Genomic DNA, 60,948 nt, shown 5'->3' on the forward strand with positions numbered 1-60,948 from the left:
ACTTGTTATGGATATCTTGAGCGCATGATGAATCGCTAATATTTCAGCATAATTTATTTCCATGAAAGGAATGGAGGAGGAGAATAGACATATAAACTTCCTTCAGAGTCTCGCAAAACACCACCAATAGCAGATAATGAGGATGCTAGGCTTACCGAATCATCAATGTTCCATTTAAGGAACCCAGTTTGCGGGGGATGCCATTCACATGGATTCCATTTAAGCATCAATGTTCCATATACAAGGTTGAATGTACGTTACTCGCACTTTCAGTTGACCTGGACCAAATTTAGTGTCAAATAATACTTCATTTTGGGCTTCAATTGTCAGAAACTTCTATAAAATAGTTGAGTCACACAACTGAATGCATACTTGTGTCTAATACGAGTACTTGAGTTTGAGTAACATAAAATTCTAAAATGCATTCAAAATATTGGCTAGCTTGTACATGCCATTATCTTTTGTTTACCATTTTATATCTTATGCAGGTTTATGCATCAGATAGTGTGTCTCCCAATATAAAGCCACCTCCTATTGATGATGGAACCCCAAATGAGAGTGTGGGAGATGTGTTTGTTCGAGTAACACAACTCATGTCTATTCTAGAGACTCAATACTCTGGAGACACTGTCATCGTGGTATCTCCAGATTCTGACAATTTAACAGTTTTACAAGCCGGATTAACCGGACTTGATCTTCGAAGGTACTATAAGTCACTAATCCATGCAAAATTTCACTAACATTTTTAACTTGCATTTGTGATGATAAATTGTTAATTGTAAAACCGTGATTTTTCCAGGCATAGTGATCTTTCTTTCAGCCCAGGAGAGGTAAGATTTGTAGACGCGGATAGTATACCTACTTACAAGAAACCCACATCAAATGTATATAAGTGCTTTAATCCACCTAATTGTAGGTGAAAGTTTTTCTCTTTCGCAAATCTATTGTACATGCTTGGAGAAAGGGTAATTCATATGTACGAACATATTGTTTTCGTTGTATGAGAAATATTTACAAGCCACAGTACATATGAATGAAACCATGCAAGAGACCAGTTGTAGCACGCTACTAGCACCATGACTCCATGAGTATTATATCTTAAGATCCATCCGAAAGTGCTTCATATATCAACAGTGTATTATTTGAACATAATCAACAAAATTCTTGTTCGAAAAATTGGCCCTATTGATAACTTTGTTCTTCATGTTCCTTCGTGGTTTCCTAATATGGAGGCATACATTTTATTTGGTTTCTTGTGTGGACTTTGTTCGAAAAATATTTTGGCATGATGTAATTAATTGGATCTCAATTATGCAGCTGGATTCAGATTTCAGACGAAGAAAAAAACAAGAAAGCAAAGTAATGTTTGTTAAGTGCAATTGTGAGTAGGTGTTCCATATTGAAATGAAGTATTAAGTTAATAACCTTCAAAAAAAAAATTTACTCATCTTTTACCAATTGGTTTTAGAATTGAATCTTACATGGGCTTCATTAATCTTAACACATTTGGAGTAGATTCTGATGGGTTGGTCAAGTTTAAGTTTCAATTTCTCAGCTAATCCTATACTCCCTCCGTTTCCTAAAGTTCTTCTCTCTTTCGGTTTAAGTGCGTTTCCAAAAGATATGCCCGCTTTTCATTTATTCCTTATTTGGAATTTTTTCCCTTTTTACCCTCTCATGTCCCTATCATATGATCCACCATTACGTTATTAATTCAATTTTACTCTCTTTCACTATCAATTTTTCCTTCTATAAATAAAAGTTCATTATTGCTAGCCACTTCCCAATTAATCTATAAGATACCTACATGAATATCTTTGTAGTATTTTGTGAATTTTCAGAAAAATTAAGGGTACTCTTTTCTACGAATTTAGAAAAATACTTATTATTTTTCCCTTGAAATTCCTAATATGTCCCTTATTTTTTATGAAATCACTAAAAATGCTATTAAGATATCTTTTTAAGAATATCCATTTATTGCAAACATTTAGGAAATGTTTGGCAATCTCCTATTGGCTTTTGGTTGTTAGTTGGTTTACTTGGCTTTTTAATTGGCTGAAAGTTTTTGGCTTTATAAGTTGCTGTTTATAAAAAATTGTTTGGTAAATTTAGTCGTTGGCCATGGGCTGCTTATTAGACAATTTGTGGGCTAACAAGCTAAAAGCCAATCAAAACAATCATTCTTAAGTCAATTTTTTTTTTAGCTTAAAATCTAACTTTAAAAAATCATTTACCAAACACTTTTTTTATGTTTAACTATATGAAAAGGCCAAATATGACCTTTTTCTTGTACTATTGTATTAATAAGCTCACAAAAGTTCGGGTAAAATGGACAAAATTATATCAATATTTTTCTTTATTTTTATTTTCACCTCACTCATGAACTCTCAAATATTTGTCATTTCCTATAAAATTATGTTCCATCATACCTTTTCAGTTTTCACCTCTCTTAAATATTTGTGCCTACAAAACAAGAACATATGGAGATAGAGTCATAGAGGGAGTAGTTTCTCAACAAATTTCCGTCTTTCTTACTTTGGATTTTCTCGCCATTTCATGATCAATTTCGCCAATTGCTAGCACTCCTCCCTGCCTTTTCCCACGGTATGACCACATACACCAAACAATCTTCCCACATAATTGCTAAAATTAGTTTAATTTATTTTTCTTTGTAGAGTTTCGTGCTCAATCAAAGTTATTTTTGTTTTCATTTGCTCTTAGTTTAGTATGTTCATGCATGAGTGATTTCAGTTTTTATTTAGCTTCATAATGCATGTGATTACAATTTTTATTTGCTCTTGGATTCTTTTGTTTGATTTTGGGCTTGAATTTTATGGTAAAAATGTGTGAATTTCTGCATGTGATGCGAAATTTGTTCATTTGCTATTAGTTTAGTGTGTTTATTTATGCATGAGTGATTTCAGTTTGATTTTAGCTTCATAATGCATGTGATTACAGTTTCATCTGCTCTTGAATTCTTTTGTTTGATTTTGGGCTTGAATCTTATGGTGAAAATATGTGAATTTCTGCATGTGCGAATTTCTATTTAACATGGGTGTAAAATAAGAATTTCTGTAGTCTTTTATTGGTTTAATTAGTAGAAAGTACAATCCTTTTTTTTTTTTTTTTGTGTGTGTGTGTGTGTTGTATCTATTATCTAAGTAATTTTGGTTGATAACATTAAATCTATCTTGAAGGGTTAACTACAAGTAGTGTGTGCATCTTACCTTATGTCTAGGAAATTGATTAGGTTGCTGTTGAAGTTGGCGAATTTATGTTGTGGCCGGAGAATAAATAGAATATTTGTGATAGTAATTTTTTACAGTTTGTATGTAGGATTAGTTTCAAAACTTCCAATGACGTGCCACAGGTCGCACTAGTAGATTAACAAGAACTAATTGTGATTTGAGTGTCTTGTTTGAGTGCATTTCTACTACTACCTGGAATTTGGCATTTGAAATATGTATGAATAAGCAAAGTTATTTTGATGAAAGACATAGGGTAAGGCGGTAGCGGTAAGCTGAAAAGGTTGTAGACAGAGATCGAGGAGCATTAAGGCTATGTTCTCTTTTTGATCTAGTCTGATCTGATTGAAAATTTGTTGAATTATCTGATGTGATCTAATTTGGTCTGAATTGTTGGATTGACTAAACTTGGACTGTTATTTTATGCTAATATATGCTTTCTCCGTTTCTTTTTAAGTAACTGAGAGTTTGAGAGAGAAAGTGGGGGGAAACCAGGGTAGGGACATAAAGTTGAGACCACTTGTTTAACCAATCAAATTTGATTATTGAATGAAATTAAGTAGGTGAAATAATTAGAAATCGGTACAACTTTTTGCCATTTAGAGAAATCAGTCACTTATTGTGATATTTCTTAATTAATAAGGGAAGTTAGTTATTTAAAAAGAAAGAAACACTTGAAGTATAAAACAACTCTATCATACAGCAATATATTGTTGGATTTGTCTCACTACGTGGTTTTTGAATATTAATTTTCATAGTATGTATCGATACGTAATTAATGAAATGTAATAGTAAATACACATAATAAAGAAGATATGGTCTGGTATGATGTGAGCTTCTCTAATCTTCTCTGATTCAATAAGGTCTGAGAATAAGTTATAGAGGACATAGCCTAAAATTGGGAGGGGAAAAAATGAGTATAATGATCGGCATTTGTAGTGGGGAGTAATTTGAGTGATTTTTATCTCATGTAAAGGAGTCAAGGCCTTTTAGCATTGTAAAGGAGTCGAGCCCTTTTTAGCATTGCTAATTTATCAAATGTGGTCTTCTGAATCATCAACTGCACTAGAAAACGAGCAAATCTACTTGAGCATTCTCTGCTGTAAATTCCCATTTCCAGAAATTTATACTCAGTTTATAATTCTTTTTCATATCTTAGATCATCGACAGCATGTCTGCAGTTCGTATTTCAAGAAAGCGCAAAGCAACAGCTGATAGAATAAGCAACTTGCCAGAAAATGTAACACAAAAAATCTTGGAATGTTTACCTCTGCAAGAGGCAGCAAGGACGAGCGTATTATCAAGCCATTGGAAGCATAAATGGGCTGCGACTCAACAGCTTGTACTTGATGAGAAATTTTTTACTAGCATCTTGAAGAATAGAACGGAAACCACAGACATTTCATTGGCATACTCAAAAACAGTCAATGATATCTTATTAAGTCATGTTGGTCCAATATGGAAGTTTGTCCTTTACCTTCCCTCTTGGTTTCCGAAAGAAACAGACATTAGTCAGTGGATACGATATGTTCGTGCTAATGGTCAGGGCCGGCCCGTAGCATGTGCTACATGGGCGACGGCACAGGGCCCCCATTTCTTTGGGGCCCATTTTTGCTTAAAATTTTCCTTCATATTGAATATCTAACAAATATGTTACTATTAATTGAGCTTAGATCAGTGGTTGACATTTACATGAGGAAGAGGAATGATTGTGGGTTCGAAACCTTCAAGTCATTGTTTTCTCTTCCTTATTGCTTATTTTCCATCATTTCTTTTCGTTACCTTACTGCTTGTTTGTCATTAACTTAGTTTTATGATATTGTTACTTTTATCAACTCATTTCCTTCCCATTTTACAACATAATACATTTTATATAATATTACCCCATAAATTTTAATTACATGTATCTGACCTTTAATCTATCAACTTTATTTTATTAAAAAAATACCATTATATCATACCTTAGAGTATTAGTAGAGATAAATCAAATAAGATCCCATACAATTGTATTTACAAAATATTATAAACAGTGAGTATATCATAAACGCTCCATATTAAAAAAATTCTTTTTATTTTGAACGCTCGTGATTAGGGGTGAACACGGTTTGATTTGGTGCGGTTTGAGTGTCAAACCAAACCAAACCAAACCACAAAATACGGTTTGGTAATTTCTTCAAACCAAACCAAACCGTATTAGCATTCAAACCGAACCAAACCAAACCGTAATAATACGATTTGGTGCGGTTTGGTTTACGGTTTATAACGAGTAAATAATTTTTTTCCACATAAATGTTAAATACTACTTCATTAACTTATGATAAAGTAAGGGATTGACCCAAACGAATTAAATTATATTACAATAAATATAACAATCAAGTACTAACACATAACAAATATTAAATAAATTGACCCTAAATAATAAATATTAACCCTAAATCTAACCTCTTAATCGTATAAAATTATGTGATATTTTGATTTTTGTTGTTTTTATTCTTTTCTTTAGATTTTTATATATGTAAAAATAATTTAATTTTATTTAAAAATTATATATATATCAAAATACGATATACTGGTTTACGGTTTGGTTTGGTTTATAATATTTGAAAAACCAAACCAAACCGTAAACCGCATTAACAAAAAAATCCTAAACCAAACCGTATTTTTATAAACCGTAAACCAAACCAAACCGTTAAAATGCGGTTTGGTCCGGTTTGGTTACGGTCCAGACCAAACTCTGTACAGCCCTACTCGTGATAAATTTCGCACAGGGCCCCCAAACTAATTGAGACGGCCCTGCTAATGGTGTCAAGGAATTCACTTTGGAGGATGCTCGTGGTCCAGAAAAGTACTTGCCTAATTCTTTATTCTCTTGTAAGGACTTGACACATTTGACACTCATCAACTGTAAATTTCTCCCTCTTCCTCCTAAGTTTCAAGGCTTTCCATGTCTTATTAGTCTTAGGTGGGAGACGCCTTCCTTCACTTCAGACAATTGTAAAGAGATCAGTGTGTTGGAAACTCTTATTTCTAAATGCCCACAGCTTCGGAGCTTTTGTTTAAGCGTCAGTATCCGTGGACAGGAAAAGAATCTGTGTATTTGTGCTCCAAAACTTCAAGAATTATTTATGGAGGGTTCACTTTCTCATTTATCCTTGGAGGGAACCACTGTTATAAAAAAGCTAGCCTTAAATCTTTTTTGTACGAAGTTCCAACATAGCAAGCATATGAGTGACTTCTTCAGTACCTTGCCCAAAGTAGAGAAGCTCATTCTAAAAGGCTTAATTTGGGGGGTAGGTAAATTGATTTTAACCATCTAGCAGCTCAGCTTTTGCTATTTAACTTCTTTGTTGTTATTTTGTAGTGACTGCTTTTTCATGTCATTATTTGCAGGCAATGAAGTGGTCTGAATTTAGATCTCCCAGAAAATTTCCAAAAGGACTCGACAGGTTGCGGACTCTCAAGTTTATTGGGATACCACTGCATTGCCATTTCAGTATTTCTCTTCTTCTTTGCTTGCTCATGAGCTCCCCGGCTCTAGAGCGACTATACATTGAAGTAAGTTTCGGGAATTTCTATTCATTTAATTTTCATGTCAATTGTAAGGTCGACAGATAACTAATCTTGCATCCATGTTGAATTTAGGCTTCAGAACGTGAAGAAGTATCTCTTGAGCAGCCAATTCAGATTGATGACACTTGCATCCTTCCGTGCCTTCGAAATATACAGCTTGTTGGTATCTCAGGGTTGCGCTGTCAGTTGCAACTTATAAAGTTTCTACTTGCATGCTCGTCTGCACTCGAGGAAATGAGTATTGAACTCAGTATGGCAATGGGAGGAGCTCAAGAAAAAATTCACTTTGTCACAGAGTCACTTCAATATTGCCGAGCCTCACCAACTGCCAAGGTTATTATCAAGACAAAGAAATTGTCCTCTGTTAGGTACACTTTTTCTCCCATATGGCTTGAATGAGGATAATCCCTGTCCCTTGAAGTGATGCGAATCGACCTGTTCCATCTTCCAAGTTAGTCTGCTGCTGAAACTATAATACATCTCAGTACAAGAAGGTTTTAGACATAATATTATGGTTAGGATTTTATAGCTATCTGATAATAGTTGCTAATTTTTTGGACCAAATAGCTACACATTCCTCTTTATAACAATGTTGTAATTGATCAAGGCAGATATGGATTCTATGTTTTGTACCTTTTTTTGCTACCCCTTAGCGAATCATGGTGCTTTTGCTGTGTAATGTAGTTTCCTCCAATGCAAGGGGTAATGGAGGCTTTGGCTCTGTATTGTAACTATGGTACTTAAGAATGTAATGTACATTTGTTATCTTCCTCCACTCTTCTTTTAAGGCAACGAGAAATCATGTTTTTGATTGACTGAAAGTTTTTGGCTTTATAAGTTGTTTATAAAAACTGTTTGGTAAATTTAGTCGTTGGCCATGGGTGGCTTATTTGACAATTTGTGGGCCAACAAGCTAAAAGCAAACGAAAACAATCACTCTTAAGTAACTTTTTCATTTTAGCTTAAAAGCTAACTTTAAAAAATCATTTACCAAACTCGTTTTTTTGGATGTTTAACTATATGGAAAGGCCAAAAGCTGACCAGAGGGTCATCAACTATCCAACTCTCAAATATTACCTTTGTCTTGTAGTACTATTGTATTGTAGTATAATACCCCTTTGTCATTTTTTACTTGCTACATAGTCATTTTTACCAAAATTTTGGGAGTAACAAGTGAGGGTGGAGTGTGGACCATGAAAAACTAGGGGTATTTATTAATAGGCTCACAAAAGTTGGGGTAAAAAGGACAAAATTTATGTTGAAACACAGGGGCGAGGCAAATATGACCAATTTAACGGGGTCTCATACACTTTCTTGAAATTGGTCCCTTCGTTTGTAATTGAAAAAAAATATAAGTTTCATACTTACAACTGGCTAATGAGGCTTCCTACCAAAAAGAGGCTGGAGGTGAGTCATGTCTTCCTTCCGCTTGAGTGTGTTTTTTGTAATCACCATTCGGAAAATCTTCTTCATGTATTTGTGGAATGTCCCTTTTGTATCGATGTTTTTGATATGTTAGGGACCAGGTTTGGTTGGCCTTCTCTTCCTGGTAATCCAGAGGGCCTTGTTTTCATCGATTGGTTTTGTGCTTTAATTAAAAGCAGGTCTTTGAGTGAGTTAGCGAAAATTGCCACAGCTTGGTGGTTTGTTTGGTATGCGAGGAATGGTATCTCCTTTAGAGATGAGGCTTTTTCGATTGTTAAAATTTGTTGGATGATAAAAAAATTTGTGGATCGGTGTGGGGATGTTCCTCTAGTGGTGGATCCTTCGCATCCTGGTAGTGGTTTGCTCCGTAGGCCCGCTAAGCTCTCAAGGCTGAATGTTAGTTGGGTTGCTCCCCCGGTAGGGTTTTTTAAGCTCAATTTTGATGGGTCGAAGTTGAAGGATGGTTCAGCGGCTTTAGGTTTTGTTATTAGATATGAAGAAGGCGTGATCAAGCTTTGTGGTGCTAGATCCTTAAATGCTGACTCAACTATTTTGGTGGCTGAAGCTTGGGCTCTCAGAGAAGGCATTATTGGTGCTAGAATGCTTGGGATTAATAAGCTGGTGGTTGAAGGGGGCAATCTTAGTGTTATTCAAGCTATCAAGCGTATTTGGAAAATTCCTTGGTCTATTCATTCTCTTATTATGGATGCAGGGGAAGATTTGAAGAATTTTGCGGAGGTTAGTATCAACCATGGAGTTCGGGAAGGGAATGCTGCAGCAGATTGGATGGCTCATCGTGGTCATGTTTGTTCTAATTTAACTTATTGGTTTGAGTCTCCTGATCTCAATTTCTCTGTAATCATCCGAAAGGATGCTTTAGGGTGGCCCATTTCCTGGGATCCTCCCTAGTGGTTGTTTTCTGGTTAAAAAATAAATAAATAAATAACTAGCTAATGAGGACTATTGTCAAAAGTCTAAACAATAAAACTGTAATGAATTTTGCGGATATCAAGAGTTAAACTTGTGTTCTCATTGTTCCTTCCTTACAATATTACTACGAATCCGGAAGTTTTTCTTTTGTCTTTTAATTTAGAGTTTTTTGCGGGGATATACCAAGGTAATAGGGCATTTTGTGGGGATATACCTCACTAAATTTTTTTTGTCGGGATATACCAAACTAAATTTAAGTTTTGTTAAAAGGTACCAAAAACACTATAAGTCAAATTTTCGTCCTTTAACTTGATAGGAACTTGCGAATGAGCTCAAAAAGGACAGTGAGTAAGTTGGAGGAAAATAAAATGTAATAGAAGCAATTGAATATCAGGCAGTATAAAAAGAGTAATTAAGCAGTTCAAAGGCCGGAAATTTGACTTTCTCGCCAGAATTAGTGTTTTGGTATCTTTTAACAAAACTTAAATTTAGGTTGGTATATTCCCACAAAAAAAATTTAGTGCGGTATATCTCACAAAATAAACTATTATTCTGGTATATCCTCGCAAGAAACTCCTTAATTTACTAATAATTAAAATAAATATATTTTAAGATCCTTATATTTTGGATTTCGTATTCTATCGCCTTAATTGTATTGCCAACAACCGACCCTGTTGTAAGAAACTAAGGCTGAAATGGAAATAATTCATGAAGGCTCACATACCATAAAAATGAGTAGCAAGCAAGCCAGGATATTCAGGTATGTAGCAAAAAGGATGGAGGGAGTAAGCAATTAGTAGATCATGGACCAAGGTGTAGGATGAGCATCCTACACCAGCTCCAAAACGCAAGGCAAGAAGAATGAAACGCACCATTCAACATGCAAAAAAGTAATTGATTTGACAGCTAATGTACATTCCCATTACATCCAATGTACATGTCGAAAATACAAAAAGTAACTGATTTGACAATTACTGTTCACCATTTAATAATTGATTTGATGTCAACCGCCATCATTCCCCCCCATATACTGTTCACCACTTCTCTCTTTTCCACATTCAAACTCCTTGTACATTCTTGGCTTCGTGGTTGTTCATTAACAAAATCAAATGTACAACGACAGCCCCCAGCTGAAAGTAACTCAATTCCTGAAGCTGATGTCAAGTGAGTAATTTGCAATCTTTGTACACTGGGTGTGTTGATATATGTTTACTAATGAAATTCAATATGTACAATTACAGTCTCATACCGAAATTCACCACTTCTCTCTTTTCCACACTCAACCTCCTTGTACATCCTTGGCTTCGTGGTTGTTCATTAATAAAATCAAAATGTACAATGACAACCCCCAGCTGAAAGTAACCCAATTCATGAAGTTGATGTCAAGTGAGTAATTTGCAATCTTTGTACACTGGTGTTTGATGTTTGTTCATAATGAAATTCAATATGTACAATTACAGTCCCATACCGAAATATGTCAAGTGAGTAATTTCCATCTTTGTACACTGGTGTGTTTATGTTTGTTCACTAATGAAATTCAATATGTACAATTACAATCTCATACCGAAATTCAATAAAATCACAATGTACATTGATGGTCATTGCTTTGATCACTGAAAATCCCCAAATGTACACTCGTATATTATTGTACACCAAACCATATGCATTTGTACATTAAAAAAATTGTTTCACGTGATGAGAGAGAAAAGCTGGCCCACTTTCAAAAATACTGTCAAAAGCCAGTCACATGGGCAAGGTGTAGGATGCTCATCCTACACCTCGGTGTAGGATCTAATTTGCGCTCCAACTTTCCCTTTCATTATAATAAAATCTCTTTTATTAAGATTGCTCGTACAACAAATTAAATAACACTCGTCGCGTTTATACTGTTTTCGTTTCTAAATAAATACAACACTTCTTGTTTTCACGTTTGTTAATGTATTATTTTAATTATTAATAGCTTCAATTATCAATAAGTAAAAATTATAAAAAGCTGATATTAAAAAAATTCACATTCAGACGAATCTAACAAGATCCCACATGATTATGTTTTTCCTAAAATATAAATCACCAAAACTAATTAAAGTTTAAACTGTGAATAGTAAACACTATGCAAATGTTGCACTTAGGGCCTGTTCTCTTTGGCATAAAACAACTGAACTGAACTGATAGGAACTGAACTGATCGGAGCTGAACTGAACTGAATTGAATTGAATGTAATAAATATATAAATAATATTTAAACAATAATAATATGAATATTAAATAATAATTATAATGATAAGTAATACTCCCTCCGTTTCCTAAAGATCTTCCCACTTACTGTTCCTACATATACCAAGGAAAAGAAAGCAAGTTGTGTGGGGCATGGTGTGAGTAAAATAGGAGAGTGAAAGGGGTTAAGATAAATAAACAAATAAAAAGGGGTTAAAGTAGGAGAGAGAAAGGGAGTAAAATTGAATTAATAATGTAATGGTGGACCATATGATAGTGACATGAGAGGGTAAATAGGGAAATTTGTTTTGCCAAATAAGGAATAAAGCAAAAGAGGGAAGATCTTTTGGAAACACCCTTAAACGGAAAGAGGGAAGATCTTTAGGAAACGGAGGGAGTAATAATGAATAATAATAATAGTATTTTGGATATTTTTAAATGATAGTTATAAATAAATAATATTAATAATCATAAATTAATAATAATAATAATTAATGATAATAATGATAATTAATAGTAATTATTTTATACTATTTGTATTAATATATTAATACTTGATGATGATTATATAGTAACAATAATATCTAAGAAATAAATTAATATTACTATTTTAATAATTAAATTTAATAATATAATAATATTTAGTAACAAAAATAATGGTTGGGTTGGACCGCGAGAATTGCATCATAAATCATCTTGACCGCGGTTTGATCGGTTTATGGGCTAAAAAACATGGGTTTTTGTGCTTTGACCTAAATCATGTTCCTCCTAATAATAATAGTAATAATAATGAGTAAAGCTATAATAAACAAAATACTTCCTCCGTTTCTAAATAAGTGCAACATTTGCATAGTGTTTACTATTCACATTTTAAACTTTAATTAGCTTTGGTGATTTACATTTTAGGAAAAACATAGTCATGTGGGATTTTGTTAGACCCGTCTGAATGTGAATTTTTTTAATATCAACTTTTTATAATTTTTACTTATTGATAATTGAAGATATTAATGGTTAAAATAATGCATTGGCAAACGTGAAAACAATGAGTTTTGCACTTATTTAGAAACGGAGGAAGTAATATATAGAAACAACAATAACAATAATAATACTTAATAGTAATGATATAAAAATAAACAATAATAATAATAAGAGTAATTAGTAAAAATAAAATATACTAACATAATAATAATATTTAACAAAATGTTTATAAAAGAATGGAGCTGAACTGAATTGAAGTGATTAGAGTTGGGTTGAACTGAACTGCAAATAAGCTGGGGAGAACAGACTCTTGTTTAGATACGGAGGAAGTATTTACTATCTAAATTTTTATAAGTTGGAATGCCTTAAATTTATAGTGTGGCACTTCAAATAATTCAACACAGGGTCTCATTGCCCCTGTCAGCGAGTCAAGGTCTAGGGGCGAAGTGCTCTGGTTTAGGGATTCAGGCTATGTTCAATTCACGTTATTTTTGCTTATTTCAGATCTAATCAGATCAGATCCGCTCAGATCAGATCAGAAAAAATAAGTTCAGATCATATCATACTTATATTTAAAACTCATTATTATTATTAAATATCTTTATTCATTACATATTAGTAAAAATTATAATAATTGAATATTAATAAAGTACTCATTGAGACGAACCAAACAAGACCCCACATGACTATTATTTTTTCTTATATATTGAGAAAAATCTAAAAGATAAGTTCTTGTAAATTAGATCAGTTCAGATCAGATCAGATCAGAAAATTTTAGATGAACTAAACATAACCTCAGGGGGGTAAGTAGGCCTTGAAACTTATAGTACTAGCCTTTTGTGCACGCGATGCGTGTGATGATGTTTTTAGGCCTAATACTAAGTAGTAAATAAACTAAAAATGCAAGTTAATATTTAAGTTCACCTCCATTTTGTGAATAAGATTCTTCCATGTTCTTTTTATGTTGTTATTCATTTTTGTGGTTTTGAATAGTTTTTTGTTTCTCAAGTCTTATATGCGCATGTTCTTTTATAATCAGTATGATGATCTTTATTAAATATCGTCATGTTTTTTTTTTTGGTTTTATTAATTTTTGTAATTTATAATAGTTTTTGATATGAATTTCAGTAATTTCTCTATGATCCCAAAATTGTAACCAAAAAGTATAATACAATTTCAGTTGATTTTTCCTTGTCTAACTACTAAATTCTGATTTAACAAATTGATATTTAAGAATTTTCATCATTTTAATTTTTTCTCATTTTCTAATTGTTCATCCTCTGAGTTTCAATAATATTTGAAAGGAATTTTAAGTTTTTCATACACAATCTGATTTCGCATGAAATGGACGTTTTTAATTTTTCTCCTTTTCTAAATTTGAACACTTTGAGTTTCAATTATAGGTGAAATGAAATTTCAAATTTTCATACACAATCTGATTTCGCATGAAATGGTTTTCACAAATTAATATAATTTTTTTTTTCCTGAAAATGGATTTTTGCGAAAGTTGTTCGCAAAAAGGTTTGATATTGTTTTGTTTTTCAAAATTTATTCCTGAACATGGATATTCTGCAAAAGTTTCGGACAAAAATTTTATATTGGAATTAAAAAGAAGAACTAAATTTGTAACTTTTTCATCAATGTCATAAATGAATCAAATTTCATACACATCTTGTTTTCTGATTTTATATGAAAATGAATCAAATTTAAGTCTAATTATATAAAAGCCCTTTTCAACTAATTGCTATTATCTCCATTTATCAACTACATAACAGTCGACTAATGTGAAATAACTTTGAAGATTAAAAGAATTATGTACCTATTTGAAAGTTCGCAAATCGCCGATGGACGAATGTGTGATATCACTGTCAAAATCTTATGTTTTTCTCAAATTTGTATTTATAGGTAATTTTTGTGAGTATGTAATGGTGAATGGTTATTAAGAACAATGATTTGTAAGTGAATTTTGTTAATGTTTTTGTATGTATTGACGTCATAGTATATTAGTTTTAGTTTGTAAGTTAATTTTTAGTTTTTGTAAAGTGTTCTGATCATTTGAGTGGTTTGCGTGGTTTTTACAATGTGATTTTCTCAATTCTATGAGTGATTTGTAAAGTTTCTTCAAATAAGGTCTAATAAGTTTCAATCAGTGCCAATAAAAGTCTAATAAGTTTCAATCAGGTCAACAAGTTCCAATCAGGTCGAATAAGTTTCAATCAGGACCAATAAATTGAATCAGGTCCAATCAGATTTAATAAGTTCCAATAAATTCAGTTCAGACAAATTTAGTACCAATCAAATATATGTTATTACTTGTTAAAATTTTCAATTAGGTAATTAACTAATTATGGTCCATAACAACTATAGTTTCCTTTATTTTTGTCATCTTTTCACGTCACTCATAAACTCTAAAATATTTGTCATTTCCAATAAAATTATGCTCCATCCCACCTTTTCAGTTTTCACCTCTCTTAAATATTTGTACCAACAAAACAAGAATAAATGGAGATAGAGGCATAGAGCCATAGAGGGAGTAGTTTCTCAACAGATTTCCGTCTTTATCACTTTGGATTTTCTCGCCATTTCATGATCAATTTCGCCAATTGCTAGCACTCCTCCTTTCCTTTTCTCATGGTATCTTCCCACATAATTGCTGTAATTACTTTAATCTATTTTTCTTTGTAGGGTCTCTATTGTAGAGTTTCGTGCTCAATCAAAGTTATTTTTGTTTTCATTTGCTCTTAGTTTAGTGTCTTCATGCATGAGTGATTTCAGTTTTCACTTGCTCTTGGATTCTTTTGCTTGAATTTTATGGTAAAAATGTGTGAATTTCTGCATGTGATGTGAAATTTGTTCACTTGCTATTAGTTTAGTGTGTTTATGCATGAGTTATTTCAGTTTGATTTTAGCTTCATAATGCATGTTATTACAGTTTTATCTGCTCTTGGATTCTTTTGTTTGATTTTGCGCTTGTATATTATGGTAAAAATGTGTGAAATTCTTCATCATGTGCGAATTTATATTTAACATGGGTGTAAAATAAGAATTTCTGTAGTGTTTTATTGGTTTAATTAGTAGAAAGTACAATCCTAGTGTTTGTGTGTGTGTGTTGTATCTATTGTCTAAGTAATTTTGGTTTATAACATTAATCATTTTTTAAATTCATTCTCAAATTAGGTCTATCTTGAAGGGTTAACTACGGATAGTGTATTAGTGTGTACATCTTACTTCCATGTGTAGGATAGTGATATGATTGGGTTGGTGTGGAAGTTTTCTACTTTATGTGGTGGCCGGAGAATAAATAGAATGTTTGTGAAAGTAATTTTTTAGGCTTTGTAGGGAGGATTAGTTTCAAACTTCCAGTCTATGTTAATCAGACATGGATTGAGCGTCTACTTGGATACAGGTGTTCAAGTGTCCGACTCGGCTATTTTGTAGAAAAAAGTCAAGTTTTTAGTTTAAAATGAAGTATCCAAGTAAAGCGTCGTGTCGGACACGACACGACACGAAACCCCGTTTTTGAGGTAAATGAAAGTGTCAGAGTAACATGCCTCCAGTGACGTGCCATAGGTCGCACTAGTAGATTAACAAGAACTAATTGTGATTTAAATGTCTTGGTTTAGTGTGTTTGCACTAGATTAACAAGAACTAATTGTGATTTGAATGTCTTGGTTTAGTGCATTTCTACTACTACCTGGAATTTGACATTTGATAAACATATATGTATGAATTAGCAAAATTAAATTGGGGAAAGAAATAGGCTAAGCTGAAAATGTTTTATACAGAGGAGAATTGAGGCTTTATTCTCTTCGTCTCGTCTGAACTGCTTGAATAAACTTGGACATTTACTTTATGCTAATATAAAATAACTCTATCATATAATATATTGTTGGATTCGTCTCACTGCGTAGTTTTTACATATCTAATTTTCTTTATATGTATCATTACATAATTAGTGAAATATAATACTTCCTTCGTTTTTTTACGTGTTACACTTTGACATTTTAATTGACACTATTCACAAATTTCACTTTGACCATCATTTGTGATTTATACATGAACAAAAATATAGTCACGTGGGATCTTGTTAGATTCATCTTAATATGTACTTTTATAGTTTTTACAAATACAAAAATTAGAGATATATGTCATCAAAATTTTGCATTAGCATGCGTGAAAAGTAAAAGTATAACATGTAAAAAGACCCTGAGGAAGTAGTAAATAAACATAATTAAGAAAATGTGCGCGAAGAAGTTCTTCTCTAATTCCAGTCAGGCCACCATTCTTAAGTGATGAGCTCTAGTGAAAAAAAATTTACTCTATACTTTTATGCTCGTCTGAAGGTCTGAAAATAAGTTAAAGAGGACATAGCCTAAATTGCGAGGGAAAGAAAATGAGTATAGTGCTCGGCATTTGTAGTGGGAAGTAATTTGACTATTTTTTATCTCATGTAAAAGAGTCAAGTCCTTTTAGCATTATAAAGGAGTCAAGGCCTTTTAGCATTGTAAAGGAGTCGAGCCCTTTTAGCATTGCTACTTCATCAAATGTGGTCTTCTGAATCATCAACTGCACTACAAAACAAGCAGATCTACCTTCAGTATTCTCTGCTGTAAATTCCCATTTCCAGAAATTTATAATCAGTTTACTCTTCTTTTTCATATCTTAGATCATCGACAGCATGTCTGCATTTCGTATTTCAAGAAAGCGCAAAGCAACAGCTGATAGAATCAGCAACTTGCCAGAAAATGTAACACAACAAATCTTGGAATGTTTACCTCTGCAAGAGGCAGCAAGGACGAGCGTATTATCAAGCCATTGGAAACATAAATGGGCGGCGACTCAACAGCTTGTACTTGATAAGCAACTTTTTTCTAGCATCTTGAAGAATAAAATGGAAACAACAGACATTTCATTGGCATACTCAAAAACAGTCAATGATATCATATTGAGTCATGTTGGTCCCATATGGAAGTTTGTCCTTTACCTTCCCTCTTGGTTTCCAAAAGAATCAGAATTTAGTCAATGGATACAATATGTGTGTGCTAATGGTGTCAAGGAATTCACTGTGGAGGATGCTTGTCGTCCAGAAAAGTACTTACCTAATTCTTTATTCTCTTGTAAGGACTTGACACATTTGACACTCATCAACTGTAAATTTCTCCCTCTTCCTCCTAAGTTTCAAGGCTTTCCATGTCTTATTAGTCTTAGGTGGGAGACGCCTTCCTTCACTTCAGACAATTGTAAACAGATCAGTGTGTTGGAAACTCTTATTTCTAAATGCCCACAGCTTCGGAGCTTGTGTTTAAGCTTCAGTATGCGTGAAAAGGAAAATCTGCGTATTTGTGCTCCAAAACTTCAAGAATTATTTATGGAGGGTTCACTTTCTCATATATTCTTGGAGGGAACCACTGTTATAAAAAAGCTAGCCTTAGATCTTTTTTGTACGAAGTTCCAACATAGCAAGCATATGAGTGACTTCTTCAGTACCTTGCCCAAAGTAGAGGAGCTCATTCTCAAATGCTTAATTTGGGGGGTAGGTAAATTGATTTTAACCATCTAGCAGCTCAGCTTTTGCTATTTAAATTCTTTGTTGTTATTGTAGTGACTGCTTTTTCATGTCATAATTTGCAGGCGATGAAGTGGTCTGAATTTAGATCTCCCAGAAAATTTCAAAAAGGACTCGACAGGTTGCAATCTCTCAAGTTAGTTGCGATACCACTGCATTGTCATTTCAGTATTTCTCTTCTTCTTTGCTTGTTCATGAGCTCCCCGCCTTTAGAGCGACTATACATTGAAGTAAGTTCTGAGAATTTCTGTTCAATTTTCTTGCCAATTGTATTATCGACGCATAACTAATCTTGCATCCATTTTGAATTTAGGCTTCACAACATGAAAAAGTATCTGATGAGCAGCCAATTCAGATTGATAACACTTGCATCCTTCCGTGCCTTCGAAATATACAACTTGTTGGTATCTCAGGGTTGCACTGTCAGGTGCAACTTATAAAGTTTCTACTTGCCTGCTCTCCCGCACTCGAGGAAATGAGTATTGAACTCAATGTGGGAATGGGAGGAGCTCAAGAAAAATTTCACTTTGTCACAGAGTTACTTCGATATCGCCGAGCCTCACCAACTGCCGAGGTTATTATCAAGACAAAGACATTGTCCTCTGTTAGTTACATTTTCCATCCCATATGGCTTGAATGAGGATAAAGCCCTGTCCCTTGAAGTGATGTGAATCGACCTGTTCCATCTTCCAAGTTAGTCTGCTGCTGAAACTATAATACATCTCAGTACGAGAAGGGTTTAGACATAATATTATGGCTATTAGGATTTTATAGCTATCTGATAATAGTTGCTAATATTTTGGACCAAGTAGCTACATATTCCTCTATATAACAATGTTGTAATTGATCAAGGCAGATATGGATTCTATGTTCTGTACCTTTTTTTTGCTACCCCTTAGCGAATCATGGTGCTTTTGCTGTGTAATGTAGTTTCCTCCAATGCAATGTGTAATGGAGGCTTTTGCTCTGTATTGTAACTATGGTACTTAAGAATGTAATGTACATTTGTTATCTTCCTCCACTCTTCTTTTAAGGCAACGAGAAATCATGTTTTTTTTTTTGTTGGCTCTTTTTGCCTTGAATGTGGGTTTTGATGAGAATTATGTTCCATTTTAAGGGTTTTGATGAGAATTATGTTCCATTTTAAGGGTGCGTTCTATTCAACTTATTGGCCCTGAACTTATTGGACCTTATCTGAACTGAACTTATTGAACTTGAACTGAACTTATTGAAACTTATTAAACCTGATTGGACCTGATTCAACTTATTGGACCTGATTGGAATTTATTGACCTTATTGAAACTTATTAGACCTTATTGGCCTTGATTGAAACTTATTAGACCTTATTGGCCCTGATTGAAACTTATTAGACCTTATTGGACCTGATTGAAACTTATTAGACCTTATTGGACCTGATTGAAACTTATTAGACCTTATTGGACCTGATTGAAACTTATATGACCTTATTAGACAAAAACATTGACCATGAATAACATAAATATTACCACTAACGTAAATACTACCCCTCAAAATTTTTTATGGAGTAATAATTATTATAATTCATCCTTTAAAAAATAATGATTATTAATTATCTCTTATGATAATTAATTTATGATTGAAGAGGATGATGTAGAAGATGAAGAAAGATACTCAAGTGACGATAATGAAGCAATCAATTGATAACATTTATATCTTTCATTGTTATTAGTAACAAAAACATGTTATCTCTAGTTATTTAAAGACGAATTGCAAAATATTGTAATTATAATAATTATTATTATTGTTAACCTTAATTATTTGACCATGATTATAATATTATTTAATAGCAATATGAATAATCAAATAATAGACAATATAATACAAGTATAATATTATACATTGTGGTACTTTAATAAAAAATTATAATAATAATATAATCAGCTAATAGTAATATGAATAATAAAATAATAGACATAATACAAATAAATAATAAAATAATAGACATAATACAAATAAATAATAAAATAATAGACACTAATACAAGTATAATACTATATAATTATTGTGGTACTTTAATTAAAATTCTAATAATAACATAATCAGCTAATAGTGATATGAAATTATGAATAACAAAATAATGGACAATAATACAAATGTTTATTAAACATTGACTTTTTGGACCTTATTGGACCTTATTGGACCTTATTAGACCTGATTTGAACTTATTGGACCTTATTAGACCTGATTGGAACTTATTGCACTTGATTGGAACTTATTGCACCTTATTAGAGCTTATTGGAACTTATTACCCTTATTAGACCATATTGCAACTTATTTGAACTTATCTGAACTTATTGGACCTGAAACTTAATTTTTTAAGTTGAACAGAACGCACCCTGTTTTGCTTCATCTGAACTTACTCCAACAGAAGTGTTTTTTTTTCCTTCATTTGAGAAGACGGAAACTAACCTTGCAATTAGGTGGATAATGTGGGGAACTGGGGATAAATTATCAAGAATTCTGTTACTAATTGAAATGAAGAACATGTTCTAGATACATCAAGATAGAACATACAATGTCAAAAAGAGGTAGATTCCTCCAACACTACACTGGTGAGATACTGAGATATACTGTATATGTGTGTCTCCCAAATGGAACTCCAAACGAGAGTAAGGAAGTTGTGTTTATACGAGTAACACAATCCTTGTCTATTCTACATACTCAATACTCTAGATCTCTATTACATAAAGGAAGGGGAGCAACGGTGACCTCTTTTGAACTAACTATTTTGCCCCCCTTCTCTTTCTAAATTACAAAATAAATCTCAATACCAAAATGGAGATCAAACAAAGCCACCGGAAATTAATTTCAACAATCACTCAGAAATCACTTATATGAGGAAACTTTACAAATCACTCATAGAATTGAGAAAATCACTTTGTAAAAATCACGCAAATCACTCAAATGATCAGGAAACTTTACAAAAACTAAAAAAATTAACTTAAAAACTAAAACTAATATACTAGGACGTCAATACATACAAAAACATTCACAAAATTCACTTACAAATCATTGTTCTCAATAACCATTCACAATTACATACTCACAAAAATTACCTAAAAACACAAATCTGAGAAAAATATAAGATTTTGACAGTATATCACACATTCGTCCATCGACGATTTGCGAACTTTCAAACAGGTACATAATTCTTTTAATCTTCAAAGTTATTTCACATTAGTCGACTGTTAATTATGTAGTTGAAAAAGTGGAGATAATAGAAATTAGTTGGAAAGGGCTATTATACAATTAGCCTTAAATTTGATTCATTTTCATATAAAATTTGAAAACAAGATGTGTATGAAATTTGATTCATTTATGACGCTGATGAAAAAGTTACAAATTTAGTTCTTTTTTTTAAAATTCCAATATAAATTTTTGCCCAAAACTTTTTGCGAACAACTTTTGCAAAAATCCATTTTCAGAAAAAAAAAATTACATTAATTTGCGAAATCAGATTGTGTATGAAAAATTTAAAATATCATTTCACCTATAATTGAAACTCAAAGTGTTAAAATTTAGAAAAGGAGAAAAGTAAAAAATGACCATTTTATGCAAAATCAAATTGTGTATGAAAAACTTAAAATTTCATTTCAAATATAATTGAAACTCAAAGTGTTCAAATTTAGAAAATGAGAAAAATTAAAATGACCATTTCATGCAAAATCAGATTGTGTATGAAAAATTTAAAATTTCATTTCAAATATAATTGAAACTCAAAGTGTGAATATTTAAAATGATGAAAATTTTTAAATATCAATTTGTGAAATCAGAATTTAGAAGTTAGATAAGGAAAAAAAACTGAAATTGTCTTATACTTTTCGGTTATAATTTTGGGATCATAAGAAATTATTGAAATCCATATCAAAAACTATTATAAATTACAAAAATGAATAAAACAAAAAAAAAAGAACATGACGATATTTAATAAAGAACATCATACTGATTATAAAAGAACATGCGCATATAAGACTTGAGAAACAAAAAACTATTCAAAATCACAAAAATGAATCATATATAATATTAAAGCAAGAAAAAATTAGCCTACGTGGCAGCCTCATAGAAATTCTGCTCTCACAATTCACCCCACATTCATAGAGCAATGAAATAGATGCCACGTGTCACATTCCATTAAAATGATTATGTTTCATTCCTTTATTATTAGTTTCCCAAATTTTGAAAATCAGTCATTGAATGTTTTAGGAAACCTCCAATTTCCTTAAGTTGAAGATATATCTGTGATTTTGGGCTGTAAAAGTAAGATTCCTCACTGGAAGGAAATCTCCACTTAAGCAAATCTTCCAAGGTTTTTCCTTTCCTGTCAAATATTCCATTCAGCTACTCTTTTTGAAGTTGAAAAATATTTGCAGGATGATTTTAGATTTGATACTGAAATTGTTTAAGAAAATTTAGTTACACACAATTGATTGACCGTATTATAAATCCGTGCAAGAATATATACACAATTCAAAGCCACGTGTCAATCCTATTAAAATGATTTCATTGATTTTTTTTAAAATTCTTTAAGGAAATTTAGTTACACACAATTGAATGATTGTATTATAAATCCGTGCAAGTATATACACATGCATGCAAAGATGTTTTACTTTTTTTCTCTCTTTTTTTTCTTCTTTGAGATACATGCCTGTGCTGAAGGATGTTCAACAATTTTTCTAGATCATTTTATGAGAAGTTTTTTTTATCCAATAGTTACCGGTTTTATATCCACTAATTAGGAAATTGATTGTTTTATAATTGCTATAATTTAGGCAAAGAAAGGACTAATACCAACTCTATAACCATAAGTATTCACAAACATTATGTTAAACCCATTAAATATTACATACCCACAATTTCAAAACATCTCACCAAATTGAGAATCCTCAAATAGAGAAAATTATGATAAAAAAAATGTGAATAATCAAAGGTCGGAGAAAAATCGAACCAAAAGCAAAATAAATGAGTCGGACATGGACATGAGCAATCAATAAGTTGAGAGCGAGTGAGTCAGCTCATTTTTGCTGTAATTCATCCAAAAATGAGTATCAATTCGATCAATTGGAGTAAGAAAAAAAAGAGAGAGAGAAAAACTCCTACAAAACAACAATTCATACAACCTGCACAACAAAACGGCAGTAGCAACTGGGAACTAGAGATGGAAATATCAAGCGGATGATCCGATCACCCGCTTCACCCGTACTATTAAACGGATGAAAAACCCGGTTTAAACGGATGAGAGGCGGGTGACGGGTTAACGGGTGACGGATTCGGGTGATAATTTTTCATCCATCACCCGGTTAGCACCCGACCCATCACCCGTTTATATATATATATATATATATATATATATATATATATATATATAAACTTATTTTCTTATGCAAATTGTTGTGGGTCTTATGTTGTTAGGCTACTGGATTTTTTTCTCCCTTCACCCGATAATCACCCGATCCATCCGTTTCACCCGCGGGTGATGGATGGATGGATTCGGGTGAACATTTATGCGGGTGATGGATGGATCGGGTGAAGCGGGTGGATGCGGGTGATGGATGCGGGTGACGATCCACCCGCCCCGAACCCGATCCATTTCCATCTCTACTGGGAACCAACCAACAGAGAGGAAAGAGAAAAACTCCAACCCCAAAACCGCCATTAGATGAGAGAGAAACGAAAAACCCTAACAATTAAAATTTCGCCAATGAGAATAATTTGAAGTGACTAACAATTTTCTCACTTCTCTAGAAATGAGATAGAGACAGGAAGAAGAGATGGAAGTATTCAAGTATTCTCTTTAATGGGGAGATCGAAGGATTTGGAGGAGAGCGAGAGAAAAAAGAAAAAATGGTTTATGCAGGGGGTTTGAGTTTGAGTGTGGTGTTTTTTTTTTCTTTCTTCATTCCTTCCTGTGTTACTCTTTTACCTTTTTCGCGGTGTTCCTATATGACATAATCATCCTATTATATATCATACTTTATGAAAGAATTATAAAACAACTCATGGGTGATGGGTTGAATGAAAAAATTGCAAATGTGAAGCAAGTAGTATATGATATCCTGATAATATGTTAGCCAGCTAATTAATTTTCTTTTTTCTTATTCACTATTGGTAATGAATATAATGAGATGCTAGCCCGTGCAGGAGGAAATGCAAATGCAATAATAATAGTCACACCATGACTATGATCAGAGGTTACATATAACAAAAACAATAATAGCTCAATCTTTAGTCCCAAAGTGGTCTAAGGTGGGCTAATATGAATCATCATAACAAATCATATCCACGACCAATACATACTAATTTATTTTTAAAAAAAAAACTGAGATAGGGCATGTTCTTTTTACCATAAAACAACTGAACTGAATTGAACTGAACTGAATTAAATTATAACTAATAGTAATGATAACAATTTAGGAATTGAACTGAACTGAAAATAAGTTGGGGAGAACAGTCCCTTAAAGTGAGAGAAGTAAGACAAGAGACAATATATGAAACAAGAAATTAAATTAGGTAAAAAAGTGAAAACCAACATATAAGGGTCGGTTCACTTCAACTTATTTTGACAAAACTATGACGATATAAGTTCGAAAAAATTTAGATGATTAGGTGATCCAACGGGTTGTCAACCCTCTAATTATTGAAATTTCCTTGGCCAAGAGTACATAGACATTAATTTTATGATTGTTCTCTCTCCAATTTATTTTATATATATATATTACTATTATTATTTTATTGTATCTAAGAGATAACCTTAGGATCACTCAAAATTTTTCCACGCTCTTACATTCAAATGAAACAAAAAATATAAATACATCCACTTATGAACTTATGCTTGATATTAATATCATTTTTAAAGAAAATGTACACTTTGAATTTGGCCCATTTTATATTAAAATTCTAAAATAAAGGATTAGCAGAGAGAGTGCAACATGGCCCATGTGCTTAAATTATAAATATAGCTTTCTTTAATGAGCTTCGAGACACTAATTGAGAAGGTGAATCAACAAAATGAGTTAATTATATATCAAGCTTATATATCAAAAGAGGGATTTATAAGTATTCAATTTTAGTTGGTCTATAAGACAGTAAAACTGTTGTTGAAAGATTAGAAGTTATCGAATTAGAAAAGTTGTTAATTTGCCTATGCACTTTGTTTTGACAGCTTCTTTTTTCTTTGATGTAAAAGATAATATTGAAATGGAAATCATATGGAGAACTTATATAACACACAGACATTATACAAGTATTGTGTATGTATTTATATTTGTTTACTATACAAAATTATCATTTTCTAAATTATTCTTAATATTAAAATTGTGGTGGCTTAATATATTCTAAAATTGTTTTTAGGAAGAAACTAATGAGTAAGGATTATTTCAAGTAGCAACGGGGAATAAGGTATTTAGGCAAAAAAGTAAAGTGGGAAACCCCGTATGATACTCATTACGTCAGATGGAACGGGGAATAAGGTATGATACAATATATCATCGAAATGATGGTAATTTCAGGTAGCAATAGGGAATAAGGTATTTATACCCCATATGGTACTTATTCCGTCAGTTGGAACAAAATTTTCTTATGATGTTTCAAAAAATACACACAATTTGGAATAAGGTATGATACAATATATCATCGAAATTGTGGTATTTCAGTTAGCAACGGGGAATAAGGTATTTATACCCCATATGGTACTTATTCCGTCAGTTGGAACAAAATTTCTTATGATGTTTCAAAAAAGACAGTTTTTTCGACCATGTGTTAAAAGTCAAGGACAATCCCTATCACATGGTAGCTTTGTATCTCCCGAGACCAGTTCTTAGTCATGGCTAATTTTATGTAGCCATTTCTCAGTCACGAGTAAAAATTGCCTAATAGTACTAATTTATGAGAAAGAACATGGGAAGTCTAACACTTTAAGGCATTTCGAGTAAAAAATAAGACTTAATGTGGAGAGGGTTTCTAAGACAATTGACCCCTAATGGTTACTAGGATAAGACCAAGTTCGTGCAAATTTTCTCCCTTTTTGAAGCAGTTGAGATCATTAATTTACCTTTGTCATCTCAACATAAGGTGTTGTTGGCTTTGCTTATGACTATGTTATACAACCTCCGTTCTTTTTCTACTGCAACAATTGAGTTTTCACGTTTGCTAATACACTATTTTAACTATTAATATCTTTAATTACTTTTTAGTAAAATTATACAAAATTGATATTCTGAAGTATATATCGAGACGAATCTAACAAGACCCCACATGACAATATTTTTCCTGACATAAAAATCATAATATATAGTGAAAGGTTATGATGGTGAATGGATAGTGTAAAAATCTCATTTTGCAATATTATAGAAATAGAACGGAGGAAGTAACTTCTTAATAAATTTCGTTTTGCACTAAAAAGAAGTCTTCCAAAACATATCAGTATCATGTATATGTTAAACAACTTTATAATTAATATAAAGGTGTATATCTCTTAAACACAGAGTTTTTTTTATCAAGTTAACGTAAGAATCGTTTACACGTTTTCATTGTAGCTGATATATAAACATTTTATTATACTAAATAGTTCCCGTGCATTGTGCACGGGCCTAAAACCTAGTAACAACATAAAAAGAATATGAAAGAATCTTATTCACAAAATGGAGGTGAACTTAAATACTAACTTGCATTTTCAGTTTGTTTACTACTTAGTATTAGGCCTAAAAATATCATCGCACGCATCGCGTGCACAAAAGGCTAGTATACTATTATGACAACTTAATAAATTTACAAGTCGGTTTAATCAGACTCGATCTTTGAAGATACTATATACACTATGTTCACTTTCCATTTACAATTAATGTTAGAAGATTTCCGTCTTGTTTTTTATGCTAATTTTGTTAATTGTATCACCTCAATCTTTTAAGACATTGTGATCTTTCTTTAAACAGGAAGTAAAATATGTAGATACAAATACTATATCTACATACAAAAAACTCACATCAAATGTATATAAATGCTTTAATCCACTGAATTGTAATTTGTAAGTGATTTTTTTTTTCTACACATTATTGTACATGCTTGGAGATATGCTAATCCAGATGGACTAAAGTTTTGTTCTTGCCATAACACATATAATTAAATTTAAAACAGTGAATTAAATCTTAATTTTTTTCGGTAAGATAAATAAACTCTATGTTGTCCTCGTACCGGGCCCGACCCGAAGGATAAAATCTTACAAGCTTACTAATACTACTTCCTTGCACTAATAGTCCCCTTAGTGAGCATTTATGATAAAAATTTATTAACTAAATTTCAACTTTTAGCAAAAAATGGTGCAAAAAGATGCAGAATGTTGGTCCAAAAAACAGAGTTGTCTTAATTATACTTAGGAATCCATATATAGGGGGACAAAAGTTGTCTAATCCATCCTTAAACAATAACCTTTTTCGTTCTTTCAATATTCACCAGTCTTCTGCACTCTTTCGTAGTCAGTTGTTTGTTCAATCATTTCTCACTCTTACTTTTCCAAAATATACGGCCATTTCTTTCAATATCCACGATCACGGTCATTCCCCTTCTTGACCATGTTGGATTTCGATCTCTTCTCATCTCGACGCGATCATTTTCAGACCCTTCTATTTTTCTGCTTCTCTTCTTTCCTCATCTCGGGTTCGCGATGCTGATTGCTCGCGGTCTTATGAAACTCTTCACCCCTTATGAAGTCATTGGCCTTTCCCAAGACAGGCCCCAGAGAGGTGAACATTTTGCGGTCCAAGTAATTTCTAAACGCGAATCCTTTTTTCAGCCTTGTCATCAAGGCAAGAACTGCCACATCCTGCTGCAGACGAGAAAAAGGACATCTTCTACATTAAAGCGACCTATAAAATCACGAAGAGACTCTGTTTTTCCCTGCTTGATCGACAATAATTCTCCAGTAGTGCACTCGCGGCGCCTGTTGCTCACATAATGTGTGCTAAACATTGATGACAGTTGAGAGAAGCTAGAGATGTTACCAATGTAACACCCCCACGACTCCTCCTTTTATAAACTAGGAGAAATTGCGGGAGTTGTTATGCCACGCATGATAATACGTAAGGCTAATCAGATAATACAGCGGAAGTCTTTTAATATAAACTGAAAATACTTTAATACAACAGAAATAAGAAAGTATGTAAATGAATTACAAACTCCGAGACTATCCCATACTAGTCCCATATTCAAAAGTCAAACCTTGACCCCATTGGTCAAGTAAAGTCAAATATAAAATTCAAGATAACTTAAATAAGAAAGTACTCGTGTACTAAAACTCCCATCCAGATGCTTATGATTTCCATGCACATCAAGAACTTGTACCTGCAACTTCTTCTCTAAACTCTGCTCACCAAATGGATCATCACAGGGTTGTTGAGGAAAAACAACAACCAAAAGAAACAAAGAAACACACACATCAGCAACGCTGAGTACATAACACAACTAACTAATGCGAATAATAATGCATGCAATCCTCAATCACTTCGGCTTGCTCTTCTTACGACTCTACATGCGACAAGCATATAACTGAACTTACTAAATACTTTCTTTTATTATTATTTGGCAATGAACGGGCACCGTCCTCCTCTTGGAGTCATACGGGCTACTATTCTTGTGAAGAGATCCCACACCTCTTACTAAAGTTCCATGAACTTTAAATAACTTGACTCGAGAATTTTAAGCTTGTTAGTAATGAACGAGGGTGAGAGTGAGCCTCTAGACTCAACATCTCAGAGTAAAGAATACGAGTGACACCTAGTCCACTCAAAGATCTTGATAATTGGAATTCCATAAACTTGCTGATAAAATAAAAGCATTAACATCGTCATGCTAAGCTATATGCAGGAGTATAGTTTCACACTAACTCCCCCCTTATGTTCAATACTCATGGGGGATCCATCCCAAGAGTTTTATTGCCAAAGCCCATTATGTGAGACACAATCACAATAATACATCTAGCAAATAAATTAATTTCTTATCTTTCTTTAACAAGTGAATGCAACAAACACCATAATTAACTCAATTCTAAATTCTTTGAGACCTTGCTCATCTTATTACTTTAATGACTCCATGAGTCCTTTTTCTTACTTTCTTAAGGATCCATGATCCAATCAATTGAGTCATTGCTCAATGATTCAACTACTTGTGAGTCCTTGCTCAATAACTTTAACTTAGTGAGACCTTGCTCAATAACTGAACTTGTGAGACCTTGCTCAACAAAATATAACTTCTCATGAGACCTTGCTCAATAAAATATAAACTTCTAATGAGACCATGCTCAATAAAATATAAACTTCTAATGAGACCATGCTCAATAAAATATATAACCTCAAATGAGACCATGCTCAATAAAATATTCATAGGCAAGCCATAACTTCAAGAGTAACTTTAATAACTTTAATCATGCTCAAAAGCAATAATCATCAATCACATGCTTTTCAAATATAGGAATAACTCAAAAGTTCCATTCCTAATCTCCTTTCTAAGTTCTCAACATATACTCAAACAATTTCAAGGCATAAGCCTCTCCTTACTCCTCATGCTCAATAAATATATATCCTTTGAAACTACTAAAGTCAAGGTCAAAGTGTATGTACCTTGATTACACAAAAATCAACAGTCAAAAGTTTGACTGGCTTTAATTATTCTTGAAACCTACCAACAATAAAGTACTATCAATTAGTACTTCCAACAACAATTCAAAGCTACTAATAATAAAAATCAGCATTTTAAATATACTAATAAAGCTGATTTTTCTTACAAATGCTTTAAAAACTATTTTTAAAGTCATAACTTGAAAACCTTACTAGTAGGCAAAACCCACTAAAACTAATACTTAAAACTTCATAAAAACTAATTATTACAATAATTCTGCTGTAAATTAATTAAAATAATTAACAGAAATTTTTTTTTTTTTTTACAAGTGGTTCAAAAACCACAAATCTGAAAAACTAACCCACCGGCGCACCACAAGCACCACCGCACCACCACTGACGCGACGTGGCAGCGCTCTCGTGCCCAGTCGCCGGTCACCTACTGCTCCGGCAGTGCGCTCTCCCGACGGAGCTCGCCGGCGAACCACCACCGTGGTGGCCGGAATCGCAACAAAGAGAGGGAGAAAGAGAGAGAAAAATAGGAAGAAACCCCAAAATTTCAAAAAAATCATTACCTCTTTGCTTCCCTTTGATAATTTGCAAGATCTTCCTAAATTTTAAAAAAAAACTAGATTAGAAGCTAGAATTATTGAAGAAATTACTTGTAGAAAACTTACTTGAGGAAGAACAAAGTTTGAAGGAAAAAGAACTTCTTACTCCTTTTTGAAGAAAGTGGCTAGTGAAAAAAAGATGGGAAACTTTAGGTTTTCCCCCTTTTATAGTGTAGTCATTTGGGTAAAAGACAAAATGCCCTTACTCATCAAATTGCCAAAATACATTTGATGAAATTTCCAAAATAATCTTCCTACTAATATTAATAAAATACTTTCTTGAAAATACTAAAATACTTCTTTTGGAAATACTCAAATACTATTTGGTAAAATGACCAAAATACCCTTCTGCTCTTAAATACCGAAATTAAATAGCTTTAATAATTAAAAATGATTAAAACTATTTATTTAATATCTTAAAAATATGGGGGATTACAGTCTACCCCCCTTAAAAGAAGTTTCATCCCGAAACTTAACAAAACCCTCCTCTCTAATTAAACTTTCAACTTTGAAATTTTATATATTAGCATTACGCCATAATATAGTTCTTTCTTAAGAAGTAGCCAAATAATACGCTACTAAGTAAAACAAGTAGCCAAATAATACGCTACTGAGTAAAACAAGTAGCCAAATAATACGCTACTGAATAAAACAAGTAGCCAAATAATACGCTACTTAATAAAACTTTTGCCTTGAATGTTCAGACTATGAAATGCTTACTTTGTTTGAAAAGTTTTCCTTGAAAACTCTAAAAATAGTGCACAAATGCAACAAATTCTTACTAATTTCTAGCAAAATGCGCGCACGCACTCTACCCCCCTTAAAGGAGTTACGTCCCGGAACTCAACTCACCTAGTCGAAGAGCTCAGGATACTTCTTTCTCATCTCGTCTTCAGCCTCCCAGGTAGCCTCTTCGGTACGCTGGTTAGACCACAAAACCTTGAGTATCTTTATATCTTTATTTCTTGTACTCCTCACCTTAGAGTCCATGATCTTTACTGGTCTCTCTTCAAAAGAAAGCGTCTCATCCACTTCTATAATCTCGGGATCTAATACGTGAGACTTATCGGGCACATATCTCTTTAGTTGGGATACATGGAACACATTATGCACCTTTCCCAAGTTATTTGGCAAATCTAAACGATAAGCCAATCTTCCAATTCTTTCAATGATGTCATACGGACCTATAAACTTCGGGCTAAGCTTTCCTTTTTGCCCAAAACGCATCACCCCTTTCATAGGTGACACCTTTAGTAAGACTTTCTCGCCTACTTGATATTCGCTATCTCTTCTATTCTGATCTGCATAGGCCTTTTGACGATCCTGGGCCGCCCTCATCTTCTCACGAATATATCTCACTTGATTTACGGTATCTTCAATCATTTGCGGTCCCAAAGTAACCGTCTCGCTAATATCGTTCCAGCACAATGGACTGCGACATTTCCGGCCGTATAGAGCTTCAAAAGGAGCCATCTTAATGCTAGAATGGTAGCTATTGTTGTATGAGAATTCTATTAAAGCCAACATCTCATCCCAAGTCTTAGGGTAATCTAAGGCACACGCCCTCAACATATCCTCGAGAGTCTGAATGGTTCTTTCCGATTGACCATCAGTTGCTGGATGAAAAGCTGTACTCTTAAGCACATTGGTCCCAAAAGCTTTCTGTAATGCCTCCCAAAAATGAGATAAGAATCTTGAATCTCTATCAGACACAATAGTGGAAGGAACTCCATGATGCCTCACCACTTGGTCCACATATACTTTACCACACTGTTCCATCGACCAATTGTCCTTCATTGGAACAAATTTTGCTACCTTAGTTAGTCTATCTACTATCACCCACACTTTGGTGAATCCTTTCGCTGTCTTAGGAAGACCTACAACGAAATCCATCGCTATGTCATCCCATTCCACTCAGGCACTGGTAACGGTTGAATCGTCCCTTGAGGTCTCTTGTGTTCGCTCTTCACCTTCTGCAAGTCAAACACCTAGCAACAAATTCAGCTACTTCTCTTCATATTGTTCCACCAGAACATTAGCTTCAAGTCCTTATATAATTTATCCCCTCCAGGGTGGATAGAATAAGTCGTGTTGTGCCCTTCTTTCATCACTTTTTCTTTCAACTCGGTGCAACTTGACGGTATGCACCATCTTCCATTGAATCGGACACTTCCATCATCATGGATACTAAATCCTTTGTCTTTTTCTCCTCGATAGCTTCTTTATCTTCTCCATTTCCTCATTCCCTTCTTGAGCCTTTAAAATTTCTTCATTCAATTCTGACTGGATTGAAATGGCATTTAAGCATGCTTCCACTCCACTACTCCCAACAACTTCAATGTTGAGCTTCCTAAACTCGTCACACAATTCTCTGGAAGTACCAAAGTACTTAAACTATGGCTAGACTTACGACTTAACGCGTCGGCAACGACGTTTGCCTTTCCTTCATGGTATAAGATCTCAATATCGTAGTCATTCACCAACTCTAACCATCTTCTCTGCCTCATATTCAAATCTTTCTGAGTATACAAATACTTCAGACTCTTGTGATCTGTATACAACTTCACCTTCACTCCATATAAGTAGTGTCGCCAAATCTTCAAAGCAAACACTATTGCGGCTAATTCTAGATCATGGGTTGGGTAATTCACTTCGTACGGTTTCAATTGCCTAGAAGCGTAGGCTATAACCTTTCGATTTTGCATCAACACACACCCTAAACCATTTTTCGAAGCGTCACTATATACCTCCAACTCGGCATTTTCCTCTGGCAACGTCAAAATCGGAGCTGTAGTCAACAACTCCTTAAGCTTCTTAAAGGCTTTCTCACACTCCTCGGTCCATATGAACTTCGTATCCTTCTTCATGAGACTAGTCATTGGTTTAGCTACCCTCGAAAAGTCCTTCACAAAACGTCTATAGTAGCCAGCTAGACCCAAGAAACTCCTTATATCAGTAACATTCCTAGGTTTAGGCCATTCGCTCACTGCGGTTATCTTCGACGGATCTACGGAAATTCCCTTCTTTGACACAATGTGGCCAAGAAATGCCACTTCTTCCATCCAAAATTCGCACTTCGAGAACTTTGCGTAAAGCTGATTCTCCCTAAGTGTAGATAAACACATCTCAAGTGCTCTTCATGCTCCTCCTTGTTCTTCGATAGATAAGGATATCATCGATGAATACGACTACAAATTTGTCCAAATACTCTCGAAACACTCTATTCATAGGTCCATAAACATCGCTGGTGCATTGGTTAAACCAAATGGCATCACGGTGAACTCATAGTGACCATACCTCGTCCTAAAGGCAGTCTTGGTATGTCCTTCTCCCAATCTGCAGTTGTGATACCCTGACCTCAAGTCTATCTTTGAAAATATTCCGCTCCTCTTAATTGATCGAATAGGTCGTCAATCCTCGGTAACGGATACTTATTCTTAATAGTCACCTTGTTAAGATCTCTATAATCGATAATAAGCCTCAAGCTTCCATCCTTCTTCTTTACGAATAAACAGGCGCTCCCCATGGGGAATAACTAGGTCTAATGTACCCTTTCTCGAGTAATTCCTCTAGTTGCTTATTTGAGCTCCTTCATCTCTGCTGGAGCCATTCTATAGGGTGCTTTTGATATAGGGGCAGTTCCAGGAACTAAGTCTATGGTGAATTCTAACTCCCTCTGAGGTGGCATTCCCGGTATATCTTCCGGAAATACGTCTGGAAACTCATTCACCACTTTCACATGTTCTATCTTAAGCTTCTCTTCTTCCAACCTCTGCACACTACACAAGAATAACGAAGCTCCCTTGCTCACTTGTTTTACCAAACTTAAGGCTGAAATGATCTTAATTCTACCTTCTTGTGTTTAGTCTTGAAAGTCACCTTTTTCCCATTCTTATTCCTCAATCTCACTTTTTGTTCTCCACAAAGAATCTCGGCTTTATACTCCTTAAGCCAATCCATCCCTAAAATGATCTCCAAGTCTTCCAATGGAAATTCTATGAGGTTGGTTTCAAAGTCTACATCCCCAATTCTCACAAGGACGTTTTCATATACTCTTGAGCAAGTTACTACTTCCCCAGATGGTAACATAATAGGAATCTCATCCCTAGGGTTTCCTAAGCCATATTTTGAAACAACTAACTTTGAAACAAATGAACGTTCGGCTCCTGAATCAAATAAAGCTTTAACAAAAGTGGAATTAATAGAAACATTACCCGTAACTACGTCCTTGACGTCTCAGCTTCCTAGCACTTATGACATTCAACCTTGCCACTGCAGGCACACTAGGACCAGCTCACCACCGAAACGTCTTGTTGTTCCCATTTTGCTTGTTCCCACCTTGATAGTTGTTGCCTCCTGACTGGTTTCGATTACCCTGACCAAATTGGTTTCCGCTCTTCCCTTGTCAGTCTTCAACTCAGGGTTCTTGGAGAAGCACTCATACTCTCGGTGACCCAATTTGTGCAGTAGTTACACTCCACCAGCTTTCCTTCACAATCCTTTCCAGGATGATTGTATGGGCACCTCTTGCAGAAATACACGCGTTCGTCTCCTTTCTTTCCCTTATTAGAACCATTTCCACCCTTCTGTGGTTGATACTGGCCTCCATTCCTTTGGCCACTAGATTGTCCTCCTTGGTGAAAGTTATTTTGAGGCTTGAACTTCTTGTCGTTCCTCTGGAAATTCTGACTAGGATTTCCTTCCTCTTGTTGTTTGAGCTCTCAACTCCAGCTTGTTTCAAATAGGAACCTAAATGAGCAGCTCTATCATACACTTCCTCTAAGGTCCTGAAAGTTGAACCTCCTAGCCCAAGCTTCACCTCAAGACTAAGTCCAGTCTCGAACCTAATTGCCTTTCTTTCCTCAGTAGGTACTAACTCTGGAGCAAACTTCATCAATCCTACAAACTTCTCATAGTACTGCTCCACAGTCATGTCACCTTGCTTCAACTCATCAAACTCAGTGGCCTTTTGCCTCCTCAAGAAATTGGATAAAATTTCTCCTTCATAGCTACTCCGAAAGCCTTCCAATCAAAGTCAGGCCTGCCATTAACGTCTCCTTATGCTGCGACCACCAAAAGTCAGCTTCCTCCTTAAGGTAATATGCAGCTATAGCTACTTTCCTATTATCTGGACATTGGATAGCATCGAATAGCTTCTCAAAATCCCTAACCCAGTTCTCAAGCTTAACAGGATCCCCTTCCCATCATAAGAAGGCGGTTTACTATCACTAACCCTCTTAAACCAATCAACAGACTTCTTCTTCGAAGGACCTCTTCTAGCTAAATTCGTAGTCACTCGGACTAAATTCCTCAGTTGAGCATCAATTCTAGCGTTTCTATCGGCCATTGATTTGCCAAAGAAAAAAATTGACTCAAAAATCGCTTATTGACCCTCAATATAGGTCAAAAATACTAAGCAAATGCCACGCTGACATTTAATTCGCAATCTCCTTTCTAAGGAACTTTTATACTAACTCTCTTACTAGAGTAGTAGATTAAAGCAAAACTAGCACTTTTCGTAGTCATACTACACCTTTAGTCCAAACTGGACTCCATGCAAGTAGAAAATGCTAACCACGTTGCAATCAAACACTTAGTCACATAAAACACATCAAAAGTGCTACTAGAACTTAGAGCACTTACTAATCTAAGACACATAAAGACTTAGTGGCTAATGCGACGCAATGTACATATGCATATGCAATTCCCTTCCCTTTTTGCAATTCGACTTTGAAATACTTTTAAGTTCGAAAACTTTTGTAAAATAAGGTAATATAAACCTTGGAGCTCTGATAACCACTTTGTAACACCCCCACGACTCCTCCTTTTATAAACTAGGAGAAATTGCGGGAGTTGTTATGCCACGCATGATAATACGTAAGGCTAATCAGATAATACAGCGGAAGTCTTTTAAAATAAACTGAAAATACTTTAATACAACGGAAATAAGAAAGTATGTAAATGAATTACAAACTCCGAGACTATCCCATACTAGTCCCATATCAAAAGTCAAACCTTGACCCCATTGGTCAAGTAAAGTCAAATATAAAATTCAAGATAACTTAAATAAGAAAGTACTCGTGTACTAAAACTCCCATCCGGATGCTTATGATTTCCATGCACATCAAGAACTTGTACCTGCAACTTCTTCTCTAAACTCTGCTCACCAAATGGATCATCACAGGGTTGTTGAGGAAAAACAACAACCAAAAGAAACAAAGAAACACATACATCAGCAACGCTGAGTACATAACACAACTAACTAATGCGAATAATAATGCATGCAATCCTCAATCACTTCGGCTTGCTCTTCTTACGACTCTACATGCGACAAGCATATAACTGAACTTACTAAATACTTTCTTTTATTATTATTTGGCAATGAACGGGCACCGTCCTCCTCTTGGAGTCATACGGGCTACTATTTCTTGTGTAAGAGATCCCACACCTCTTACTAAAGTTCCATGAACTTTAAATAACTTGACTCGAGAATTTTAAGCTTGTTAGTAATGAACGAGGGTGAGAGTGAGCCTCTAGACTCAACATCTCAGAGGTAAAGAATACGAGTGACACCTAGTCCACTCAAAGATCTTGAAAATTGGAATTCCATAAACTTGCTCGATAAAATAAAAGCATTAACATCGTCATGCTAAGCTATATGCAGGAGTATAGTTTCACACTAACTCCCCCCTTATGTTCAATACTCATGGGGGATCCATCCCAAGAGTTTTATTGCCAAAGCCCATTATGTGAGACACAATCACAATAATACATCTAGCAAATAAATCAATTTCTTATCTTTCTTTAACAAGTGAATGCAACAAACACCATAATTAACTCAATTCTAAATTCTTTGAGACCTTGCTCATCTTATTACTTTAATGACTCCATGAGTCCTTTTTCTTACTTTCTTAAGGATCCATGATCCAATCAATTGAGTCATTGCTCAATGATTCAACTACTTGTGAGTCCTTGCTCAATAACTTTAACTAGTGAGACCTTGCTCAATAACTTGAAACTTGTGAGACCTTGCTCAACAAAATATAACTTCTCATGAGACCTTGCTCAATAAAATCTAAACTTCTAATGAGACCATGCTCAATAAAATATAAACTTCTAATGAGACCATGCTCAATAAAATATATAACCTCAAATGAGACCATGCTCAATAAAATATTCATAGGCAAGTCAAACTTCAAGAGTAACTTTAATAACTTTAATCATGCTCAAAAGCAATAATCATCAATCACATGCTTTTCAAATATAGGAATAACTCAAAAGTTCCATTCCTAATCTCCTTTCTAAGTTCTCAACATATACTCAAACAATTTCAAGGCATAAGCCTCTCCTTACTCCTCATGCTCAATAAAATATATATCCTTTGAAACTACTAAAGTCAAGGTCAAAGTGTATGTACCTTGATTACACAAAAATTAACAGTCAAAAGTTTGACTGGCTTTAATTATTCTTGAAACCTACCAACAATAAAGTACTATCAATTAGTACTTTCCAACAACAATTCAAAGCTACTTAATAATTAAAATCAGCATTTTAAATATACTAATAAAGCTGATTTTTCTTACAAATGCTTTAAAAACTATTTTTAAAGTCATAACTTGAAAACCTTTACTAGTAGGCAAAACCCACTATAAACTAGTACTTAAAACTTCATAAAAATAATTATTTAACAACTTAATTGCTGCTGTAATTAACTTAAAATAATAACAGAAATTTTTTTTTTTTTTTTTACAAGTGGTTCAAAAACCACAAATCTGAAAAACTAACCCAACCGGCGCCACCACAAGCACCACCCGCACCACCACTGACGCGACGGTGGCAGCGGCTCTCGTGCCCAGTCGCCGGTCACCTACTGCTGGCCGGCAGTGGCCGCTTCTCCGACGGAGCTCGCCGGCGAACCACCACCGTGGTGGCCGGAATTCGCCAACAAAGAGAGGGGCGAGAAGAGAGAGAAAAATATGGAAGAAACCCCAAAAATTTCAGAAAAAATCATTACCTCTTTGCTTCCCTTTGATATTTGCAAGATCTTCCTACAATTTTTAAAAACAAAAACTAGATTAGAACTTTAATCTTTGAAGAAATTACTTGTAGAAAACTTACTTGAGGAAGAACAAAGGTTTGAGAGAAAAAGGAACTTCTTACTCCTTTTTGAAGAAAGTGGCTAGTGAAAAAAAGATGGGAAACTTTAGGTTTTCCCCCTTTTTATAGTAGTAGTCAATTTGGGTAAAAGACGAAAATGCCCTTACTCATCAAATTGCCAAAATACATTTGATGATCAATTTCCAAAATAATCTTCCTACTAATATTAATAAAATACTTTCTTGAAAATACTAAAATACTTCTTTGTGGAAATACTCAAATACTATTTTGGTAAAATGACCAAAATACCCTTCTGCTCTTAAATACCGAAATTAAATAGCTTTAATAATTAACAATGATTAAAACTATTTAATTTAATATCTTAAAAATATGGGGGATTACAACCAAGTTTACACCATAGGTGGCGACATTGAGAAGATTTCGTTAAGAAGAGTCTGTTAAGAAGTGGAGTAGACGTCTATTCCATAGGTGGCGACATTGAGAAGAGCCCGTTAAGAAGTGGAGTAGACGTCCGCTCAGAGGCGGTTCTAGGCATGTGCGGGGTGGGCGACCGCACCGAGCCTCCAAATAAAAAGGCCTCAAATAGTATTTTTATTATATTGTTGATTTATTATACAAAGTAGATTAAAATGGACTAGTGGTAATGAAAGGACCTCAATGCATCAGGTCACAGGTTTTAATCTCATTAACCTATTTTTTAAGGGCCTAATTTATTATTTTCATTCTTTTAATTCACACGATAACCGAGGCATCTTTCCTCCTTACTTCGATATGTACAAAGCTTCTTCCACATTCAGTCATTCACAATGTTCATCCAGTTCCCAAAATTTTCTCATCCAAAGACCCAATTCAAATTACACAATTATCCAAAGAAGTTCAAAGTTTCATTAAATTCTCATCTCAACAATATTACACAATTTATTGCTAAAATACAATTTTTATTTTTACAAAATTAAATAGCCCCTTTTCAAGAGAAGTTGAAGGGATGAACTGATAATTTGGGTTAATAAAATAGCTGTTCTTTTATATATATAACAAATTATGATCGAGGGCCCAATATTTAGATATTGCACGGGGCCTCGTTAAGTCTAGCTACACCCCTGCGTCCGCTAGTGAATAGCTGCAAGGAAGCAAACAATCATGAATTAAATCATACTAGGGTTTAACTTAACCATAGATAAAAGAAACTACTCTATCATGAGATAAATAATGAAATCTAAAACTATAAAAGAAAACATAATTAAAGAAATCAATGAAAGAAACTAATGAAACTCATAAATTAATGAAAAAGAATGAAACTAGGGTTTACACTAAAAACTAGAGAGAAAAAGAGGAGAGAAAACTAAAACCTAAAGAAATAACGTGAGAGGGAGTGAGGAGAAAAAGAATGAAAACCTATCTATATATATATATATATATTCAATGACCTAATATGACTTGGAAAGTAATTTACAAGATAAGGAAAGTCTTAAATAAATCATTAATAGGCGGATTAGTGATCCGCGCGTACGCGTGGCAGATTCCAGCAGAAACAGTGCAATCTTCCGAAAGGCAGAACTCCTTGACTAGAAATCTCCTCGGGGCGTGCCACCTATCGTTGGAAAGATCTTCAAGTCTGGTTTTCAAATCTGGTGGAATTACTCGATTATAAGGATCACATCAAAAGTTATGATCAGAAGAATAGACATGACTTTTTTTCATATTTCTTCTAATGATTTCCCGCTTCGTTTTTGCTCAAACTCGTACTATGACATATCCGTACGATCCTTATGCATTGTAACTTCTTTCCAAGTGCTCCTAATACTTAAGCTTTGCTAATCATACTCCAAATAAGTCTTCAATGCCTGAAATTCATCAAAAACAAGAAAACATACCGAATAGGAATAGAAAAGCATAACTTAAGAATATAATGCAACAATGAAACTAAATATGAAACTAAATGCTCTAAAATGCAACCTAAATGCATCTAAAAACTATATATATAAATGACTTATCAGAAGCAAACATAAATTACCCTGGGGGGCGCAAGGAAACCCCCTTAGACGCTCAAGTCAGTATTGCATTCAACTAGGGTTTAGAGAGAGAGAGAGAAAAAATTAGTGTTGAGAGAATTTATCCATTGAATAGTACCACTTGGCTATTTATAGAAGTTCTATTCCTCTGACAGGGTGTATAATCTATTTACACGTGTATGACTATGATATGCCTCACATAATGGAAGTTTCTCTATGTTGTCTCATTTGACGGCTGCCAACAGTGTTTTCGGACAATGTTGTTGGACCGATCTCAAGCATTGTCGGTGATGTTTCTTGGGTCACGTCCGGGTATAAGGTTTGCAGACTCCGTGACAGGGCCACTACCATACTTGGGCTATACCTATACAAGTGGGTTTGTGTGATTTCTTAAATTGCATGGTTATAACTTGTAATTTATAATTACTAGCATTTTTTGCACGGTATGCGTGCATGTCATATTAACGTTTTTTTCTCAATTAGTTATTCATAAGCTTTACAAAAAAAATGATTCAAACAGATATTTATAATTACTTTAAATTTTTAAATATGTTTTTTCTTGAATCAATATTTCGTTGGTTTTTTTTAGGCTTTTTCTCATTATTAACCAAATATATTATTGAGAGAAGAAATATAAAGCAGAAAAAAGATTGTGCTCAAATAAGGTGGAAGAATTTGCGTATGAGGTTCAATTGGAGGATATTAATAAAGGGAAAAGTTTAATTAATATAATATACATTACCGGATAATAGTCAATATTTAGGTTTTAAAATATTAACAATATAATTATTGATATGAAATTCAAGTCTTCATTGTTTCTTTTGATTGTGTTAATCAAGTTATATTATCAACTTAATTTTTATCGGAGTCTTTGACACATATGTAAGAAGAGGAAATCATTCTCCTTAATTTAATATTAATTAAAATATCAAATTCAATTATATTGTTAATTTGTTCAATATATATATATATATATATATATATATATATGCTATGTCAGAAGAAGAAAAGATTATTTAATATGTATGAAAATTTAAATTCATTAAGGATATATCAGATTTAAATTCATTAGGTTTATGCATCATATGGTATGTCTCCCAATTACATAAAGCCACCTCCTATTGATGATGGAACTCCATACGGGAGTGAGGAAGTTGTGCTTATAAGAGTTACACAACTCATGTCTATTCTACAGACTCAATACTCTGGATATACCGTCATGACAACTTAACAATTTTACAAGTTGGTTTAACGAGACTTGACCTCTGAAAATATTATATACATTACGTTCAGTATCCACATCAAATGTTATTAAGAACAATTTTCTTGCTTTTTTATGCTACTTTTGTTAATTTTATCACCTCAATTTTTTCAGGCATAATAATTTTTCATAAAGCAACAGGAGGTAAAATTTGCAGATACAAATACTATATACATACAAAAAAAACCCACATCAAATGTATATAAGTGATTTAATCCACCTAATTATAGGTGAATTTTTTTTTATCTTTCTACACATTATTGTACATGCTTGGAGAAATGTTAATCTAGATGTAAAATATTGTTGGCAAAATTGATTCTAATAATCCAATCTTTGAGTCGTTCGTTCAAATTAATTCCACCTTTTGATTATCTTTTAATAATCTAACCTTTTATCACTATCCGCTCATATTGAACCGTGACCTGTTAAATCAGGTTGTGACCAGCATAATGGGTTTCTTCCTTACACTAATAAAAATAAAAAAGCAATGAATGTTTCTAAGAAACAATAAATAGGAACATATATCTATACAAAGATTTGAACCTATGACCTCTTACTATTATAGCATGACACAATTACCATCTCAACCAACTTTTTTAATCATGATTTAAGTGTCGACATTATTATATTTGTACCTTTTAAATGTTGAGTTAAACTTAATATATTTTAGTGAAAATGCAAATAAATGCATATCAAGTTCGGAAACATAATACTAACTCGGCGCAACGCCCGGGCCCAAGTACTAGTTCCTAATAAAAATTACGGTTTTTTCACCAGATCCCCCGAGTTTTCACGAAATTCACCGGGTACCCTCGCACTTTTGAAAATACACCTAGTACCCCCAGTTTCAACATAATACACCCAAATTCCCTTAATGACTAACGACGTTAACCCGCCGTTAGTCTTAATCCTAATTAGCCTGAATTAACCTAACTAAATCCTAATTAGCCTTAATTAACCTAACTAAATCCTAATTTCTAACCGTACCCTAACCCTAACCCATAACCCATAACACTAAACCCTAACCCTCCCACCCTCTCAGCAGCCCCCTCCCGCCACCCCTTCCCCCACTGTCCTAACAGTACCCCTCTCCCATCCCAGCAGCCCCCCCCACCCAACAGCCCCCCAACCCCCCAACCCCGCGCAACCCCTACCTCTCCCCCCACCCCGAACGCAACACCCCCGTTGATTTCCTCACTCCTCCTTCCACCCCTGTCGATTTTCGCACCCTCCCCCCAACCCAGTCAATTTCCGCACCCAAACCCCCACCCTCGTTGATATTCGTGAAGTGGAACAACCCATAAGCCCATGCAAGCCCAGTATTCGATGGAGGTGGGAGGTTTGTGTACGGAAATCGATTAGGGTGGGATGAGGGAAAGAAAATCAACGGTGGTGGGGGAGGGGTGGGAAAATCGATGGGGGTGTTGCGGGGGTGGGGAAAACGACGAGGGTGCTAGGGTGGGGGAGGGACAGGGGTTAGGGAGGGGGGCTGCTGTGCGGTGGTGGGAGGGGGTGGTGGGAGGGTGGGAGGGGGTTGGGGGTTAGGGTTATGGTTAGAGTTCAGGGTTAAGAGTTAAGGGTTAGGATTAGGGTTAAGATTTAAAATAGAAAATTAGGATTACCGTCGTTAGTCACCAAGGATGGGGTGTATTATGTTGAAATTGAGGGGTACTTTGTGTTTTTTCAAAAGTGTGAGGGTACCTCATGAATTTTGTGAAAACTCGGGATATTTGGTGAAAAAACCGTTAAAAATAAGAATAGTTTTGTAAAATTTGGGTAGCGAGTGAAGATATGAGTAATTATGGGGGATAATTAGGAATCCATAGATAGGAAAAAAGAAGTTGTGTAATCCATCCTTAAACAATAACTTTTTCTTTCAATCTTCACCAATCTTTTTCACTCTCCAGTAGTCAGCAGCTGTCTGTTCAACATTTCTCTCTCTTACTTTCCCAAAATATACTGCCATTTCTTCTCTTTCATCACTGTTTTACACTTTGCCGTGAACGTCTCAACCTGAGTTCAAATCCTGCTGCAATTCGATTCTTTTTCTCGATTCGCACAACTCTTTCATCACCAATTGCGTTAAATTTCTGCAAATATGCTATTCAATTCACTCTAAAAAAAAGCTTCAATTTAGGGTTTCGAACTTCCTTACTTCACGCTTTAATGGCGATCAGAGGCGTAGATTTTAAATGGTTCCGCTCTTTTTTTTTTTTTTTTTTTTTATAATATCGACGTGTTTTCGATTTCTGTTAATTTGAGTGTGATTTTGAAGAATTGTTCGGTTTTGGTTTGTTGCAGGTATGATGGATTTTTCTTGTCGATGCTCGCCACTAGTGTGTATCCTTTTGCGCTACAATTTTAGTGATTTTCTTTGGGATTTTGACTACTTTAGCTTGAATTGAGTTTGAATTCTTAAATGGAGCGTTTTTTTGATGATCTTTAATGTGAAATTGAGTTTTGGTTTATAATCTATAGTTAAAACAGTGTCATTTTATGGTTTTTAAGTGATTTATATTGGTGTTGAGTATTCGAGAAGTGCTCTTTGACAAGATTGATTTCAGAATTATAGTAGCAATCAACTGGAAGCGTTACCATCTTTGTACATACCCTTTGCACATATGGATAGTGGTGGGTTTTTTTATTTGATTACCCTCGTTTTGTGGAGATATTCGATTCGGTCTTCATTGATTTTGGTTCAACTAGGGTGAATGTGCTTTGATTATGTAATGTGCGTGTTTTTTACGGGCAGGTTGACTACACCACTGTGTTCGTGTTTCGACTTTTGATGTTTGTGGACAATGGGCTCTCGGCTGGAATGGGATTGTAAGCTTTCCCCTTGTTTTTGTTTCTGTTTAACTAATTGCTGTATTATTTGCTTCTGAAATGGCGAAATTGTTAGCATTTGTTTTGGACAAATGTTGTGAAGGACCTAATTTGTCAACAGGAATGTGTATCAAGTATCAATAACAAGGTGACAAACCACTAATTTAGTGTATTGAAGAACAAATGATGAAATACAATGAGTAGGAAGGACCACGTTCATATAACTTTGTTGTTTGTAGTATGAAGTGCACATCATTGAGTATGTGGCTGATCGAAACTTTCCAAAATATCTAAAAGATGAGGGAGAATAAATAAAGGACAAGCAACCCATATAAGTAGAGAGTTTTGGGGTGGCCGAGAACGATTACAAATATAAGATAACTTCTGCTCTTATTGATCTCCTAGTAGTCGATTGTTAAGTTGTTGAGAGGATCTTGCCATTGCTTGAGAGTCTCTTCCCGATTTACTTCCTGATTTTGTGGAATCTCCCATGTTAATTGCTTAAATCTTGTTGTACAAGGAATGATTTTAATCACATTGTCTTAGCTTCAGATGAAATTGTATCTCAGCATTTGATGGTTTGAGGACTCTTTGAAGTTTGAACTTTTGCATGTCATTGATTCTTGCTACCCTTTTGGTGGGATATGCTCATAATTGTTGATGAGGGGTCTTTCTTCTACATTTCAACATCATATTCTTGTTATGACTACTTGATCATTTGAGGGAAGTTGAAGTCCTCTTTGATGGTGCTATGTCAACAATTTTTCCCTCATTTCTAAACCTATAAAACTGCTCACATCATGAATCATGATGAGATTAAATTATCCCAAACAACATACTTGGTAACAATATACGATTTTATAGTGGTTTAGTAGTGCTATTATGTGTAGTATAACCGGGGAATTTTATTTGTTCGTTCTTTTTGATAGGAAGGCGTTGTTTTACTCTTTTCGTGCCAGAAAGATCTGAATATTTGTTGGGACACGTAGTTTAAGGTGATAAGTTGTAGTGTAGTTATTAAATGCTATTTTATTAAAAAATAGATGTGATAGGAGTTGGTGGGCACTTCTATTGGAAGAGAGAGAAAGTTGGATAACTTTTTATTGATAAAGGTAGATTGTGGTGGGTCAAAGATCTCTAATAGAAATAATATAGTGGGACCATGTCAAAAAATGGGAGTGATCAAACTAATCTCGGATAAACGTAAAAGACAAGTATTCAAACTTTTATGGGATGGAGGGAGTACTATATGAAGACTAAAGTAGTAATTGCCTAATTGGTATGCAAAAGCTGCTTCTTGGATCCTCTTGTTCATCAAATACCTTTAGGAATTGTGGAAGACTTCTATTTGTCCCCCCTCTGTGATTACTAAGGCTATGTTCTCGTCACCTTATTCCTCAAACTTATAACTTAATCTTGTCAGACAGATCTTACCTTCTTTTTTCAATTTTTCTATTTACTTAAAACAAAATATCTTCAATTCCATATTAGAAAAAAATTATGAAATTAGATATATGAAAAGTACACGACGAGACAATTCCAACAAGATCGTGTATGAAGATGTTTCTTTTTCTTCTTAAAATTAGTGTTAAAACAAAGTCAAAATATAATTAAAACACTAGACCCAAAAGATTCACACCAGAACATACCAGATCTTATATGATTTATTCTTTATTTAATCCACATCCCAAAGTTTTAATGATAATTGCTCATTGCTTGATTGTATGAATATTTTAGGGACTTTGGCTGGCAGCAGAGATATGCTGGCTTTTGTGGTAGAGTAGCAGTTCTCTCGATCCTCTCTCTGTTAATCTATCCTTTTCTTTGGGGATGGACTGTCATTGGCACCTTGTGGTTCAATAAATCCAGAGACTGTGTACGTTATTTTACCAAATTTCTTGTGCTTTTCATGCAATCTCTAAACTATTCTAAGTTCTGGTCTTCTTATTTGTGCAGTTGCCTGAACAGGGTCAAAAATGGGGTTTCTTGATATGGTTGATATTTAGCTATTCAGGACTTTGTTGCATTGCTTTCTTTTGTGTTGGGAAGGTGTGTCTCCAGGCATTATATCTTCTGGAGTTTTATTACACTGCTATTTTAGCTTTTCTACTTTTTTTTAATGTGGCTGTTCGTTCTTTTACTTTCCTACTGATTCTGTTTTCCTGTGAACAGTGGTTGACACGAAGGCAAGCTCACATGCTACGAGCTCATCAGGGAGGAGTTCCTGTTTCAGAGTATAGGGTAATCATTTCTGCCTGTTCAATATCCTCTCCGAAGCAGAATATGTGTTCTCTTGTAGATTCTATGGGTAATGTTGTTTGTTAGTAATTTATATTTTGTTACAATTTGCTTTCTTCGCCTTTTGGGGAACATTGGTGATGGGATCTCCTTACAGAGGAGAAGACAATCTTTGCAAAATCCAGGATTAACCATGCTTATGCTATGACCTAGTTTCACCAGTTGAGTCGATCATGATGTTGGATGACTTAGTTGAGTAAGGTGGGCCAATTCCTAAAGATGCAAACTTGTCTTCATTGAATGAAAGGAGCTCATTTCCCCTAATTTGTTGTTTGAATATAAACTACTTAGCATGAGCTGTAACCAATCAACTTTAGATGAGCCTTTTCCCCAATATCTTAGAGTTGGTTCTTTATCTGATGTTGGTTATCATTGCGTATTTGCGTAAAACCAGTAAAATGCGTTATTCTCTTCAACTAATCTTTAATGAACTTTTTTACCTTTGACCAAAAAAAAAATTTTTTTTTACCAAGTATAACTATTTTTGGCTAAGAATGAGCGATGAAACAGAATTATGCCAATCTGAAATGATCTTTTACAAACAAATTATTCTCGCAACTAATATCTATGTTAGTTTTATCATCATCATTATGTTTTTTAGTAGGTTTTTCATTTGTATGATAAAAAAGACAATTGCATTTTTTTACTGTTTAAAAACGATTCTCATAAGTTAAAACTAATTTTTACTCATTAGAATTGATACTTGCTAATTAAAATTGATTTTTACTGATAATGATTGATTTTAATCTGAAGTTAAAATTGATTTTTACTGATAATGATTGTAATAAAAAAGACAATTGCTTGTTCTTGTTACGTCTCAAATTATGTATTTTTTGCTGCCTGCATTGTGTCTGGTGGGAAGGCTTATCAAAAAGCATTTCTATTTGTCAGGTGTTAGTTGACATGATTCGTATACCTGATTGGGCATTTGAAGCTGCTGGACAAGAGATGAGAGGCATGGGCCAAGATGCTGCTGCATACCATCCTGGGCTTTACTTGACTACAGCTCAGGTATTAGTCATTTCCCTTCTCCTTTATAGGCCTTGAGCATAGTGAGTGACAACTCAAATACTCCCTCCATTCCTTATTGATATTCCTAATTGGAATCTTGACATATCTGGAATAGTATAGAATATTTAAAAAAAATTCTCAAAATATAAGAAAAAACAGTCATGTGGGTCTTATTTGATTCTTCTCTATTAGCAGTTTGATTATATCAAATTTTAATAGTTTTTACATATACGTAATTACAGATATTTATAGTCAAAGATGTGGCAAATATGCAAGTCAAACTAGGAACATCAATAAGGAATGGAGGGAATATCAAATGATGTAAAGTATTTAAAAAGACAACTATTTGCTCGAACTAACTTAAGGTTCTCTATAGGATGGCTACTTGGTTATCGTTTACCAGCAAAATACTTTGCATATTATGATTTTGCTTGTTGCAGATATTGTTATCTGTCTTTATTTATATTATATAGCCTGAAGATGATTACTAGTGAATCTTCACCAAGAGTCAGGTCTGAATGCAAAGTGGAAGTCCAATGCAAAATTTTGAAAATCGACTCATTGCCCATACTTTGAGGCGATATACAAATACATTTTTTTTATTAGGGAAGGAAATTGATTCCCTCACATGATTAGAATTAATCTAACTCATCCTTGCGGATGATAGAATAAAAAAAATAAAATAATATAAATCAAGCCACACTTACAGAGAAGGATAAGTATGTCTGTTGTTGGTCATCAACTCTCTTTTTCGACCCAAAACAACCTATATAGCTAGGTCCACAATTCATCCAAAATTCAGACTTTGGATGGGATAGCAAACACATGCTCGTAAACTTATTCTTGTTTCTCTCCTTTCTGATCTTTCCTTTTTTCTTATACTAATAGGGGATAATGGTGAGAAATAATTTCACCTTTGAGTATTATTTTAAGTGAATAGAGCCATGAGTTTTTTTTTGTAATACCTTTGTATATATTTTATTTTACATACAGAGGGAAGCAGTGGAAGCTCTCATTCAAGAACTACCGAAGTTCAGGTTGAAGGCTGTTCCAACTGATTGCAGTGAATGCCCCATCTGCTTGGAGGAGTTCCGTGTTGGAAATGAGGTAAGTATATATCTCCAAAACAAGATATTGTTTTATTATCTACCTGTTCACTGTTTGGAAAGCAATTTATTAGAGCATTTGTAACAATTGTGTCTTTTCGGCTTTCCCACTTGCTAATTTGGAACTACTATTAGATTCCAATAAAACCCTATTGTGCTTTGCCAACCCACATTAACGAGATTTTTACAACATTAACAATATAAGTTACTAAGGTTCTGGTGGCTTCAGGATCTGGAGGAAACCCACCTCAAGTTTTGCAGATTCATGTTTCTGGTTAATTAATAAAGATTTGTGTAACGCCAATTAAATTATGTACAAACTAGTGAACTACTGGCAAAGTGGCAATTGGGGAAACCAATCTCAGATATCTTCGAGCCAAACAAATAGCAAAGAGAGTATCTATTCTGCATTGTCTTACAGAAATTCAATAGATTCATGTCATACCATTCCAACCACAAACATTCATACCAGATCACAAAGCTAGTTAAGCTTCAAATTAGACTAAATCAGACCAGAGAGCTTCAGATCAGACCAAATCTTATGAAATTCAGATTTTGTCTTCTCCTTGGCCTTCTTCATCTTCCCTTACTAGACCAAATCTTATGATATTTAAATTGAAACACCTTATATCAGGTGAAGAGAACATAGCCATTAGTTGCTTGTTGTAAATGTTACTACTTACTACCTTTGAGTGTAGCCTTTTAGCATATTGGGATATCCCAGAGCTATGTCTAGTAGTCTCCATACTATATTTAGTATGTTCTTTCTCTCTACTTCTCAAAATTTGGAATTTATACCAACCCACTTCCCCCGGCCTTTCTGTCCCTCAACAGCCATGCCCTAAAACAATGTTAGATGTTGACTTGGCTATGGGACAGAGGGATTTACAGCGCTAGCTATATTAAACTCTGATGGGTTTGTTCGAAAGGATATCAACATGATGGATGATTACTTGATTAGGCTTCAATATGGACTAGAGAGGTTAATGTAGTTTATTTTATTAGGCAATATCAGATAAAGCAATGTTTTAATGGTCAAACTTGATGTATTGCTCTTACTTTTTACATGGTTAATTGGTTATATATCATATGATGTAGTTATTTGACCTAACCAAAATTTGTCAAGCAGGTTCGTGGCTTACCTTGTGCTCACAACTTCCATGTTGAGTGCATAGATCAGTGGCTCCGGCTAAATGTCAAATGTCCTCGGTGTCGCTGCTCTGTCTTCCCAAATCTTGACCTCAGTGCCATATCCAATCTCCGCGCCGACTCAGAACAGGAACGACCCTCATCTACAATGGTGACCACAGCTCAATATGTAAGAGCCCAGACGCCAAGCCAAAGTTATCGGCTAAGGTTACAGGGTTTGCTTCGTCCTATACGGACAGAGAATGCAGGGTCTGGTAATGAATCAGAAAATGCCTTGGAAGTTGCTGAAAATGGAGGGTTGCATATAAATCCCGGCCCTTCCCGTGTAAACCCCTCACCCTATTATGCCGAGCATGATGCTGCTGCACCGTCTTCAGCCCCTGCTCACTAGGGCATTCTGGATACCTTAGAATTTTTGGCACTTCATCTTAACTGCAAATGTTCGGAACTAGTAGAGGAGAAGATTGAATTGTAGCAGCTTCTGAGGGTACAGTCTGGGTCTAGCAGTGCGATGTGAAGGATCTCACTTTTGGACTGAGGAATTTGAAAGTGCAAAAGCGCACTTATACATGTATTAATTGAATGAATTGTATATATGCTAACCAGCTTTCTTGACCTGGATAACTGAAAGTTATTCAGGTTCTTTAGCTATGCCTGCGCGGCTGCGCCTTCTACACATAAAGAGGTGACAGTGACAATGCATTTGCCCTGTGATTTTGTGGCTTGTATGATGGGAATGTTATGCCTTTCTTATGTGAAATATATGAATAGCAAACAATTTAAATGAAGTATCTAGCAAGGCGTAAAGTTACTAATAATTTTGGAGTCTTTTCATTTGGTTTAGTCAGCCAATCCTATTTTTTAAAGAAGATCAGAAGAGGCCAGAGGGTGAGCTCACAATCAGAGTTCAAAAAAGATTCAATAGACTAGATTCAGTTCACTCCTAATTTCTAAAAAAATCTCCCTTGGACTAATATTCACTTAGCTAAATAAGCAATATGAATGATACGAGACCCAAAGCAACATTTACAAAAAAATTCCACCTTTTAAAAAAAGATCTGTTGGACTGTCCTCATATAAAATTTCGAGTCTCGACCCAAAACAACATTACAAAAAATTTCCACCTTTAATAGAAAAATCTATTAGACTGCCCTTATGTAGGAATTAGTCAATTAGGATCTCCACGGCTCCACCCAAAGGCTCATTATAGATTAGACATTTTCCTTACATTTCAAGCAAATTAACCTAATTTTTAGTAGGTTAAAATTTAACTAACTAATTTTTTTTTGTCAAATACTAATACCCATTCGAAACCCTTAAAATATTCCAACATCCATTTAAAAAGCATATTTTTTTAATGGTATCAATTTATATTTCCTTTTCCAACCAAACATTCTACTATTTAACAAAATTTCAAATCACTAATTGTAATTCTCCATTTGTCACTTTATAATTTGCCACAACATGCCAACAATTACACCCCTTGATTCTATAGTCTATACCTCTATCTATCCACACATGTAGAAACAAGAGGCTTGAAGCCCACTAACTCTCCCCCAATTCCACTGATTTTGACGACTCCATCACTCATCTATCTCTCTCTCTCTCTCTCATCGAACCCACAAACACAAAGCTTGAGGAGAGAGAAAAAATGGCGGTGACGAGCCCTTGGGGGATGGGGCGCGCAATCCCAGTTCCCCAAACTTCATCTTCTCCTTCTTCTTACACTTGTTTTCTCAAGAAGAAACAGTTGCAAATTCATGATAATAGTACCACCCATAATAGTGTTTATTTTAGACAATTATTGGGTCATCACAAAATTTACAATTATACAAGTTCCAGATTATGTTACCGTTGTAGTAGCAGCAATAGTGATAATAATTATCCCACTATTAGTAATAATTGTAGTATCAATAGCAGTAATGAATGGGATTGGAATCGGTGGACTCGCCATTTTTCTGAAATTGAACAAGCTGAGAGTTATTCCTCTGTTCTCAAGGTACTTAATTTTTTACTGCTTTTTCTTTCTTTTATGTCTATTTGTTGGTTGAAATTCTGGATTTTTGGTGGAAATTTGAGTAATGGAAAGTTGGGTTTTTTTTTTCTGGGGTTTCTGGTTTTTGATCATATATGAATTTGGTTGATTTAATGCGTTTGTTATGTTTATTTTGTTGGTTTATGTTTCGAGATTTTATGGGATTGGTTTTGTTGAATGGGAAATCAGTATATCAATTTTATATGGGTGTTTTTGGTGAAGTGTTTGAAGTTTTGAACTGATTGCTCATTTGCTGATTTGGTAATTTTGGTAAGGGTATTTGAACTAATTGCCCAATTTCAAAATTGGGTGTCTTTTAGTAAGGATTTGTTAATTGATTGCTTACTTGTTAGTAGTATGAAGTTATGTTATGATTTGTGTTTGAGAAAAGCTTTCGCATTCCGATTGAAATAGAGAAAAAGAATGGAATGTTCTTTAGCTGGTTGCTTGGTTCAATGTAATAATAAGCCGGTCTTGTTTGCAAGTGGTGTTGCATCATGTCAATATTTATTGTACGCAATGAAGTTGTGTGTGCTCTTCAGCACAAGACGCATACCACATTATTGAATCAAAATAATTCTTTGAAAGTATCCTATCATATGGTTGTAGAAAACTTAAAGCCATTGGCTGAGGAAAATCCATGTGAGAAGGGACTGTATGATAGAGTTTGTGAGAGTAATTGGAGATACCTCTCTCGTTTTTCATGACAAGACTACTAACTTGACTGTACTATGATTTACTGTCACTAGACACAATTTAAGTTTCATTAACTAGGTAAGGGTTGTCGTTGTTCCTGTAATAAAGAACTTTATTTGCACCTGTATTATGCATGGAGTGTCTTTTAAGGTTCATGGGTCTTCATCTCTCCTTACACAAGCTCTCCTTTGAGCTTTTCCCTCTACTTTGTTGAACTATTCATTATGGCTTCCACTCAAGATAAAGTTTGTAAAGCTTTTTTAAATGACAAGAACAAGAAAATTAAATATAAACCAAGGTGGTCTCGCCAGTATTAGGGGTTTAAGAAGGCCAACCTTAGAAAATATTTTGTATTTTTCCTAATACTTTGTTGATATAGTAATGGTGGCTTCCACTAAAGATAAACATTGCAGAGCTTCTCTTAAGAACAAGAAATAGCCAAATAGATTAGATCCAGGATGGCCTAATCACTATTAGGGGGTCTAGGAAGGCCAAGATGTGCTCACCCTTTTGCCTAATTAGCCAAGATTAAGTAGTGTTCGAAGATCCTTGTTTTACAGCAGCATTATTCATCTACGAGACAGGGAAAAAGTGGAAATCATCATAGTCCTTGTCTTGCTATTAGCAGATACCACTTTAGCAGATTTGATCAAAAGACCGCAGCATTTGATATACTTTTTTAGTTAATCTGTTAAATATTTGGATACTAAAATCGCAGATAAGGACATGGATATATATTGCTTTAAATAGTAGATAGCATTAAATAAATAATAGACATTCTAAGGGGTGGTTGTGTTCGGGATTTTCTAGAAAATCCCTTCAAATACTCTTAAGTGTATTAAGGAGTATATCTCTCCAATCTACTTTACTAAACACAGAATAGTAGATTAACTAGTCAAATCTGTTATTCGAGTCTGGTCTACACTTTTTTCTATAATTCACTCTTTACTGAACACCCTCTAGTATTTGTTCTTTAGGTTGGTGATGAACAAGAAACTATGCTTGAGAAACTAATCACAAGTCTTGCAGTTATTTTTTGTGGAAAAAAAAATTATGGATTGGTTTTTAAAGAAATGCACCAAGTAACTCATCTCTAAATTTTCTATTGCAGTTTCAGCTTGAGGAAGCAGTTGAAAATGAGGATTTTAAAGAAGCTGCAAAGTTGAAGTCTGCTATTGTAGAAGCTACTTCAAAGGATACTGTAGCTGAGATAATGTCTGAGTTGAAGGTAAATGTTTGCTTACCTCTGTAATCCTTGAGGTTGAAACACATGCGGATCTTTTTTCATTTGACCAAAATTCTTGTTATTGGCTGCAGAAAGCAATTGCTGAAGAGCGTTATCATGATGCTTCAAAGCTGTCTAAAAGTACAGGAAGTGGTTTGGTAATTTTCTCAGTTTCCTATGGGTCTCTCGTTCTTTGGTTCTCTGTACATGATGCTAGATATTCTTAAACGTGTCTCAAATTTCTATTGAACAACTAGAAAGTTCTTTTGGAGGAGAAGTTAATTTGGTGCTCAGTAATCTTTTCTTGGACTTGATTTGGTAAGTTGATATCCTTTTGTGGGCTTCTACCATAAACTTGGTAGACCAAGACAATTAGTTTTCATATTTTCTTTGTTCAGTTGGTGGGATTGAGTCTGGGGACAGAATTTGGATATAGAAGCTTGGTGGCTTGTTGCAAGGTTTTTAGGTTACATTGTGACACGAGGTGCTGAAGGTGAAATGGCTGGAGCTGAGGACATACTATATGCTTTTCTGTTAAGCAGTATTAGTAATTTACAGTTTACTATAGTTTTTGTTATTTCTTGTCTTTCGTGATTTGGGATGGCAATCTTTAAATGATCTTAAATTATCAAATGAGGCATTAATCAAACATGTACTGATGGTAAACTAACAATTATTTCCGGAGTTTTAGACTTTTAGTAGGCTTTTTACTTTGCTAGGTTGGACTGCTACTCAAACTTGGCTCAAGATCACTGAAAGACTTGGGCATGCTACTCTGTCTTCGATAATTCAGCACAACTATTCTAACTAAGATTGATTTGCTTAACTCAAGCCAACTAGCTCCATTGGAGCCCATTTATAACCTGGAATCGTACTTCGAAAATGCGGTTTTGGTCACGATCAAGGTAACTGTCACAGTGATGTGGGAACGGGGATGATGTGGCTGTCGTACCGCCAAATATCGGCTCACACCATGAGATATCCCTTGAATCCACCTAAATTGCGGTTTCTTTTACACTGTTACGATGCGGGTAGTACCAGTTTGGTAGATTTGAAAACCTTTATGGTACGGGCAATACCATGCGGCCTTGTTTTGAAACCATGCCTGGAATTTCACCTGGTAATTACACGTAGAATATGAATAGGCTATTTAATTGGCATTTGACTGCTACTCAAATTTGGCCCAAGATCAATATAGAGTTTGGCGATTCTATTTTCTCTTAACTTTTCCAACGAACAACTACTTGAACCAAGATTAATTTAATTTACTTAAGCCAAGTAGCTTAATTGAGGCTCACTTAATCTAGTGCCCCTCTAGCTCAATATGTTACAGGCCACAAAGTCTCAGTTTTCGTTGTATATATAAAGAGGAGTAAAATGAAGGACGGGCTTGCCTCATCTATCTGGTGGAATGTCAAGCTACTCTAGCCATGTCTATGAACTAGAATAATTTTCCATCACCAATTGTGCTATGAACTAGATCTAGTGGTTAAATTATTTTGTTTGTGTATTGATTTCTAATGTGGCTCTATGCCTGCATATAGGAGACGGATGTTTATGTGGCTATATTTCTGATATATATGGAACAAAATAAGCTTGTAAAAATAGCTAATGAAGTATATATATTTCTTGCTGTTACTGAGGGAGCCTTCTATGGTTTGTGTATGCTTCCTTTCACAGATGGCAATTGTGCCATACTGTCTCCAGTCCCCACAATATTTCTTATCTTTGTTGGCTGCTCCAGATCTCCAGAGTCCAGACTGTCTATTTATGATTTTAGAATATTGATGATTGTCTTGAAGAGGGTCTTCCTTCTCCCTCTTTCTTTTTTGCCTCCTGTTTTGCTTTTGGTTCCGGGGGTTAGGTGAGGAGGAAGGTTAAGAAGCGACCTTAATCAATGTATTTTCTGGAACTTCTGGTTGCTGATGATTTGTGCAATGAAGGGCATTTGGCTGTTCTGATTGTTGGAAGATTATCTTGACTTGAAATGCGGGTTGGTAATGGATACAAGCTATATTATTGGGCGATCAATGGTAGAAGCTATCAGGACCACTACCATGATAGCTCGGAACCCTTTGTCACGAGCATTGGTTTTGACGTTGTGGTATAGCCTGTAATACTGGGTTGTAAACATGTGCTGCAAAGATTTAAAAAGCCATCCTGGCTACTTTCTTTGATCTGCTTGTCATACCATATTTGCACTCTAAAGTTTGATTCAACAGATCCTATTATGAGTCGTTATTTTCAGTTGTGAATGTTAGATTGCTTCTGACGCATGCAATTTTTTGTGATTGAATTCCATTATAGGGTTAGATAAGCACCAATAAACAATCTGAGTGTACCAAAATCAAATAATTTAAAACAAGAGCAAGTAAGGAGCCCGTACAATGAAGCCGTCTTCAATTGCTCTCTGTTCTTCTTTGTTCTCCTGATTTCCTCATTATGACTAACTACCTCTCTGCTCTCCTCCAACTTATCCCCCACGCATAATTTGTTTCCTTAAACCTTATCTAGTCTTAAGCAGTTCAGTAACACAGCTCCAGTTCATTTCTTCTTCTCTATGTCTGATCGGAAGTAACTTTGTTTGTACGCATAATCTTTTGATCAGAATAGGGCTGAGTTCATGAATGATGATCATAAGTGAGGTCTCCCAATTCAATTGGTTATTGATTTGGTTTATTGGTTTTTTTATTTTTTGTGTACCAGTGGTTTATTGGTCTTTGCTAGGGGTGAGAAATTGACGAACACTTACTATATATAGGTGGAATTGGAAATGATTGGTTTCCTTCTACATAATCTAGCTCCATGACCTACTACAATGTTTTCAGTGTAAATGGATATGGAAACTATGTAATAAAAATATGGAGATTTGAAGGAGACTACTACATAAGTAGACTATTATACTCCCTCCGTCCCAATTTATTTGCTACATTTTGTCATTTAGGTGTGTCCCAATTTATTTGCTACATTTGCAAATATTTCCATATATAGTACATAGGTCCCACACTGTATTTACAAATTTGCGATCACTCCCTCCTTGGTTTTTGTAAATATTTCCATATATAGTACATAGGTCCCACAATTTACCTATTTGCTTTTTTGTTAATTCTTGTTCTGTCAGTGGTCCCCACTCCCTCCTTGGTCTTTGTGATAAAGCAAATGTAGCAAATAATTTGGGACGGAGGGAGTAGTATTTAAAGTTGTGGTATTAATTTCAACTCACTTTTTGGTGTTTTTATGTGGCATATTATATGTCAGCATTTAGTGATATTAAGATATTGAGGCTTTGCTTTTAACTCTGTTCTACATAATTACAGGTGGGTTGGTGGATCGGCAGTGCGAAGGATTCAGATGACCCATTTGGCCGACTTGTACGTATAACTCCTGGTGTTGGCAAGTTCATTGCCCGCACTTACACACCAAGGTAACGAGATATTATACTCTTCCATTGTGCTAGTGATCTATGAAGAAATGTGGAAAGCTTCCATCGTGACTAATAGCTTATGATTTTTACGTGATGACAGGCAGCTTGTAACTGCCTCTCCTGGAACCACTTTATTTGAAATATATGTTGTCAAAGACACTGATGGTACATATGCTATGCAGGTGCGTGTTTTATATTTATTTTTCACGTGCCAATAAGCTATCATTGTTAGGAAGTAGTTGAAAATCACAAGTTAGTCTAATAAGGCCCGCTTTGTTGCCTTTTTATCTTAATTTCTGATAAAGATGAACTTGATACTTGCTCCTACATGACTAATAATCGAAAATAGGACATAAAGTCGGAGAACTTCGCTTATTTAACCTAATTAATAGAAGAAATTTTCTTAAAAGAAGGATTAGAGGTATGTCCATCTTGAATGTTACAACTTTTTTGTTGGCTTGTTTATCTAGTTATGCATGCGTGATATAATATCCTACCACCTTTTTTTCTTTTATTTTGTTCTTTCTTTTTTAGGGGGTAGGGAGGGGGAGAGAGGTTTGCAGTATTAGCTTGAGTATCTAAATGAAGCAGTAAGTACTAATTTCAAAGAAGTAAAGCTGTCACTGTATCTGAACCCTTTAACTTGGGTATGGCTGAATAAATGTTGCTGTGGCAGGTCGTGCACTTGCAGAAATCCAAAAGTAGTTCAACAAGCTCTGCCAGTCTGCAACCAAAACCAACTAGAGAGTCATCGAATAGTGATTCTGAAAATTCGTCTGCAGTGGATGTTCAAATTAACAAAGATAAGGCTGAGAAACAGGAAGAGAAAATCTTGAACATTGAAGGGGCTACTGAGGAAGGGATAAAGAGTGTGATTAATTTTCTAAAAGATAAAATTCCAGGATTGAACGTGAAGGTCATGAACATTAGTGTAGGAGACCAAGTCGTGGAGGACAATGATGCTGTGCAGCAATTGACACAGGAAGATTCTGAGGAAGATGACGAAGATTCTGATGAGGAAGTTGATGACTTAGATGAGGTTGAAGGTGACACAGATGGGATTAGGATGGAAGGAGACAGCGACTCTAATGAAGACGGGAAAGATTTAGATATGAAGGTTTTTGTTGGTGGGATTATCCATAATGAGGATGATGTTTTATCAAAAGAGGAGTATATTCGCTTACCAGGTCAAATCGAGGACGCAGAGAAAGATTCTTTCATTTTGCATATTCCCGGTATTCGTGGAAATGAAGAAAGCATGGCTTCAAATGTCAAAGTAGCTGCTTTAGCAGCTCGAGGTGTTTCTGATCTCATGCCCTCTGATGTTGCCAAGGCATTTTTGGGTAGTGAGAAAATATCACCGAAGGTGAGCTGAAAAACTCATATGTTTATTATCATCACTTTGAAGTTTGAATCATCAGCTTTAATTTCCATTAAATTTTCTATTAAGATTTATTGTCCATAAGAATTGTTTTCCGTCAAACAAAACAATACCTAAACGTCGAAAAGGATAAACTTTTTTTTTGAAGGATAATGAGAAATGACTTAAAATCTGTCTGCCGTAAACTTACTCATGAAAAGATCTCGACTAAGAAATACACTGCTGTACCTGCATCAGATATCCAAAAATGTGCGTGAAATTGTTAAGCTTGCAGTCAGTCAAGCACAGAAGAAGAATAAACTTTCTGAATATACAAAATTCAATAGAATTCAGATTCCCAGAGGCAATTTGGATCCTTTTGATGGTAAGTCTGCTATTTCTCACCCTTTGCAACATCACTCATTCTGTTCAGAGTAGCTTCTTCAGATACAAGTTCACGTTTGCTTGCAGGACTATACGTTGGTGCTTTCGGACCTTATGGAACTGAGATAGTTCAGTTAAGACGTAAATTTGGTCATTGGAATAGTGGGAATGAATTAGAAGGTTCCTCAGATGTGGAGTTTTTTGAATATGTTGAGGCTGTCAAGCTGACTGGAGATTTAAATGTTCCTGCTGGTCAGGTTTGTATATTTTTCAAAACTACACACTTTTTTTATAGGGTAATTATACAGAGTGACCCTGTACTTCAAGACTTTTTTCTTAGATGACCTTCACTTATTAGGCATTCTCTAAAATAATCCTAAATTTTGAATAATACTCTAGGAAATTGTTCAGTGGTAACCCTGGAGAGATCTTCTTGCTATGAAATAGGGTTATATTGAAAATTTGTCTAGGGTTATTTTCCTTTTTTATCTATAATTTGTTTTTCGGCGTGTTCTATGACTATGATTTTTGTTTTTGCGTCAACCATATGAATCCTCCTTATTGGTTATGTTTTGTTCTATTAGGTGACTTTTCGTGCTAAACTTGGGAGAGGGAGTCGCTTCTCCAATCGGAGCATGTATCCAGATGAACTGGGAGTGGTAACTGTTTCTTTAGTTTCATACTCTCTACCCTGCCGGTCCTCTTCATGAAAGAAAAAGTTCCATGCTTTAGACTATGCAAGGATTTTGTGCTCACATTAGAATTTACTTTCACTCAGGCAACCAGTTATAAAGGGCAAGGAAGGATTGCAGAATTCGGGTTCAAGAACCCCAAGTGGGTTGAGGGTGAACTTCTCCAACTCAATGGCAAGGTAATCATCTAAATGGTTTTTCTCATGAACATTGCTTTCAGAAAAACCGCAAGTGTTGATCATTTGTCCGATGTTCTCTTGGAGCATTTTTTTTCCTTACGCGGTTGATGATGCAGGGTGTGGGACCTTATTTCCGAGGAGCAGATCTCGGTTTTCTCTACATTGTCCCGGAGCAAAGTTTCCTGGTGCTTTTTAACCGGTTAAATCTACCAGAGTGACTGTTCAGCTGCCCACTTTTTTTTCTTCGTACTCTACACCCTTAGCTATTAGCATACATATAGAGAGACATGAAAAAGATGAAGGCTGGTTATGAGAGTGGCCTAGGCCGTGCACCTTTCAGTAGACAATATGAACAATTTTGCTACCAACTGCGCGGCGGCGCCCCTTGCTGCTGCTGCTCCCATTTTTCTGGACTCCTTCAGCACCATGTATTTGGTACTTGGCAACGCTGTAGTCTATATTTCTCCTGTATGTGCATAAATTATATTGCTTCCATTATTAGATGTGAAATTTTCGACTGATCCATAAATTAGCCAACTTTTGTTTTATTCTTTTCTCCTTTGGTAGTTTCAGAGATGTGTACTGAAACTTTCAGCTGCCTTGGGCATGTAATATAGTAGTATTGCTATCATAAATATGGCCCATTGGCTATTGTGAAATAAACATCTTTTATTTACTCATGCAAATTTCATATGATTAAGCCCTTTTTAATTTGTTTGCTCTCTGCCTGTTTACTTGTTAGGTGTAAGGTACGGCCTTGTTTTTTTGGACTTATTTTCAGTCCAGTTCGGCTCGGTTAATTTCAGTCCAGATTGGTTCGGTTAATTTTGCAATTCATTTTATTTCAGTTGAGTTCAGTTTTTTTCCGTTCAAAAGAATAGCAACTAAGTAGTACTCCATCTGGCTTTTAATGATCGTAATTGGATTTTCTTTCATGGAGGCATCATAGTAGCTATAATTCTCATTTGCTAAACACCGCCCTGAATTTTCCT

General features: G+C 34.7%; 6 protein-coding genes, 2 long non-coding RNA genes and 1 pseudogene across 8 annotated transcripts; 5 read left to right on the forward strand and 4 right to left on the reverse strand.

Annotated features, from left to right (window-relative positions):
- Nucleotides 1-1,028, forward strand: part of LOC104894262 (uncharacterized) — a 6,262-nt pseudogene extending 5,234 nt beyond the window's left edge.
- Nucleotides 1,029-6,045: 5,017 nt separating this feature from the next.
- Nucleotides 6,046-7,586, forward strand: LOC104885243 (uncharacterized). Its single transcript, XM_048644128.2, has 3 exons — nt 6,046-6,535; nt 6,636-6,800; nt 6,888-7,586. Exons 1-3 carry the CDS (start codon nt 6,371-6,373, stop codon nt 7,212-7,214), a joined length of 657 nt encoding a protein of 218 aa, XP_048500085.2. The 5' UTR covers nt 6,046-6,370; the 3' UTR covers nt 7,215-7,586.
- A 7,234-nt stretch (nt 7,587-14,820) lies between these two features.
- Nucleotides 14,821-18,948, forward strand: LOC104894263 (F-box/FBD/LRR-repeat protein At1g13570). Its single transcript, XM_057395251.1, has 4 exons — nt 14,821-15,016; nt 17,028-17,894; nt 17,993-18,157; nt 18,241-18,948. Exons 1-4 carry the CDS (start codon nt 14,993-14,995, stop codon nt 18,565-18,567), a joined length of 1,383 nt encoding a protein of 460 aa, XP_057251234.1. The 5' UTR covers nt 14,821-14,992; the 3' UTR covers nt 18,568-18,948.
- Nucleotides 18,949-27,985: 9,037 nt separating this feature from the next.
- On the reverse strand, nt 27,986-30,167 carry LOC125497400 (uncharacterized). Its single transcript, XR_007274097.2, has 3 exons — nt 30,145-30,167; nt 29,573-29,630; nt 27,986-28,319 (listed from the first exon to the last, which is right to left on the reverse strand). It is a non-coding gene; the product is annotated as an uncharacterized LOC125497400 (long non-coding RNA).
- A 2,200-nt stretch (nt 30,168-32,367) lies between these two features.
- LOC130591478 (uncharacterized mitochondrial protein AtMg00860-like) lies at nt 32,368-33,305 on the reverse strand. The gene is made up of 3 exons (XM_057394807.1): nt 32,928-33,305; nt 32,665-32,777; nt 32,368-32,551 (listed from the first exon to the last, which is right to left on the reverse strand). Exons 1-3 carry the CDS (start codon nt 33,303-33,305, stop codon nt 32,368-32,370), a joined length of 675 nt encoding a protein of 224 aa, XP_057250790.1.
- A 452-nt stretch (nt 33,306-33,757) lies between these two features.
- On the reverse strand, nt 33,758-34,503 carry LOC130591479 (uncharacterized). Its single transcript, XM_057394808.1, has 3 exons — nt 34,446-34,503; nt 34,060-34,346; nt 33,758-33,952 (listed from the first exon to the last, which is right to left on the reverse strand). Exons 1-3 carry the CDS (start codon nt 34,501-34,503, stop codon nt 33,758-33,760), a joined length of 540 nt encoding a protein of 179 aa, XP_057250791.1.
- A 1,555-nt stretch (nt 34,504-36,058) lies between these two features.
- Nucleotides 36,059-38,668, reverse strand: LOC130591647 (uncharacterized). Its single transcript, XR_008969628.1, has 3 exons — nt 38,195-38,668; nt 37,598-37,655; nt 36,059-36,339 (listed from the first exon to the last, which is right to left on the reverse strand). It is a non-coding gene; the product is annotated as an uncharacterized LOC130591647 (long non-coding RNA).
- Nucleotides 38,669-43,425: 4,757 nt separating this feature from the next.
- On the forward strand, nt 43,426-50,752 carry LOC104894265 (E3 ubiquitin-protein ligase SIS3). The gene is made up of 10 exons (XM_010680449.4): nt 43,426-43,766; nt 43,873-43,911; nt 44,136-44,202; nt 44,324-44,397; nt 46,135-46,273; nt 46,354-46,446; nt 46,570-46,638; nt 47,587-47,706; nt 48,700-48,813; nt 49,942-50,752. Exons 1-10 carry the CDS (start codon nt 43,738-43,740, stop codon nt 50,350-50,352), a joined length of 1,155 nt encoding a protein of 384 aa, XP_010678751.1. The 5' UTR covers nt 43,426-43,737; the 3' UTR covers nt 50,353-50,752.
- A 736-nt stretch (nt 50,753-51,488) lies between these two features.
- On the forward strand, nt 51,489-60,636 carry LOC104894266 (protein EXECUTER 2, chloroplastic). Its single transcript, XM_010680450.4, has 11 exons — nt 51,489-51,960; nt 53,804-53,920; nt 54,010-54,075; nt 57,235-57,341; nt 57,442-57,523; nt 58,018-58,707; nt 58,960-59,086; nt 59,173-59,342; nt 59,670-59,744; nt 59,864-59,956; nt 60,073-60,636. The coding sequence occupies exons 1-11, from the start codon at nt 51,613-51,615 to the stop codon at nt 60,172-60,174; spliced, it is 1,977 nt and encodes a 658-aa protein (XP_010678752.3). The 5' UTR covers nt 51,489-51,612; the 3' UTR covers nt 60,175-60,636.
- The last annotated feature ends 312 nt before the right edge of the window (nt 60,637-60,948 follow it).

Source organism: Beta vulgaris, chromosome 5, assembly GCF_026745355.1.
Source record: "Beta vulgaris subsp. vulgaris cultivar EL10 chromosome 5, EL10.2, whole genome shotgun sequence".
In the NCBI taxonomy this organism is placed as follows: Eukaryota; Viridiplantae; Streptophyta; class Magnoliopsida; order Caryophyllales; family Amaranthaceae; genus Beta; species Beta vulgaris.

What these genes read in the sequence shown, in the direction of transcription:
- LOC104894266 (XM_010680450.4), top strand. Translation starts at nt 51,613, where the DNA reads ATGGCGGTGACGAGCCCTTGGGGGATGGGGCGCGCAATCCCAGTTCCC. An exon ending in GCCCGCACTTACACACCAAG is followed by an intron (nt 57,342 to 57,441) that starts GTAACGAGATAT and finishes ACGTGATGACAG; the next exon opens with GCAGCTTGTAACTGCCTCTC. An exon ending in GTGAGAAAATATCACCGAAG is followed by an intron (nt 58,708 to 58,959) that starts GTGAGCTGAAAA and finishes TACCTGCATCAG; the next exon opens with ATATCCAAAAATGTGCGTGA.
- LOC104894265 (XM_010680449.4), top strand. Translation starts at nt 43,738, where the DNA reads ATGGCGATCAGAGGCGTAGATTTTAAATG. An exon ending in CTCTCGGCTGGAATGGGATT is followed by an intron (nt 44,398 to 46,134) that starts GTAAGCTTTCCC and finishes TGAATATTTTAG; the next exon opens with GGACTTTGGCTGGCAGCAGA. An exon ending in AGTTCCGTGTTGGAAATGAG is followed by an intron (nt 48,814 to 49,941) that starts GTAAGTATATAT and finishes TTTGTCAAGCAG; the next exon opens with GTTCGTGGCTTACCTTGTGC.
- LOC104885243 (XM_048644128.2), top strand. Translation starts at nt 6,371, where the DNA reads ATGGAGGGTTCACTTTCTCATTTATCCTTGGAGGGAACCACTGTTATA. An exon ending in TAAAAGGCTTAATTTGGGGG is followed by an intron (nt 6,536 to 6,635) that starts GTAGGTAAATTG and finishes CATTATTTGCAG; the next exon opens with GCAATGAAGTGGTCTGAATT. An exon ending in TAGAGCGACTATACATTGAA is followed by an intron (nt 6,801 to 6,887) that starts GTAAGTTTCGGG and finishes TGTTGAATTTAG; the next exon opens with GCTTCAGAACGTGAAGAAGT.
- LOC130591478 (XM_057394807.1), bottom strand. Translation starts at nt 33,305, where the DNA reads ATGTGTTTATCTACACTTAGGGAGAATCAGCTTTACGCAAAGTTCTCG. An exon ending in AGGAAAATGCCGAGTTGGAG is followed by an intron (nt 32,778 to 32,927) that starts GTATATAGTGAC and finishes TTTGCTTTGAAG; the next exon opens with ATTTGGCGACACTACTTATA. An exon ending in AGGCAGAGAAGATGGTTAGA is followed by an intron (nt 32,552 to 32,664) that starts GTTGGTGAATGA and finishes TGGTACTTCCAG; the next exon opens with AGAATTGTGTGACGAGTTTA.
- LOC104894263 (XM_057395251.1), top strand. Translation starts at nt 14,993, where the DNA reads ATGGTATCTTCCCACATAATTGCT. An exon ending in TATCTTCCCACATAATTGCT is followed by an intron (nt 15,017 to 17,027) that starts GTAATTACTTTA and finishes TTCATATCTTAG; the next exon opens with ATCATCGACAGCATGTCTGC. An exon ending in TCAAATGCTTAATTTGGGGG is followed by an intron (nt 17,895 to 17,992) that starts GTAGGTAAATTG and finishes CATAATTTGCAG; the next exon opens with GCGATGAAGTGGTCTGAATT.
- LOC130591479 (XM_057394808.1), bottom strand. Translation starts at nt 34,503, where the DNA reads ATGGGAACAACAAGACGTTTCGGTGGTGAGCTGGTCCTAGTGTGCCTG. An exon ending in AGTGTGCCTGCAGTGGCAAG is followed by an intron (nt 34,347 to 34,445) that starts GTTGAATGTCAT and finishes TATTTGATTCAG; the next exon opens with GAGCCGAACGTTCATTTGTT. An exon ending in GGAATAAGAATGGGAAAAAG is followed by an intron (nt 33,953 to 34,059) that starts GTGACTTTCAAG and finishes TGTAGTGTGCAG; the next exon opens with AGGTTGGAAGAAGAGAAGCT.